Source organism: Anomalospiza imberbis, chromosome 3 (assembly GCF_031753505.1).
Source record: "Anomalospiza imberbis isolate Cuckoo-Finch-1a 21T00152 chromosome 3, ASM3175350v1, whole genome shotgun sequence".
Taxonomy (NCBI): domain Eukaryota; kingdom Metazoa; phylum Chordata; class Aves; order Passeriformes; family Viduidae; genus Anomalospiza; species Anomalospiza imberbis.
Window position 1 is genome coordinate 106,074,485 of NC_089683.1, and position 52,396 is coordinate 106,126,880.

A 52,396-nucleotide genomic window follows, 5' to 3' on the forward strand; every position below is an offset into this window, starting at 1 on the left:
CTGAATGTGGATTTGGTTGGTTTAGCAGAAGCACCCAAGCTTGAATACATTGATTTACATCTTGCAAGCATCAGCCATATCAGCCTGGAATATAAACGTAATGTCGATAGAAATCACCTTGCAGATTCTGTCGAAACTGTTCCTGGCTGTCTTTGCTACTTGTATCTTTGATTTGCTGGTGAGAGGAATCTGTGATAAGAGAGTATGATGTAATATACTTTCTGCATATCTAAAATAGTATTTAAGTAAACTCTTTAATTTCTACACACTTATTGCACTGAACTATTTTGGGTTTTGTTTTTTTTTTTTTTTTTTTTTGTGATAAACTTGGCTCACTTCAGGTCCCAGCACCCATTTGTGCTGAAGCAGTGTTTGATCTTAGCAGGCTTACAGCATTATTTATAAAGGAACAGATATATATAAATATATTAAGTACCTCATGTTGAATGTTATTGTACTGTATCTTTAATGTCACAGTGCAGATCTTGTTGGACTCATGAATGTGTATAATCATGTTAAACATAAAAATAAAAATTATTCTTAAATGGTTGTTTCCTGTAGTATCTTTGAAGCATGATCTGTGAAAGTCCTTACTTAGTTATCTCTTTTAACAATTCCTATTGTTGTACAGTAGTGCAAGGATATTTGTTGAGCTTATGCATTCAGAGATCTTTTGATCCCCAAAGAAGCAAAAGTCAGGAAAATCAAAGAAGAACAATGAAAATATTAAACAAACAGTTACATTGTAAAAAGGTTGATGATTAAGCTAATGAGCTAGAGTGAATGAATTCATTTATGTACGTTATGAAAGACCTTGTCTACCAGCATTAATATTTTCATGTTCTATTAATATTATTAAGCATGTGGAGATGAAGGGGGAGGGTCTTTTGTTTATTCTAAAAGACAGTTGGCACAGGAAAGGCTCTGCTTTTCAGTCTCTGATGTATCAGAAAGGACATGGTTAGTACCAAGAGGCTGTTCTCTGCTGAAAAATTAATTATATAATATTATTCAGAATTCTGAGTGTTAACAATTTTCTTCCAGTAGATTTGAGATTTGAGACTTCATTTTAAGATTTGAGACTTCACTGACTTTAAAGATCACTTCTTTTAAAGGCTCACTTCCATGATCTCAATCTCCAAGACCTTTCATATATTACTGGCTAATGATAAAAAATACAGTCTGATAGAGATGTATGGAAATTCGAGGAGGTCTACCCCAGAAAAAATCAATACCTCCAGAGTTCATCCAAAATTCTGATTGAAGCATGTTTACAGACATTACATTTGCCACTCTGGGTACATTGTCTTTCTAGAATTCTTATTTCAGTACTTGGCACACTGCTCCATTCTGGATCCAAGTTCTCTTAGGTGCCCAGCACTTCTCATTTGGAACTGGTTTCAAGCAGGAACTGTCCTATGCCTTGTACTGATGACACTAGCTCTTAAATGTGTGGCAGTTATCAGCGCGGTGTGGTGCAGCAAGGACCACACTGGCGGCAGCAGCCTAGCTTGGTGTAGCAGAGGAGATTGGTGCTGCTGGCAGCCTCAGATGCTTTGGTAAACAGGCCAGAACTAAGTGGACAAGATGAATGAAGGATGGTCTGTCTCATCCAAAGGGACTTTGTCCTTTGCATCTGCCTGAAATATGATGGGAGTGATAGGACACTTGCTTTGGAAACTGATTTTTAGGGAGAGCAGTGTCAATCTATTGCACCCTTTTTGGTGAGGCAGAGAATCACGTGTGCATTTCTGCCAGCAACAAAAGAAGTTTGAAGTGGAAGGAAAGAGTGCTAGGATGTTTCTGACTTGGGAGGAATTGGACCTCAAGAGGTGCATTCAGTTCTTTGTCTTGCAGGTAATATCCTGCTTGGTGGAGAAGGCTCCCTGCTCCCACATGGTTGGAAACTGCTGAGGAGCACGTGGCTGCTGCTTCTCATGAAGGCAAGATCCTGTCTAAAACAGGCTCTGAATGCTCAGCTCTCAAGTGTAGGAACCTAGTATTTCCTGGCCTAGCAAGAGTAGCTGTCCTACAGCCCAGGACAAGCTTAAGGAAACTGAGAGAGTCTTTGGGATGTCCCAAGCCCAGCACTTGGTGGAAGTTAAGATCCTGGCCCAGGGTGAGACACAATGGGCAGTTGAGCCCATCAGCAGTATTTGGCCACGGTAAAAAGCAGCGGATTTGAAAGCCAGCTTGTCCTTCCATGCTTGCAGGGAATCAGTGGCAGCAGGACTACCTGCTGATTTCCTGAAGGCAATGAAAGAAGCTGCTTTCTCAGATGGCAGTGTGACCATGTTCAAAATAAAATTAAGAGAAGGCTTTTTGGCATGTTGCTCTGTTTCTGGAAGACTGAATTTATTTTCTCCCCAAGACTTCCTCATAAAATAAGGCCCTGGCCCAATTGAAATCAGTAGGAGCTGCCCGAGTGACCTCAATAAATCCAGAATTTTCATTTGTAGTGTTCATTTTGTATGATTATTCCCAAAACACAACATAAAACTGCCAAAGAAAGGGAAATTAATTTTGAAATCCCACTGTAATCTGATTATCTGAAATAAAGGTAGAAATGTTTCTATTAAATTTTACAGAACTCCTGCTCAACAGATTTTGTGTGCCCTGCCCCCAAGCTTTTCAGCTAGAAATCTTTATCTTCAGCCATGACTCTATAGACAGAACAGTAAATTTGTACAAGGCTTTACGTATATTTTTACAGTCTGTGTATAGAATTCTAGCACATAAGATGCATAGCACGGATAAAGTACTTTTAAGATTAGAAAGTGTCTGTAAATTGCCCATAGTCCCTTCACCATGAAGAAGAAACAAATCCAGTTTTTTTTCTTGAAGACATTGGCATTTTGAAAGAGCTTCTTGAAGTCTGTGCACTTGTTGATAGCATCAAAAATGCATTTATATTAAGCCTTTAATTGTAGCATTTTAAAATCAGCTTTCTAATTGTTTTCTATAGACAAAGATAACATAGTTAGCCTTCAGGGATCCTCCACCTTGGTCCAACGGGGTTTACACTTGAACAGATAGTAGCAAGTGCAATTTTCTAGATCTCATTTTAAAACTTCACAGGGATGTTACATGCTGCTTGGAGAGTGCTAGTGTTTCAAAAACAGCCGTGGCTCATTTTAGCCTAACAACCAGGGCTTGCATGGAGAAGAATCTGAGTGGAACTGCTGTGGTTGTTGTTGGCTTTTTTTTTTTTTTCCGTTCTTTCCTTGTTACTTGTGGGAGTTTTTCCCATTGAGTTGCTAAGAAGCGCTGATGGCTGAGTGCTTGAGACGGTGGGGATGGGAAACTCCTTTGATTTTTGGGGGCACCCCTCTCGGGGCGGAGGGGGCAGAGATACAGAGAGCGGGGTCAGCCGCTCTCTCTCACTCTTTGGCATCAGAGGAGGACGGCCAGGCTGTCGCTTACTGCGAGGAGAATTCACCAGCACCGCTGGAGCTCAGCCCCGAGGGACCGAGCACCATCTGCTCCTGTGCCCTGGGAATCCTGAACTTCGCCTCTCCCTGCCCTGCTCGGAGTTGGGCCATCGCTGTCCTGTCCTCGCTGTTTGCTTCGGTACAGCTCTGGGTTTCTCCACGCCGTAGCCCACACCATGCTGCCTTGCCCGCATGTCCCCACAATTCAGCTACCGCCGAACCTCTGATATGAATCAGGGACTTCAGAAAAATAAGGTAGCTGGACAGGAACGCAGATCCGAACCAATGTGGCTAATCATACGTTCTCCGTTTATTGTTTATATGATGGCAGTTTATATACACTTCAAGATAGTTCACAATTGTGAGCACACTCTCATTGGCAAGCAAACATTGTTTGTCTTTGTCTTAAGGTGGTAAAAGTTTCACACTGCAGACCTATCCTAATTCACACCCAGAAAGATCATTATACCGTGTTACACCTTAACATAATTTCTGACTGCGCCGTAGGCTTCAAGGCCTCACTGAGGCCCGTATCTGGGGCCCAGGCTGGGGTAGCTCAACCTTCACTCTGAACATAAAAATGATGTCCTCTTTCCCTCAGAAATTCTGCTACACTGATACATCTCGCCCACCAGCCCAGAATTTCTGCTCCTTCCTGCTGGCTCTGAAAGTAACTGTACCAAAGGGGAAAGTGCGTGCGGTCAAGAGGACTGTTACCGGGTCCCTGGTTCTTTTGTTGTTTATGCCATTGTTATCATTTGTCACCAGAGGACACAAGGAAAAATGACGCACCACAGCTTTGGTCACCATGAAGAGACTAATTTATTTTTTCTGACTCCAATCATTTATAGTTCTAAAAAGGTGCCAGTGGATTGGAAGGTGAACGTGCCACCTCTCCAACGACAGTGGACAAACTACCAGTCTACCAAATTTCTCCGCCTCTATGAAAGAATGCAAAACAATAGGTTGTTTACAGAAAGTTGCATGAGAAAGTTCTCTACAAGAATGTAAATTCAGAAGGCTTTAGAAAATCCTAAGAAATCAGGGCGACAATCATTGTTTTCTTTGCCTTGTTATACACACTAGTAAAGAACTGTTAGTCCTATTCCCATATCTTTGTCTGAGAGCCCCTCAATTTCAAAATTATAATAATTCGGAGGGAGGGGGTTTACATTCTCCATTCCAAGGGAGGCTTTCTGCCTTCCCTAGCAGACACCTGTCTTGTAAACCGAGACAGTTGTGTAGAGAGGAAAGGTTTCCACTCCCTGAGGGCAGAACACCTTGTGTTCCCTTGTGGTGGCAGCAGCCACCTGCTGAGCATGGTGTCAAACACTTGAGCAGTTGTGAGGGATTGGAAGCATGAAGTGCTCTGGGGACCCCCTGCGTGAAGGCAGTGGCGGAGGCTCCCAGATACGGGGCTGTGGTGAGCAAGGTGGTTTTGTGAGCCACAAAACTGTGATCCTGTATCACAACACCCCTGGTGATGGAGGGTTATGGCTGGGCTGCTGAATGGCGCGTGACTGTGATTTTTCACAGCTGAGAATCCCAGTTTGTTTTCTTGTTGTTCTGGGAGATTCTCCAGCTCTTTTCTGTCCTGAGCTGCTATTCCTTCTCTGTGCCAGAGGCTTCCGTGTGCTCAAAGCCCTGAGACTGCGGGCACTGGAAACACCTGGTGGAAAACGACTGGCTGAGGGAGGGTGGGACACCCCAGTGTTTTGGTGCACTGCTTGCAAGCTGCCCTGGATGTGCTGAATGCTGACCTAGCATGGCAAGAGAGGCAGGATAATTCTTTTCTGGGTACAGATGTATTTCAGTTTCCTCCAGCCAATTGCTGATTGTGCTTAGAAGGGAAAATATGATTAATTCACTTTTTTGGTAGAGTATAATAGTTGTGATTCTGCAAAGGCTAATTTATGCCTCTGCCTTTCCAGAGTCAATAGTCTCAGTGCGCTCAGGGGAGGTGTTGGGAGACATCTACCTTAAAAACATACATGGAACCATCTCTTTCTTTAATGCTCTCTTTGTAGGAAGTTGTGAAGCTATAAAATAAATCCACAGAGAGCTGGAGCCTGGCATGTCTGGCTTGTTTTTGTAGTGGGACATTTTATGAATAAAAGAATAATGGAAATGTATTTAGCTTAGAAATACTAAATCCCACAGAACTTCCAGAGCATGGGAGTGGCACAACATAAAGGCGCTTCCAGATGTGAGGTTATGGTCCCTTGGTTGCAGCCTTAGGCTCAGCTGTGAGACATTCTTGCTTTTGTTCTTACTCACCAGGGCATGCTAGGAGTGGAACTCACATCAGACACCACTAGCGTTGAGGGAAAAAATATGCTGAGGGAGAGAAATGAAAGGTAGAGATCTGGAATACAAAGGGAAAGTATCTAATCAGAAATAACAGCTCTCATCAGGCACAGACAATAGACAGTAAACTGGCTTCAGGAGAGCTATTCAGGCATCACGGGAGCCAAATTAACAGACAGAAGGTCAGAATAGTCATGCTAACTATTTAAATGATTTTCAAAAGTTGACTATGCTCAAGACTTCCCTAGACCCTACAAAGGGAGAATTTATTTTGCTGCTTCGGAATACAATCCATGCATATTTTGGCTTTGTCCTCCATGCTTCATTCAGTAGTTTCTTTACAATGTGTGCTACATAAGATGCTTTTCCTTCTCAGTGCCTGAGGATGAGCAGGTTGGTTGACCCTGCTTAGGAAAATAATTTCCAAGTATAGTCTGTAATTGTCCTATTGAGCACTCTCCTTCATCCCTCTACATAGGATCTTTGTTGCCTCATAGTAAGATGGCAAAGGGCAGGAGTTCCAAGACACAACTGGGAGAGGAAGCTTTCCCTGCACCCTGCTGTGTTTCCAGGATGGCAGTAGCAGGGTGCTGTGCTCCCTTATCAAACACTTGTCCTGACTTGGTGTGAGTCGGGCATGGGCTCACCCTCTGCCTTTGTGGTGAATTAGCTGGGGCACACAGGATGGCCTCTGCTGGGATTTCTGTGTCACCTTTCTGCCAGCTGCAGGGGGATGGATGATCCCAGATCTGGCATAACACCTGCAGAGGGTTTGGACAAATGTGAACTGACAGAGAGAGATCATATTAGGTCAGCATTTCACAGCATTTCTGAGCAGGTATTAGGAGCTTTAAAAATCAGTGAAGTGCAACATGAGATATTTAGAAGTTGGGGTTCCTACCAGCTCATGGCAGTCATTTTTCATCCCATTTTACAGGCAGAATTCCCCAGCAGAGCAGTCACGGTGATCATGGGTATCACAGGCTCTGGAGCCCTGGGAAAAGGCAGAGGCTCACAACTGCAAACTGGAGCTCAAAAAGGAGGTTGTGGAATGGTCAGGAGTATCAGCTGGAAGCTACTGCGTTGTTCTGATTTTCCACTAGCATGGTCTGTGCTCGCAGGTTTGTTGTCGCTGATCGAAGGTGTATTTTTGTGCAATGAAATACATCTCCTGACATTAGCAGGACTGGGAGCAAACACCTACCATTTCCTGTCTAGGAAATATGGCATTCCTCACTCCATGTCTGCTTTTCAAAGAAAAATGAGACTTTCTTTTCAGCACTGCCAAAAAAGTGATATTAATTGAAATAAAGCTTGGAATGAAATGTGAGTGTGACTTGATCTAGGAGCAGCCTTACAGAATGACATTTAAAAATATGCAGCACAGGAAGGAACTCATGCATTGAGTCACTGGAGGACTGATGAATTAGTAAGGATGGTCTATCCATAATTTCAAGGAGTTGGGACAGACAGGAGAGGAAGCAGCACACAGAAAAAGCAATACCAGCAACTCAGGCTGAGATCAGGAGCCTTCAAAGGAAAAAAATGTATCAAATTTAAGGGAAAAGAAATCTCTTACCCTTGGTTTCTGCCATTTCTTATCCATCTCAAGTGATTGTGTAGATGACATGAATTTGCTGAGCTCCTGTTAGGACACCATAGTTAGAGAAATTACTTACACCAGAAGGCCAGAATGAGGTCTTTCAAAGGTCATTATCAGAACTGGCTTCTCATCAATACACTACTTGATTGGAGAAGAAGACTCAAAATTGCAAGGCTTTGATTGCTGGGAGGGAAGCTTTTAACTGCTTCCTGCTGTTCTGTCATTTTATGCTAACCCCAAATGGCCCTGTTAAATTGATGTCCTATTTCCCATTTACTGCCCACAAATCACTCTTCTCCTGTTAATATAGGAAACATTTGCACATTATAGGAATTGGAGTGGCTAAACAGTAAATCTTAAAGCCAGTAAAGAACTCCAAAGTATATACCCAGTGACCAAAGTATTGATTTCCCCAACCACTTGATAATATTCAGTTGCGAGCTTTATTAGAAAATACAGAACCTCATGTCTGCCTAGGAGGATCCTTGCCCAAGTACTGTTCCCAAGCTGTGGGTTGTGAATCAGCATGATTTCTGTGTGACAGCTAATTTCTTGCAGCTAATCAGAGGCTAAAACAGAGTCTGGGAGTGATGCAGCTGCTCGGGCAGTGGGCTGTCGCCGCTGACACTGCTGATGCCGTGTGACACCGCATGTTGCTGCTGTAGGCTGGGTCAGCAACGAAAGCAGCACAGCACCTCTGTTTTCTCAAGACAACAGTGCTGTGAGTGCCTGGGAGCTCTTTGGGCTCAAGAGGAGCTAAGCCCCAGAAAGATTTTCCCTGACTGATGGATATCTAAGCTTACATGGCCTCACGGATTTGTACATGCATCCAGAACTGAGTTGTGCCTCAGGTCCTTCCACTGACAGCACTTTACTGAAGTCTACTTTTACTGTCAGGTTAAACTGAAATGCAGACAGTGCACTGGGGTGATACGTCGTCCCTTCTACACCTGCTCTGCTGCAGAGCTCCCCTGGCAGCAGAGGGAAGCGTAGGTAGCTAGAAAATGAATACTAAAACAAGACTTGGTATCGCAGGAATACCCCAATAATGCTCTCAAAGCACTTTGCCATAACTGGAGAGGACAGAATGAGTTACACCTTGTAATCTGTGGGTTTTTTTGTGAGCAAGCAAGAAAAAAAATTACCCTTCTTCTGCTGTTCCCTTCACTCTTCCATATCCCTTTTTCCCCTGCTGCAAAAAGGGGAGGATGAAATCCCACCCCTCAGCAGTGCTTTGGTACCTACTGATCAAACCTGCTCCATAGGCAGTAGGAATCAGGACAGGTGCAGCAAAGCCCCCTCTCCTCAGAATCCAAGGATTGCTGGTGTGCTCTGTCACCAAAAGGTTCCCAATATCCTTGAATGTCACTAAATGGGGAAAAGGAACATTGCTGAAAATCACAATCAAAGGGGCCTCCCGTGTAAATCCTTTGTAGAATCTTTATAATCTTCAACTGCTTTAGTTCCAATTGATCTTCCCATATAATGAGCCGCCAGCCAAAAGGTAAATATAAATGCAAAATATTCCCAAAGCAAACATGTTATTGGCTTTTAAAATAAGTCCATTCAAATAATATGAGAATTTATTAAAGAAACAGAATCTATTCTGCTTTAGGTTTAAAGATGAATCGATGCAAATATCACAGGTTTATCACTCAGGAGGAGTCACTGGGAAGCAATTTGTTTCTTGTTAGCTAAGGCAGGGAGCTTTAAAGTTACCGAGTTTCTGTCTCTGCAAGTAGCCCATTTAATCTTGAGGAAAAGTGTCAAATCTAAGTTGGAGTCAGTTGCGTGCCTTGTTTAAAGCTCTGGCAGGGAGAGTTTTGCAGCATGCCACCAGCCAGCAGTATGAGGGGCAGTAGAAGTGGCACGAAGAATTTCTAGAAGAAATTTTTTATTTGCTATTATCAATGGACATGAAGCTCTGTACAAGGAGTGTCAGGAGGGCCTCTATTTGCCTTTTGTTTTTCATTTTTTACAATTGACTTCTAGTCTAAGGGCTCACATCATTTGCTTATAGGTGGTATCAGGTGAGGGTGATTTCTGTGAGGGCTACCTGCTGGGATAGCCACCACAAGTAGGTTTTTTTCCATAGACAATCCGCAGTTTTAGGGATGTACACACACTCCTGCTCTTTTGACTGTGCTCATGAAATTGTCTCTAGAGCCATGCTGTGACTGGATTAAGTAAATTTGCTAGAATTAATTTATTTTAAATTCAGCCTGGAATATTGTGCTCTGTTTGTTGATACAGCTGTGTGGGCAATGGGTTGTGACTGTTTAGGTGGTGGAAGCACACACCTTTGACAGACTGCTTCCCTGCACAGGAAAATTTAAAAGCTGTTGTCTGAAACTCTATGACCAGTGAGTTCCTAGAAGACTTCACCTTCATCCCACAACTGTTTTTCAGAAGTCAATTTTTTGCTCTTTAATTAAGCATCAGACCCTCAGCTGTCCATCAGCATAGCTCCAGTGAGCTGGTACACATGAGCTCCTGTGTCAGCTTTTAGCCTGAAGGTTCCAGCCTTGGGTTATCAGCTGCAAAGAAAATCTCTGCGATGTTAACAGCCTATAAAGCAATTTAGGGACGTCAGTATGCATCTGAACACAGCTCAAAACAATAGCCAGTGGAGGAATATAAACTGTTTACTGCCACTGGATTGGCACTGAAATCTACTGATGCAAAATTCATAGCCAATATGAATTAATTTGCTCCTGATCACTCCTTACAAAAACTCTGGCTTCTCCCTGCTTCTCCTAATGACTTCTATTTGACAGCTGTGGGTTTGCAAAGCAAACTGCAGTAGAGGAGTAGACATTAATGTTCTGAAACAGCACTAAAATCTGTGAATAGAATTGCCTTTGAAATGTACAGTGGTTGCCAGGTTATATTGAATCAAGCTTGTCATGTTTTTATGGACTATACTTAATCTTTGAGCATCTTTCATCTCCCTATCACCTGTGTGTGAAGGAAGTATTAGCCCTAGTTTACAGATGAAGAAATAAGGCACAGGACATCTGAGAGTGGCCTGGAAATCGTTCTGCTCTATAGCACAGTCTTACTCTCAAGAAGGCATCATCTCATGTTTACATGTTAGTAGGATCAGCTGCAAGATCTCCAATTGGTTTTCCTGATATGCCACAGAATCACAGGATGCTTTGGGTTGGAAGAGACCGCAAAGATCATCCACTTCTAATCCCCCCAAGATGGGCAGGGACACCTTTTGCTATCCCAAGTTGCTCAAAGCCCCATCCAGCCTGACCTTGAACACTTCCAGAGATGGGGCATCCATAGCTTCTCTGGGCAACCTGTGCCAGTGTCTCCCCACTGTAACAGGGAAGAATTTCCTCCTAATATCTAATCTAAAACTGCTTTCTGTCAGTTTGAAGCTATTCCTCCCTGTCCTATCACTCCATGCTCTAGTGAACAGTCCCTCTCCATCTTTCTTGTAGGCTTTCTTCAGGTACTGGAAGGTCAGCCTTAAGCCTTCTCTTTTCCAGGCTGAACAACCCCAACTCTCTCAGCCTTTCCTCAAGGAGAGCTGCTCCATCCCTCTGATCATCTTGGTGGCTTCCTCTGGCCTCACTCCAACAGCTCCATGCCCTTCCTATGCTTGACCCCAGATCTTGACACAGCACTGCAAGTGGAGCCACACCAGTCACTCCCTCCCCTGCTGCCCACAGAATTCAGCTCAAGTTCCCACTGGGGCCCAGGCAGTGAGTGGGATGTGCAATGTTTCTCCTGGTTTGTACCAGCACCTCTGCAGGAGAGGGGAGTGGGGCTGTCTGTGTTCCTCCTTCAAAGAGTGAGCAGAGGTCTGCAAGTTATAGCTGTAGCTAAGTAAATGCTCTGTAAAGCCATTTTATGTAATGGCCTGGAATTTATATCTTTGCTTATGAAACAGGAGCCAGTGGCTGTTTTAATAACCAGCATGCAGTGTAAATATTACACTGAGCTGAATTCTTTCCTCAGATAGTCTGTGCGTGCTAGTGATGTCAAGGAGAACAGGGCTGGGTATCCAAGGACAGAAGCTGGTTGCTTGGTCTACTTAGAATACATTGAAAGCATTCGTAACGAGATGTGCAAAGAATAAATAAGCCTTTTTACCACGTGGAACAGAGATGCCTTACAGAGGGTGAGCTGCAAAATGACTAGTTAAGGGCTGCAGCCAATCGCCTCTCCCAAAAACTGCAGACTCTCTTGTCATCTCTTCCCACATCAATCCAGGAAATGCCCTGGGAAAAAGCCCTAGGAAATGCCTTGAAAGTACAACTCTGCAGTAAGAAGGTCTAGTCCGATGAACTCTGCTGGAAAGGTCCCCTTTGTCTGAGGAGCCAAAGGCACAAATGGGGATACTTTTCCAGGGAATTTCAGAGATTCCATGCTCATATGCAGGACAGGAGCAAAAGGCCTTTTCGGGCTGATTGTGATCAGTCAATGCAGAGGAGGATCACCAGCAAACAGAATTAGGATAGGATACATTATATCATAGAGAATCTTATATTCCAGAAATCAGATGTGGAGTTATGGGTCTGCGTCAGGGCTGACAATGGTCAGCAAAGCCTCAGACCATGGAATTCAATACAAATTGTCAGAAGAAAGGGAAGGTTAATTCAAGTTTAGAGCTACATGCAGTATGAATTTTGTGGCTGCAGTTTTACCCGTTAATAGTTAGAGAGCTGTTATATAAACAGTATAAACCAGGCACTGTGCAGACAGGGTGGGAAAAGGGAGTTTATTTCTGTAGTCTAAAAGAGACTCCTTAAGAAGTGGGATTATGGGAAGAGAAGAGAAGGAAAGAGCACGGTCCAGGGCCAGAGATGGGTGGAAGCCTTGGAGCATCTTCCCTAAAAGAGGATTTCACAGCAGAATTAAAAATACATCAGGTCTAAGATCTTAATAAAGGGTTTCTAAAGAAGATATGTGGAAAATGGAGCACAACAAAGCAGACAGATCCTGCTGGCCCAGGTGGCTGCAAGCCAGGAGCAGAGGGTGCGTGGGTCTGCACTTGTGCTGGAGAATTACAAATAAAGGAACAATTGGGAAAGGCAAGATGTAATTCATGAAGCAGCCTGCCACTGGCTCCTGGAGTGCGGGCTAGCTCTTTTGATGTTCCAGAGCAGTGGTGAGGGTGGGGAACTGCCCTGGCTGGGCTAGTGCCAAGGGCAGAAGCTTAGAGCTCACTGCTCTACAGCGGTACTCCGAGACAACGCGGCAGGGACTGGGTGAGGAAGGCGGAGAAGACTCTCTTGTGTTGAAGTTCCAACCCTACAGGAGAGTGAGATTGAAGGGATCACTGGCAAAGAGAACCCCAAGCACCTCTGTGCATGGGATTATAAATTCTCAAAAAACAGGGGGTGGAAATAATGGAAAAACCAATAGGGTGACACTCAGGGTGTGGTTTTGGGCTAACATTGAATCAGGATAAAGGGATGAGAAAAGGTTCAACAGGGGATTGGTCCATGGGATAACTGACAGGGATCATTCTGGAGCAAAGGGCAGGGTTGCCTTGACAGGGCAGAAGGGGCACCGTCGCCTGGATAGGCAAGGAAGGGTACCGAACAAAGGGAGGAGACAATTTGAGGAGCAGCTGGAATGAAGGGAGGACACAGCTCAGGGAAGAACTAACTAGGGGAAACATGGGGGAATAGCAGAACATGCCATTGAACAGTTTAACAGAACCTAATGAAATAAACACGGACCGCAGCAGCAGCCAAAATTTGTTTCATGTTTCTCAGGATTTAAAGCTAATCACAAGCTAAGTTTACCATTCTGATTCCTCCTCCCATCCCACATCTCCAGCATCTTCTAATTTATAGCCTTCCGGATTCCTGCACTTTTCCTGAGCGTGATGTACAGGAATGGATCAGTTTCCTATCTAAGTGGCTGCAGAAGCCTGACAGTGTTTTCACACTGCTTCTCTCCCCAGTAAATCAAAGCATTCAGAACTGAGGTCTGCATTTCCAATAGAAGTCCTGTGGTAGGAAAGGACAGCTGTTTCTGCATTTTTACAGCAGTGAATACCCTGGATGGCATTCCTGCTGACCGGAGTGCCTTGCAGGAGTTATATAATCGCAAGTCAAAATTTCCCTGGTTTGCCCATTGCTGAACCAGAAGGGTTTTTTTACTAAAGCACTGGAGGGAAGGAACTGGAAGGGAGACAGAGGCGAGAGGCTGCAGAGACTGTTGGGCTGTGATCAGCATTTTGATCATTTTAGGAATTTGTTAAAGGAGAGGAGAGAAAGTTGCGTGGTGAGAGATGAGTGAATAATTAACCACATATAATTTAGTCAATGAGTTTTGCTGACAGAGGATTATCTACAAATGGATTCCTGTGTGTGTCAAATGTTATTCAACAGTTCTTTTCAGTGAATAATTTTTGAGTTGTAGCTGTATCCTGAGGAGTTCATTGAGGTATTTGGTAATTAAATACTGAGAAATAAGTGAGAGTACCGGCACACCAAAAACCAATCACTTAAATGGTGCTTGTACAGTCTTGTTGAATTCTTAAGGTGTAAAGGAAAGTTTGTTTAATTTGAACTTTCATCACTGCCTAGTCTTTGAAGAGGTCAATTTAAATCTTGTAAGCCATGAAATCTGAGGCATTTGGAGTGAATTACCCAGTTTTGAGGATCTCAATACCTGTCTGTACATGATTATACTTAGGAAACACTCATCTGCAAATCTCATACATACAGCTAAGCCTATTTCTTTGATTTATTACTAGTTACTCCTCTTCTTCCTTCTCATCCCTTCATTAAACTGCTGTTCTCTTTCCACATTGCATTAGAGATTAATGAAATAGGGCAGTTTCCTGTAAAATGTTTGCAATAGAGCCTAAGCATCATTCTAAAATTCAAATACCTCAGTAATGATCTGTATTATTAATTTCCAAGGCTCTGACTAAGTTGCTGATATTTAACCTCCACTCCTTGTATAACCTTGGGCAGATCAATTACTTGGAGAAGTTTTGTTATGCTCATCTTACAGCTAAAATCTGTTTGGATGATAAAAATCTCTTGCTGTCATGAAGCAAAGGTCTGCTGCAGTTTTGGTCATCCCCAAAACTGCAGCAGTAGCTAGGGGAATACTCCAAGGGTCTACAGAATCCAGTATCACAACAAGATACAGAATACAGTAAACTGTAGATGCTGTTGATGAAGTAAAACTGCAAGTCAAAAAAGCCAAAAAACCAACTGAGAGTACACATTGTTTGGCTGAAAGACTTTAATGGATAGGATGTGGATTTTTGTTGCATTTTGACCTGTTTAATTTAAGTGGGCATCCACAAGAAAATTCAGGACAGCCCAAAGGAACTCAAGCCAGGGCAAAATTCCTAACTAGGGAAATAGACAGCAAATCATTAGTGAAGGCAGTAGTTTCAAAAAAAACAGAACTCTATATTCTAATTCTATTTTGCCACATAGTTTTATCCTGCAGAGTCACACTCCAAGCAGCACAACTGTCCTTTCAGAGACACATGTGCATGTGTTTGCAGCTCGCAAGCAAATTGCTAATGTGAGGTTTTTTGTTTGTTTCAGTGCTTTCTCCTAGGAGGTGATGCTCCTGACAGTTTGATTACTTGGAATCTGAGGTGAAAATGCCCAGCCAAAGAGATTTGTTGAGAGAGAAAAACCAACAGTACATTAAAATAAGAAAAGCAAGATTTTTGTGAAGGACACAGTTGCATATTTGTGTGTTGCTGAAACCCAAAGGTACTTCTAATAACCCTTTAAACCTGATCTTTTTTTCTAATAATCTTCTGAATCCTCACCTGGGATTGCCAGGGAGTAATTTGTGACTGCAGTCTGTATGACAGGGAGAAAAGCAAAGCTGCTTGACAGAACATCAAAGGTTTTGTGCCACTGAAGTTTTATGCAGCAATTGCTAAATCCTTCATGCTTGAAACAATGATGAAAAATGATTGCCAGCTATGAAACCAAAATTATATCCATCTGCTTCAGGGTCATGGGGCTTTTTTTTTCATTTGAAAACATGACCCAGTCCAGCAAAGTTCACTTACCAACCTCAAGTGTTCTGTCATTGAAAAAGAATAGAACCGAGTCAGGAGGGGTAAATTTATTTCATGCTTCACAAATGTATGTGAGGGAGTGGGAAGAGAAAATGCTGAAAATAAAATCCAACAGGTCAGTGCCCAAATACCTCATTCTAATTGTCTTTATACAACACATGTAACAGACAGTGTAGTTGCCCTCTGGATTTCCAAGGGGAATATTCAATGTAGAGTAGCTGAAATGGAAACTAAATATGACTGGAGGCTCTAGTTTGGCAGCAGTATCACTGCAGGTAATTTTTATGGCTGCAAATCAAGTGATCATTAAAGCTGAATGCTGAGAAGCAGAAGTTTGGGAGTGATTTGGCTTGTCATTATCAAAATCTGGTCTTAATGAGGATCTTGTTAGCTACTTCTACACCTGCTTTTCCCTGTGCAGAGGCCTCCAGGATGCACCAAAACCAGGGGACCAAGTTGAGAGAAGGAGAAAGTGAGAGGTTTAAAGCATCAGCATCAACTCTGTTAGGAGTGCACATGTGGGAGAGGCTGCTGCACTCAGAGCCATCTGTGCCACTTCTGCCCATGGCACCGTGGGCTGCCCTTCTGGGGCTGCTGGAGGAATCCTGTGGCAGACCCTGTGGGTCTACAGGGGGAGAAGGCTGGCTTGATGGACAGGACTGAGCACATTGTGCTGCTCTTGCTGTGCAGAGAAGCTGAATCACTCAGCACCCTGCTGCTCTGTGAGGCTACTCACAGAAGAAAAAATAAATTCCTTTCATCAGTCATGGCAAGGGGACTTTGTCTGGATAATATCCATTCTTGATTGCAGGTAATTATTTTCGGGTTATTTTTGGAGGGAAACAGGAGAGACAGTCTGGCTGCTCCTGTTCTCAGCCATGAGGGAGAGATCCCATCAGAGTGGTTCCTCTGCAAGGGCTCTGTCCCTTCCCAGGCTGTGTGACTGATCAGTCAGAAGCTGATGGGAGTCAGATTCTCCCCTCCAAAGTTCTGTTTTCTTCTCACTGGTGAGTATTTGCTGACCTTCTCAGCCACTTGCTTTGCAAAGTTGTGTTCTAATATCCTGGTAATAATTTGAAGCTGATTAGCAAACGTTCACAGAGTCAGCCTTGAACACATGGGAACTTTTCTGAGATAGTTAGCTCTGAAGAGTTGCTACTCAGTGATTAGTCACAAAGACTGAGATATAAATTGATACTTCTCTCTGCCTCTGCTCTTGCTGCATATTCTCTGTACCACCTCCGGCAGAGGAGTTGGAGGTCAGACAAAGAAAGACATGAAATATAGTCTAGCAAAAAAAAAATATTATAAAGATAAATGGTACCAGTCGAATGTGATGCATTTGCAAGTGTACTGCATGGCACGAAGTGCTGCATGTTGATGAGCTGTGTCACCTCACTTGTCGGCAATGCTTCTCGTTCTTCTTCCATTGCTTTGCTGAAGAGCCAATCACAAAGATGACACTAGGCCATTTCATCCTGCAAACCCAAATGTTTGATTTAGCCAAGGATTTTTCCTCTCTTTGGCTAGAGAGGGAAGTGCTGTGCCAGAGCCTTGCAGTTATTTGAGAATCAAAAGAATAATTTCAAGCAGTTACATAGGTGGGTATTTGTCCTCTCAGTATTAACTTTCCTATTCCCCACCCCCCAAAAATATTCTTCACATTATCAGATAAACACTTTGCTCAGGAGGTTCCCTCAGTGGGATCTGGACCGAGGAAGCCCTGTAACTCTCCTGCTCCTTCAGAAACTCTGCATTTTGGAAGGTAAGCAAGAAAAATCCACCTGCTTTTGCAGCTAAGCCTCCTTCAGAAGCAGTCCCCAGGCAGTGAGGGAGTGTGGATGGCACAGGGAGAGGGAAAGGAAGAGAGTGGCCCAACAGGAGCAGAAGCCAGCAGCTGGTAGTGTTGTACTTGTGCATTATAAGATTTTATACAATTAAATTGTTCCACAAAGTAGCTCTAATGAAGTTATAAAAAGTTTCCTTCAGCTTTCCAGCTGGTGAGTAGGAGAATGTGAGATGAAACTGATGGTCAAATGTACACTCTTATCAGTCATGAAACATTTTATTTAATTAACTTTGCTTTACTTAAGAGATACTTCAAAGTTTTGATCAAAACACTCCCTAATTTTGGAACTTCTTTTGGCCTAATTTCTCAAATCTAATTACTTGTGAGCTTCACATTTGACTTTTCAAGCCAGCATGTGGCTGGTCCTCATGGCTTGAACCTCTAATTAGACAAATTAACTAATAAAATAATCTCTTCTAGAGTGCTACTCCTTTTACCTCAATAGCTTTCCGTGGAAAAAAACAACTTTAACTAAGGGGGGGTCTAGTTATAAGCTTGTTTTTTAAGTCTCAGAGGATTATTTTCTTTAGTAATCCTTTATTGATGATGTGACTCAGATTTTCTTTTTTCATCTTCCGTAAGAAAGGCTTAGTTTTAGAGATGTCCTACTTCTATGTTACCAAGCTTGGTGCTTTGGTCAGCACAGTCTGTCTGAATTTACTCTTAATGAGAAATAGGTGTTCCCTATAAGCACAATCTCGTGCATGTTCCATGTGTGCCCAAAATGAGGTGCCATGTTTCAGTGAATAACAGGAGTGTGTCATTAAACACTCCCACTGATTTTTTTCTTCACCAATGTTTTTTCTTCCTTGATAATTTGTTTTATTTATGGAAAGAACTACATTTTAAAAATACTCAAGTTTACATAGAAAATCAAAGCTATTTTTGGGGTGTTTTTTGTATATATTTTCAGCACTATCATGCAAAGAAGTACTCAATTTTCTGCTGTAACAAAAATCCAAAAGCAGAATACCAAATTAGAGTATATGCATGATACAGTATCTGCTAACCATTCATAGTTAGATGTTCTCCATGTTTAAAATTGTATTTTCTCTGTTGCTTTCACAGGAAGAAACTTCCAGCTCTCAGGTCTTCTCATACCTCTGGGGAGGACACCATGCCTGAAGTGATTGTGAAGAACACCTCAAACAAACAAAAACCCAAGGTAATCTGTCTTCATCCGATCCTGTCCAGAATGCATTGGTAAGTCCTTACATGAAACAAGTTTTTTTTCCTTTCCATTATAATTCTTTTTATCATTAGTTATTGTAATTAAATGTTGTTTCTTCTATAAAATCAAGTTCTCCTTCAAAACGAGCTGAGTCTTTGGTCACAATTACATTGCAGCTTTGCGTTCCATTTACAGTTTCTCCCTCCAGGTTTTTCCAAAATTTTCTTTTAAAATATAAAAATAAGTCTTTAAAAAAATCTCTTTTAATTTAGGAAAAATGAATTCAAAAACCTGTTTTGGCCACTTTCTGTCCTCCTTTCAAATAGAATCCCATTCAGGAAAAGCCTTAGTTTGGAAATTGTCATAGAAGAAAATAAAAGCTTTGAGAAGCTTTGAGAAGCTGTGGGAGTTTTTGTTAGAAACTGGTTGCTATACTTAGAAAACCAAACAAAAATAAATTATCAAAGAGTTTTCTTGCTGGAGTCTTCATCATCTAAGCTGCAAAAGTGAGGCAGGTAGAAGTTTTGCCCCATCACTGTTGCATCAAATTCAAGATTAATATTCTGCAGAGGAATTGCAATAACAAGGAAAACTACCTCAAAGCAAGGAAATTAGGCAGCAAAGGACACTGAAAGACTGGAAGCTCCATATCCCATAGACCTATGGATTTTATAATTTAGCATCTTCTCTTTTAGCAGGGCCCATTCTAGCCGGGTCAGGAGACGGATCAAGAAACTTCACAGCAGGGCAGTTTATAGAGAAATGTGCCAGCCCAGAGTTCCCGGTCCTTATCGCGCAGATCTTGCTTTCTGCTGTTCCCCCTGTGCTGGTGAATACAAATATGTACAAACCTCTCCAGGTGCTTTTGTTTGCAGTACATTACATTTATATTACATTAGCTGGCTTTTTGGAAGCCTGCTAAATGCTGTTTAATACTCTGTGGCATAAAATTCTCAGGCTGAAAAGGGCTTCTCCTTCAGTCATCTCAAAGTCATTCACCTTTCATTTTATTGAGTTCCTTCTAGTCAGCATAGCAGACGATGACTAGGCAGGCTGAAGTGACCTGCTTGAAATTTTCATATTTGCTTCTTTTTTCAAGCTATATGACGAAGCCTGTCCTCACTTACCAGTTTTTCACTTTAAATTTTTCGTCTTCTAATACTTCAGTAACTGATTGAAATTTTATTTAGAGTCAGGGAGGGAAGAAAACAGAACTAATCTAATCATAGCAGGGGGAAGCAAGTTCATTTTCTCAAGCCGGAAAAGTGTCTTCAAGCTCACCCCTGGTGGAAGGTCCGTGGGTTTTAGCACTGCAGGTGAGTGATTCTGGGCCAGAATGCTTTCATCTCTCTGACAAAGGTAGTTAAGTGTTTGACAATTTTGACTAAACTGCCAGGTTTTTCCAGAAATAGTGTTCCAGGTTTTCATGAGCCTGGAGACATTTTTGTCATTTCAGCCTCGTTTAGCTTATTGCACCCTGCCAGCCATGTCCAGATAAAGTGCAGTGGAGGCTGCTGCTTCTGTTACAAACCCACATCTTCTCTACCAACAAACCTTCAGTAACATGACCATTAGAAAAGCCTTAACATTTGACCTGCCATTGTTGATAGGCACGTTCCAATGTGTGGTTGCTAGCCTGCAAAAATGATCTACAAATGGCAGGTTGCAGGATGTAATTTCATATCCTGCAGGATGGTGTTGAAGTCCTCCTGCTTCACTTCAATGTGAAGGTTATTCCTCCAGATCTGAAATTACACTTGCTCAAAGTTGCATGGGGAACTGTACCACAAGCTTAATTTAGAATAAAAACACAGGATAATAATGTTTCATGTCATTTTGTTTTCTGTGATTTAACAAAAATGTTAATTTCTCACTGAGATGGAGACAAGACTAGTCCCTAAGAGAACAGTATATCTGGGACTATGTTTCTCTGTTGTTCAAAATTGTGGGTCAGTCCTCAAATGACTCTTTGGTTTTACTAAGAAATAGTCTCTCAGTTCCTCCATTGCTTTTTCTAAAGCAGCAAAGTGCTTACCAACCACCTTTTACAGCTTTGCTTTTCACCAAGCTTTCCTGAGACTGTCAATGTTCAATATTACAAATCCATGCTTCCTAGTATTGATGAATCTGGCTCTTGGAAAGCCTGAGTTGTAATGATTAACTATCTGATTAAACCAAGAAAAAGAGCTGCATTAAGGATTTGAAAGACGTGCCCTTCAGAAGATTGAATTTCATGATCTCCCTAATCAGTGTTTTGTTAATTCACAGTACATACTGTGTACATCTCTTAAATCGGGGCAGATTGCATATTGATTAATAGTGTTATCACAAATTAGCAGTACAATATCAGTTTCTCTGATGCAGGGAACTATGAACAGGAATTGTTTGCATTTCTGTGAGAGTGTCCTGGAGGCAAATAGAATGAAATAAATAGCCTTTTAATTTAATTGGCTTCCAAGGCGAGCCTGAGAATAGAAAGCACAATGCATTGCACAGTTACTGTAGAAATGGTGGAGGTCAAAAGCTCAGCTTGCAGGACTTACATCAGTCACCACTGCTCCTGTGCAGTAATTTTTTTAATTCTTGCTGCATCCCCATAAGATCCCAGAAAGTCAGATAATTCAGCATTAGTATTCCACGTGGAAGTGCTGGGTCATTTGTCACTGGTCAGATCATGCTATGGAATTTGTTTAAAAAGAACTGCCAAAATGAAAAACTACATTCAATCGGTGCTCTTTCATACCAGCCACAAAAATTAGATCAGGAGAAAAAGAAAGAAAAAAGAGAAGTAAAACCTTTCTTTCTCATAGAAGAATAAAAAAGTCAGAACAAGGAAAGAAAAAGTAGTACAAAATGGATAGTAGTCTGGCAAGAAACCCTTTTTCAAAATAATCTTTCTATAACAGACAGTTAAGATTTATGTGTTATTTAGTGGAGCCAGCCCTGCTGAAAGCAGTGAAAGCAAAAAGTGAGACAACATGCTAATATTCAAAACTCCTGCACTCTTTTGATTGTAGAAATAAAGTACTATAGCTCTTGTAAAACTTGAGCTGGCCTAGGAGCTCATCAATGAACACAGAAACCCATCCACACAGTACTAAATGTAGAAAAGGGATTTCTTTACTATTTTTGGACTGGCTAGTGCAAGATCTGTGCTGTTACTTCAGCTTGAATTCATTCATCCGTCTGCAGAAAAGTTCAGAACTCCTCCTCTGTGTCTGATCCCATATGCTTGTGCTGGCACAAAGGCCTGACACAAAGCACTTCCATATGTAGCAGACTCAGCAGCACCAAGGGGATCACATTAACCTCCCATTTCATTTTTGGATTGTTGATTTTTAAAAGCACAAAGGTTCCTTTGAGGAGGTTGTGCGTGATCAGTTGTTGGCATTTTTATTATTTCCTATTACAACACTAAATTATTCCATGTAGCTGCATTTTTATCTGCTGAAGGAGAAGGTAGTTTTTATAGGTTTAGTAAATTAGCATATATGACAAAAATCACCAATTAGAGACATAAGAGGTGAGGTAATTTCCCCCTTGTTGGAAAATACCCTTTTCCCGAACCAGAGATGGGGCAACTGAGAGGCGTTTTAAAAACTTTTATTCAATTTTCAGTCTCATGAGAAGGGTGAGACAGCACAGATGTTGTAATTCACGCCATCACAATCAGAAGCCAACTATTTCTTAATTACAACAAACTATAAGTGTTTCTTGGCCTATCAGCTTTTTGCCATGCCATGCTGTAGATGCCTTAAAGCCAGTCATCTAAAACTACCTCTCGTGGGTCCCACTACAATGCATCTTTCATAGTTCTGTTTCTCCAAAGTATCTTGTCTTATTTGCAAGGCCATCTTTTGAAACTTTTTTCTAGCTCCATTTCTCTCTCAACAATATCTGTCCTATTCCACGGCATTTCTAAATCAGCATTTCTTATCTCAAGGTTTGCATACGGATGCATACTGTGTGGGCCTTCTGTCAGGCCCTGAGAATTTTCTACAAATCCATTTCCCACACCCCCTCTCTAAATCCTCTCCTCTCTGATGGAAACTTGTAGGTGAAAATGTGTCCCGAAGAGCTGTTTTTGGCCTTGGTTCCCAGAAAGACCCAAGATAGGACAGGGGCTTTAGAATGAGTTTTGTCTTTCTGCCTATCAGGGCAGGGAAAAGTACTGGGAAAACTAGCTATGAATGCAACAATTCAGAGCTCCAAATTTATGTGTAAAGAATACAGAGAACACATGAAAGGAAAAAAGATCAAAATGATCTGGCATCACTATCATGGGGAGGTTGTCCTGAGCAAACAAGGGGTTGCAGGTTTTGTGAGAGTTTGACAGCTAATGTACCCAGACAAATTGTATGCATCCTACACACACAGCCTACACAGGATCATAGAAGGTTTGGGTTTTGGAAGGGACCTTTAAGATTTTCTAATTCCAATCCCCTGCCATTGGCAGAGATATCTTCCACTAGACCAGGCTCAGAGCTCCATTGAACCTGATCCAGCAATGGGGCAGCCACAATTTCTCTGGACAACCTATGCCAGTGCCTCACCACCCTCAGAGTAAATAATTTTTTCCAATATCCAATTGAAACATACTCTCCACCAGTTTTAGCCCTCCCCCCTTGTCCTGTCGCTACATGCTCTTGTACACTGTGGAAACAAACTCTGCTTAACTGTGGCCAGGCTGCCTTGAACAGGTGTCCACAAGATGGACTCATGCAGTTTGACTCCTCTGCCCTGAATTTAAACCCTTCATTAGTTAAAACAGATTTATCTCAAATACCTTCACGTAGACAACACTAAAGTTAAATGGATTAACCTCCAGTTTACTGAAAAAGCTAATTAGGGAGAAGATAAAAGGAAAACATGTAAAAGAGGTTTTTAGGTGAAAGCTTCAATGACTTAATGAAAAACAAATGTCATCTAAGGTGAATTTGACACAGGCACAGTGCCTGCCATGCAATGTTACCTACATGGTAACATTGCTTAGCATTCTTCACCTTTCCAATGGTTTTTGCATCTGCTATCTTCCACCAAGTCCAAAAAAAGAGAATATATAGCACTTTAAACATATTATCACTCCTGGTAAAATTGTGTGTTCTCCCTCTTTGATAACTGATATTCCTCAGGTAATGTTGGAACTAGAAGCAAAGCTTTTCCTTTTCTCAGTATTCAGCTCTAACTACTGAGAAATTTTCATCCTTTGTTAGGGAGCCAAGCTTCACACAGGACTGTTTTCCTTACCCTAGCCCTGTGTTTCTAGGAACTCTGCCTTCCAGAGGAAATCCTGGTGTAGTGACTTTTGAATATTTACCAAGTGGCATAAGGTAACTAAGGGCTGTAGCCTAGCAATAGAGAAAAGCTCTGTGCAGAAGCAGATTTGATAATTATGGAGAAAAGAGGCCTCATTTCCCTGCAATGTAAAATGATCCACACCTGGCCTATCCTCACTCCATAGTATGCTAAACAGCACATGCATTTTCTAAAAGATTTTAAAACACTGGTTTCAAAAAAATGGAACTCACAGAGGAACTCATATAACGCATCAGTGGGGGAAAAAATCAGTAGGTATAAATGGAGAAGATGCTGTGTCAGCCTTCATGGAAATAACACATTTTCCTCCTAATCTCCTGATGCATAGAACAGGTAGTTACTGCCTGGGAAATAAAAAGAAGCTGGAAAACAGGAGAGCATGCTAGCTGTCATCTGCATAATACCTGAGCACTAGGGGTTTGTTTTAAAACGTAAAATGCAGCAGCATGTGTGCGTTGTGGGGAGGGGGGTTGGGAAGTGGTCAGCGAGGGAGGAGAGAAGAGGTGGCACCAATAAGAACAAAGTGGTTCTACCAGGAGCTGCTGCAGATTAATGTGTAATTGGCCCAGGTGCAAATCTCCCTTCAGCATCACCTGTGTGATTAAAGAAGCCTTCTCCACCCCTTCCTTCACTCACGGCAGCTTTTTGTCTCGTGACTTCAGACTCCTAAATCTAGTCAAAATACCTCTGTGGAAGGGAAATAAAAGAAAGAGAATCAGCCGAGAAATACCTGTTGTTTAAAAATCAGCTTTAAGCTGAAAGACTGCACAACCACTTGATTATGGTAAGTCTCAAGGCAGCGGGTACCATGGCAAGACTTACAGTGGGATCTCTTTCAGGCAGTGTGATGGGTACATCCAAAAGCTTTGTTTTGCATGTCCATATTTATTTTTCTTCTTCATCTTCTTAGCATTCCCGCTGGTAAGTGCCTTGTTCTTTCAGCTTTTCAGAGTGTTTTAGAGCACCTGCAAGAGCTTCATAGGCCCAAGTAGAAGTGGTTTCTCCAGGGATGTTCTTATCACTGCAGTTTCATATGGGCTGCCTGCCCCTCTGGGAACTGAGGCAGCAGGAGATAGGAGAAGCAGAGCTGAAGGGCGAGTGATGTGGAGAATACCTGGAAACAGGGCAAAGCATTGGTCTCTGTGTAAAGAGTGGCTGTTGGTAGGAGGCTGGATCAATGAGTGGACTCAATAGCCACTATGAATCTTTTATGTGTGAGTCCTCCCGACTGCTAGGTAGGTTTGTAGGCTAGTTTCACTTTTTCAGGGATCTAGACTGTCCTGCCAGGTATGTTCCTTTCCCAGAGTAGTTTTCTTGTATGGAGCTGTAAAACAGTAATTATCACCAGCTCACCTGATAAGAGTTTTTGGCATCATGCTCTGTCTCACAGCAGTAACATGAAAAGAGGGACAATCATAAGAGGAGAGTCTCAGCCTTCTAGCATTGTAACACTGAGGCTGCCACTTGCAATTTCAACGTAATTATTTGCAAAAAAAAAGGACAGATTCCACATTCCTGTTTTTGGTACTGTTCTGGAACATCTGCTGCTCTCCTTTGAATGAATGCCTGTGTTCAAATTTGCAGAGCATCCCATGCCCTGTATGGAATGTGTGCATTTTTCAGATTTTATCCTGGAGGGGAGGTGAAAAATGTAACAGGTCTAGTCTGGAATATAATCAAAGATTTATAAGTAGCCATGCATTTTTCATGCATATAAAGTAATAAGATCTGTAGAGTAAAAGCAGAAATGTGACATTAAATGGTTGCTCTTGCAGGTTTCCTGCAAGATATGATCAAAGCACCATTTCAGCAGCAGGGCTGCAAGACTGCACCTTCTAATAGGAAGGCAATTATTTGATCAGGCTCCAGTTTAGGCCAGGAGCATCCTCTGCATGAGGGCCTGTTCAGCTTCTTTTGCATAGCATTAAAAGAAGCTCAGCTGGTCAGACCAAATGGCTGATCTAGAGATGTTTTGTAATGCATCCTTTTATTTCATTCCCATAACCCACCACTTCAAAGCCAAGGTTTAAAATAAATAAAAAATAAAGGTGGTTGTGATCAAATTGGAAAGGAAGTGTTAACACAGGATGAATCTGTAACCCTCTGCTTGACGGAGAAGAAATCTTCTGTTCTTTCTCTTTCTATATATCTTCCAGTGTATAATTCTCTTTTTAGTTTGCTTTTTCCTGAGCATCCCACTTTCTCTTTTTGTAGTTAGCTGCCAGAGAGATGTATTTTCTCCTGCTGACTGTATCAGAATTTCCTAAGGTTGTGGGAACTGGTGCTTCTGGGGAATTATTGAATTCAAGTTATTTGGTGATACTTCTTCCTGCTCCTGCAAGCCCTGCAGGACAGCCAAGGCATATATAATTTCATTTTCTGGAACATTTAGGTCACTGATTTGTCTGCTGGCCTGGCAGTGTTTTATTTTCACATTGTATATGAACAAGTGTAAAGTTTTGTGAGTATAATAAAGTCAGTGTGAAAAGAGCCTAAGGTTCATCACAGGATTTCTTGCAAGTTAATTGTTGGAAGCACTGGCATGGAATCTGGCTTGCTTATCAAATCTATTTAAATGGTTGGAGCAAGAGAAAGTATTGTATATAACTCAGATTTGTCTTAAGAGAAGTTTGTTTTAGAAATGTAACCAAAAAAAAAAGTAAATGCAAGCAGCTGGTGTTTTTCTGGTTTGTGACCTGCCTTAAATGCTCTGTGGAGAATCCTATTGGTGGCAAAGCTCTGGCATGTGCTGCTTTGCTGAATGCTGCTTGATGCATCTCTTGTGGTGCCTTCTGTGCCCTAAAGGAAGTTTTGGTTCATCAGTTACAATTTGGGGAAAAAATATTGATTATTTGATGCCCCAAACATGCCAAGTATTTTCTAATTTTTCACTGAATTCTACTGTTCTATTCTTTGCCTCGGTGTATTTGGCAATATGTCTTTTAGAGTAGCTGCAGTATCAAAATTGTTAATTTTCTGCCACTCAGCACATGTGCTGCTATGCCCTCCAGCTTTTCCTCTTTGAAGCCCTGGCATCCTGCTTCACTCAAGTGTTTCCTGTGAGACAACTGAGCCTGCCTGCATGGTCCTGGTGTGTTTCTATTTGGCCTGAGAAGCTGGTCTTGACAATTATTGTTGCCAGTTCAAGCCTATCTAAGTATTTGGCTTTGAGAATATTTGAAATACTGCTGCCACTGTTTCAGAGACCCAGACGTACTAGCTTGAAACATTTATGCTGTTAAAGGGGCTGTGAGAAATTTTGGGTGAGGCTCATGTTGACTTTGCAGCCGAAATTTCACTCTTCTGTTATAAGACTAGCTTTCAAACTTTTGATCAAATCACGGACTAACAGATTTATCTCCCCCACCCTGCAAAATCTAATTTGCAAATAAAATCTTCAACCTGAGACATAGGCTGCAATTGCTGCTGATTGGAATAGTGTGAGGGAAATCAGGCTGAATGAGGCTGTATAATTCTTTATTTGATGTCAGTAATGAAATGCCAGCATTGGTTAAAATATCCACCAAATGCCAAAGGTTTATACCTTAAGAGCATTATTCACTCCTTGTCCTTTGGTATTTCCCCGAGGGTGGAAAGGACTGTAGTTAGAGGAGAAGAAACAATGGTCTGATCAATCACAGACCTCTTGAATTGCAAATAAGAATCAGAATCCAGCTCACAATCCTCTGTGCTGATCTTGAGCTTTCTGCAACCCCCTCATGTCATTCTCCTATGACTCTACATAATGCACACGCTGAAATCTTTCTCACTGTTATAGTTTTTGGGAGCTTTTTATATTTCCAGTAAGGTGCTTTTAGGCTTGTAGAGCCTCTTGAAATGGAGCCACTCCACGTTCCTGTCAGCACAGAGACCATTGTGTGGGAGCCAGGGTGACAGACCACTGGCAGCAGCACCCTAACAGAGCACCTCTATTGTACCTGAGTACAAGCAGTTATTATCTTTCATATTATGTGAAGAAATGAGTAGTGATCTGAGGGAAACGGTGCTGAGCTGCTGGTGTATTCAAGTGCCTTGTGATTTTACACCTGTCTTGTAAAAATGTTTCCTCTCATTTCCTCCCATCTATTGCAAACACCAGTACAGCTGCACTGGGATCTCAATGCTTTAGAGCCATCGAGGCCTCTGTGACACAGCTGCCAGAAGGGACTGCCTGTGCTGCTGCAGAGAGATGCTGCTGGAACATCTGCAGCTCCCTGTGGTCTCCTCTTCCATTACAGGGAATTCTTGGGTGTTCCAGGCACAGAACAACATATAATGTCTTGATCCCCCAGAGCTTTCTCTTTGCCACCTCAGAAAATGTTTCACAAGTTTCTGCTGTGCATTTAGAACAGGAGCTTGCAGGGAGTTGCATGAATGTTCTCCCCTTTTCCTTGCTCTCATGATCAGACTGAGACTGAATGCCTGCTTTGAAAATACGCTCCAGAGAAACCAAAGCCATTGAAGTCCTGTCTGCATTCCTAGTGGAGATGTAAAGGTCTGGGAGAGCTGCAAAGTGACACGATAACCCAAGCTTTTTCTTCTGTCTGTAAACTGAAAAACTTGATGGAACATTGTGTTAGCTCCTGAGCAAGGCAAGCTTTCTTCAGTGGTGCTTTTTAGTTGGAGATGTGCTGATAATAGTTTCGATGTGGTTGACATCTGGCTGTTGGAAAGGGCTAAAATGTCTTATTACCCTGGTCTTGGACAAGGGCACGTCTAGTAGAAAGTCATTTGAAAAAGGACTCTTCCCCTGCCTTTATATTTTGCTTAAAATCTTTGACAAAATTGGATTTTATTCTTGACTTAGCAATAGATAAAGAATATAATGAGAAAGGAGCAAGTTGTGTGTAAAGCAAGAGGAGCTGCCTTGCCTTAAGACCTTCATTCAGGTGTCTGTTATAATAATTCAGTGTACACTGTGCTTTCCTATCAGATTTTCCTAGAGATCTCTGCTGTGTGTAAACATAAAGGAACTTGGAAGCTGCTAAGCCTTCTAAAATGTAAATGTAAACATGTTGCATATGTAGGACTAGTGAGCATTTTCTAGGCTAAATACATATCAGACTGTGATTAACTGATTCATTAGCTAATAATTGATCGCTATTGGTTTTGGGCAAGCCTGTGCCACGTGGGTTTGGTATGCAGGAATGGTTTAGCATGGTACTTCTACCCACTGCACGGAGGTATCTCCATCTGAACCAGGAGCTGTTGAGCAATAAGCACTTCCCTTGCTTATTAATTGGCAATTACTGTAGAAAAATATCCATGATCTAGTGGCATCTATCCCTCCATAATGCCATTCCAGACTTCAAAGTCTGTGTGGATGAATTCTGCCTCTGATGTCTAGTGAGGATGCAGGAGTACAAGTAGGTGCAGAATGTACCCGCTGGTGATAGGAACATTAGGACCCCTTCTCTTCTGCTTGGCCTGGGTGAATAATTTGAGACTTAATGTAATTGCATTAATCTTTTGCCCTGTAGCACAGCAGATTGTGCCCAGAGAAGACTTCCACAGGACTCGGGTTCCCAAGGAGTGAGGGTTTTAGGTGGAATTAGCAATGATGCTGGCGCCAAGAGGCTTGTTTCAGGCTGGGCTAACTTGCTTTTTCCCCTAGTTCATTCGTTGCTGACTCCAGAAACAGGGAGATCTGGGACGGGTTTGGGTAGTCTCAGATTTGTCCCTCTTATCCATTTAGCTCAAACGTTGAACTGTGTTGAAGTTCTTTGTTAGCAGAGGAAAAGCATCTGGTCATCCAGTGATCTTTTCACACTTAGCTCCTTGCCAAGGAACATAATCGGTCATCACAAGAAATCTGCACTCACTCCCTTAGTTTACTTCAGTGTTGGGCTGAAGAAAACAAATTGTAATATAATATTAGAGACATTTTGTAACCTGGCAGTTAACAGTATTGCTCAATTAGACTATCTTGTGTCTTAACACGCCATTGAGGTTATATAGATATCCAGATTTTTACTTGGAGTTTTATTTTAATGTTCCTTTACATTCCTGTGGAAGTACAGCTCTTAACTGATCACAGTAAGATCCTACCAAAAGAGGACTGAAATTTCCTCATTAATAACCAATTTTGGTAAAATACAGTATGGTATTAATGTCACTTTTGGTCTTGTACAGTTGTCAGGGCCCTGACATAACTGGACATAACAGCGTGACTTTTATAACCTTGTTATAGAAAGCAATTAGGGGCAACATCCAGCTCTGCAGTTACGTATCACATGGAGATGAAAGGAGCTTCCAACAGTGAATTTAATTAGCAGGAATCACAGAGTACTCTGTGACCTGCAGTGCAGATAACATAGTTCCTGTCCAGCAATGTTACTCTTGCTCTGAAAGGGCACCTAAACTCCTCTGGTACTAGACCCATGCATAACTTACAGGCTTCCAAGGGACTGGAGCTGGAAACTTCCAGCCAGGAAGGTTGAATTAGGAAATGAAATGCTGGTAAATCCAATCTTATACCAAGCAACAGCATGGGCAGCTTTAAAATGCTGAGGAGTGATCCAGGAGGAACTATGTGCTAATGCCAGCATGAACTGGACGTGTCTCAAGAATGTCTGTATGTAACAGATTTTAGTAATCAAAACTGCGCTGCACAGAGTAATAAAATGAGAGGCTGCTTCATATGTGTAAGTGCATAGGGGTAAGGAGAGTTGTGATGTATGACTTTGTATGAAAAGGAGCCTTCAGGACTTGTGTTGGGCATGATGCAGGAATTCCTTATTGGATACTGAGGGGATGTGCCCCGTGATATCTCCCTGCAGAAACTTGCTGGTGTTTGCCCTGCTCTGCGAGGGGCTGGCAGCCACCCAGAGCACCCAGCCACCCTCCACAGGAGGCCACGAAGATAATCAGAGGGCTGGACCACCTCTCCTACAAAGACAGGCTGAGACAGCTGGGGTTCAGCCCAGACAAAAGAGGGCCGTGGTGAGACCCCACTGTGGTCTTCCAGTACCTAAAAGGAGTTTCCAAAAAGGAGGGAGAGGGACTTCTTACAAGGACAGTGTCAGGACAAGGAACAATGGCTTTAAGCAGACAGAGGGCAGGTTTAGATTATCTATTAGGAAGAAATTATTCACTCAGAGGCAGGTGAACCACTGGCACAGGCTGCCCAGAGAAGTTGTGGATGCCCCATCCCTGGAAGTGTTCAAGGCCAGGTTGGACAGGGCTTGGAGCAACCTGGTCTGGTGGAAGGTGTCACTGCCCATGGCAAGGAGTTGGAAGGAGATGATCTTTAAGGTCCCTTCCAACCCAAAGCATTCCCTGATCCCTTCCAACCCAAAGCATTCCATGATTCCAGAATTCCTGTGGAAAAGCAATACCTACCATGAGAAGGGCTGCTCTCATTTTTCTGCTTTTTCCCCTACTCTGTGCTATGTGTACTGAACACTTGCTGGGTTTCACAGTGCTGATGCAGTCAGATTTTCTGCCTGGAAATCTGATTATACCCATTCTCCAACCTGTCTGTGCCTAGTGCCGGACTTAAAGAGCCATTTCTGCTATGATATCCTGCTGAGACACTTGCAGGGGGTTACTTGCAGGAGGCTAACTTGAATTTGGCCTAGAGTAAGAGCAGAGATTTTAAAAATTGTTCTTGAGTGTAATCTAAAATCTTCAAGCTAGAGGTGCAGAAGACAAAACTGATATGTGCCCAGAAACAAAAAGAAAAAATTTAAAATAGTTTATTAATAAATTATTATTTAATAAACAGGTAAGAAGTGAGCTCCCAAATTTTCATCTAAGCTGAATTTCATCAAATACCAAGAATAACTACCTCTCCAAAATGTAATTATTCTCAATCACATCAGGATTTTCATATTTTTAGGGCTTGGTCCAGCAGCCTAAGAGCAAAGAAGCTGTGTTTGAGGCTGTTTTAGAGCACTTTGAATCTATCTGTCCACTGCCATTCTTTTGTGCCACCTCAGGAATATAGAGCCATTAAAACATTCTCAGCATAGTGTTTAGCTCTGCACTGAAGCCAGCAAGTGCAAGGTGTGAGACAGCGTTGCAGGCTGCTCCCAGGTCTGAACTTGAAGCTTGGGAATGCTAGATAAATAGAAGGAGAAGGATACCAGCAGGGCTATGCAAGATTTCCTTGTGTTGAGTCAGTAACTTAATTTTTTTTGGCTTCATGTCCACCTGTAAAGGGCCAGTCAGAGCCCTTCCTCTGCTGAGCGTGCCGAGGGTGACTATCGCCGTTTTAGAACTCGGGGAGGACATGAGGGGTCTGGCAGAGGAGAAACGGGCAGCGAGGCTTTTGTTATTTGGTTTTAGTAGCACTTGGCTGGACTCCCCCATCTCCCAGTGGCAGGAGGTGTTTGCAAATACATATGTGTATGAGTGCTGGGATGAGGTGTGTCCTGCAGCATATGGCGTGTGCAGATGCATGGTGGCAGGTGTGAGCTGTGTAACTATATTTGTGTGCTCTGAGCCTGGTTTGGAAAGAAGAAAGAGGCTGCTGAGAACTCTGGCTAGGTACTCACTTTTCTTGTAATATATTAGTTTAATTTAAATTCACTTTACAGTCAGTGCACATGAGAATTATTTTGAAGGTTTAATTTGCTAGCTGCTGAAAGCAATAAGGTGGCTATCAACAGAGAAGAAATAGCTTGGCTGTTTGTTAATGTTCTTTGGGCTGTGCTGTAAGTAATCCAGGCAGTTGTAATGTGGAGAGGCAAATAAACCATTGTTGCTTTTAGAATTGCTAATTTTATAGTCTCAATAGTTTTCTGTTTCTAGATATTTACCTGAGGTACTTTCTGGGGCAGATAGCTGGGGGAATCCATGTACGTTCTTAGAAACATTCAGAGGGAAAAGCTGTTAACCACCTAGAAAACATAATGCTTGGTCTCTTATTAGCAGCAAACACTTCATTAAATTTATTATGTTTGGATTGGTGCTAATTTTTCTGTCCAGTTTGGTCAGCAGAAGCTGTACTGAATGGCCTATATTTGTACTGGGAATTTTATTTCTTATGATGGTGGGATTTGATTTTATCTGCAACCATCTGGAGTAAGTTTATTTGTGTTACGTGGCTTGCATGTATTTATACATCAGACTCCCTTGAATTGATTTCTCTGAATTTTTACATATCATATAAATGACATTTGCTTGCAACACAGTGGAGTGATTACAGTGAATACTGAAATGGCAACATTCTGCAGGAAAAAAAATACAGTGTAAAAAGAACATTCATTTACAAAAGAGTGTAAATTTATACTCTTTAATGAAATGCATTCACTGTGCAGTAAAATACTTCTTGTGCCTATTGAAGTACAATTACAAAGCTCTGAAACTTATAATATTTGAGGCATTCTGTTTCACAGTAAAAATTGTCATGTTTGTTAAAATTATATTTGATAGAGTGAAATAAACATGGTCTGTGCATATGTCTCTATATTGATAATATTAAATAAATGCAACCATGACATCAATCTGCTGTAGACCAGAAGTCCTGTACCTGGGCTCATTCAGTAACAGTTGAGTTCCACTACTGTTTCCTTGTAGTTGAGAAGGTACCATCCTCCGGAGGAGTATGAGGGAATATGGCCTGAGAGGGACCGTGATTTACCACGGAAATTTCTGGACCAGGTTTCATGTGACAGACAAGGCCAGGAGACATCGGTGCATCTCTCAGAGGGAAAAGAGAGGCTGACCAAAAGGTGGCTTTCAGAGCCAAGGGGACCTCCTGTGAACAGCCAAGTTCTCTCCAAGCTGTGACAGAGATCTCTACACAGACATTTTGCCAGTATCTGGATAGAACATATTTGTGGTACTTGGCAATCAAACCCTATTGCCCAAAGGCTGAACTTGTTTCAGGAAGGGACTCTTCCAGCTCTTGCAGGAATGGTTGTGGTGACATTTTGGCCAGGAGCTCTGTTATTCACAGAGGCGCTGGAGATGATGGAAGTATAAAAAGAAAATGTAATTGGCTCAAGCCCATCCACTGCCAGGAGAGAAGCCTGATGACACAAATGCTTTTGTTCTCTCGCAGCTCTGGTTTCTGCAGGCACAAACTGAGAAAATGTGTATATTTTTGGATAGATACAAAAATGTTTTTAATAATGCGTGCCTGGTAATTGCTCTGATTTATTAGGCCATAATTGTGCTAGGGAAATACAGTGTTTCTGGATAGGCCTATTTGGGGTTGTTCTGGACAGTCATGAGCCGTGCTATTGACAGCAGCTTTTCCTTTGTTTGCCTGCATTCTCCCTTTGACAGCCCTCAGCTGTCCTGTAAGGGAAGAACCTCCTGGAGAGAGCCCCAGCCACATGGCTCTTCTGGCACCACAGATCCCACATCCATCGCCTCCTGGGCTGGCTCTGAGGCCTCCTGGCATGATTTACCCCATTTTGGGGCTTCCTGGGGGAGGCACAAATTACTGCAACCCTCAGGCCACTCCAAATGACTGCCAAACCTGTTCATTGCCCCTCTGGGAGCACTGGAGGGGGGATTTATCATCATCTGGCCCTGGTAGGCACGCTCATGTTGGGTGAGGATCTGCCCTCTGGAATCCCTGGTGCCAAGTTAACACATTTCTTGCTGTACCAGTGTAACAATCCTCACCTTTCCTCAGACCCCAAAGAACAAGCAGGCTCTCGCTCCAAGAGAAAAGATTAAAATGCCCCAAATTATGGTGCTGGACATCAAATAGCACAAGATGCCTTTTATCAGTGCAGATTCTAGCCTGCTTTCTCTTTGTAGCTAGTGTTAAATTGCTGGCTGAAGATAACCACTTATCATGGTTTACATGCCCATTTCTATTCCAGAAATGTAAGGAGACTCAACTCTCTTGGGCTAATAATGCTCTGTCCATTTCTGTCTTCAGCTCAGCTGATGAAGCTATTACATAAAATAAATGCTGTAAAGATTAAGTTGGCCATTCCCTCCCTTCTTTGCAAAGGTCATCAGCTCATATTCTGAGATAACAAAATCTGAATTCTACTTGCCCTTTTTATTTCAAAAGAGGAAAACCTGTTATTTATTCCAACCAAAATATTGGTTCAAATTGAATGGGCAAGAGGTTCAAGAGGCACCTGGGTTAACTTGAGGATTTGCTGCTATGGATTTTCTCCAAGCTGGCTGTCTATGGCACAGTTTGCCAGGGGTCTCCCATGTAGTTTTTAGGCCCAGATGCACACAGATATTTGCTCTCCACTTTTAGTTAATTTTGCATTTCACCTCAGTCCCAAGCTTTTTTCCTGAGTGGCTCTGGCATGTCTTTTCATTGCGTATTCTCAATAGTGCTGGTCTTCAGGATCAGTGACATTCTTGGCTGTGTCCTTGTGTATGTACTGTAGCAAGGGAGAAGTTGGGGACTCTGGGGATGCAACTGGGATAGAGCTGGTATAACTGGGAAGGGAAGAATCTGGGAGAAAGTGTCAGAAAGTGGGGGAGCAAAGGACTTGTGCCTAAGGAGCAGCAGGGCAAGGGAAGGGAAAGGATGGGATGGGAAGAGGATATAGGGTGCCAAAGGAGGGTGAAAGACCCTGAGAAGGCATGGGGTATCCAGGGAATTGAGAGCTGAAAGGAGGATAGGAAAAATTTAAAAAATGAAACCCTGGAACTAAAACAGTTAATTTGAAGAAAGGCAAATTTGTGAGGAAATGAGGAAGATAAAATGATGGAGAGGCTTTGCATGGAGGTGGCATTTCCATCCTGACTGCAGTTGGCAGAAACAAGGTTGCAGGAGGGCAGGGGCATGAGGAGACCTGCTCACACAACACAAGAAGAGCAGCGCCATTGCAGAGAGCCCCTGTCTGCTCCCCTACTGGCTCTGCGATTCCCTCCCTCTCCCCACCCCGCATCCAGCTAAATTTATTCTGCTCCTAGTACTGTTTCTGTGCTGAACAAATCGGCTCTGTACAAATTAGGAGGACAAGATGTTCAGAAGTGGTGAATTCACACTTTTTTTTTTGTTTTCCTAGCACATGAAAGCAAATTTAGATTGGTGGTGGGGAGGGCAACCAAACTCAGGAGGTGGGGAAAACCACACAAAAAAGCGTTTCATTGCTCAAAGAGCTGAGTGCAACATATCAAAGCAGCTTCTAAATGAATCTTTGCATTACCAAGGTGGATTGCAGCAGCACTGATGCTGATTATAAATGATGAGTTTCTTCCCATAAAGGCCTGAGCAAACACACACTTTCTCTTGGGCCAGATGCCTTTTGTATTAAGTTTCCTATTTCTGTAAATACAGATGAAAATTTCCTAGCAATATTTGACCACTGTGACCTCAGTTTCTCTGGGTCAGATGGAATTTAGCATCCTCTGTACCCCTGTTGGTTGGGCCTTATGGCATGGGGTGCAATAGCTGCTGAGGAGGAGCAGCTCAGAGGGTCAGACTGGGGAAGGGAGCAGCAACTCAGGGCTTGGGGGCTGCTCCTGAAACCAGGGACCCACTCCATGCAGCATGGAGCTGGCGCTCCTTCGTGAGCAGTTCTGTGTACATGGAGAACAGAAGAAAATCTGTTCTCTAAGCCAAGGAGGACACATCCGGCCGTCTTCTACAAGGCACTCACAGGGGCCAGATTTGCAAATTTATGCACAAGCCCAAATACACAGATGAGAAAATCCTCTCAAAGTTCAAGTACTTGGTTTCCTAATTCCTTGAGCCAGAGGGACACCTGCACCTAACTGCTTCTGTAAATTCTGACTTTAAGACCAGATTACTGAAGCTGCAGAGGGGTCTGCTACCCCACTTCCTTGCTCTGTGTCTCAGTAGGGATTACATTTTTTTAGTGCAAAGATTAGCAATTCAAACAGAGAGAAAAGAAGCCTGAATATGCTGCTGCCAATTGCTTGGTTTAATTAAAAAAATTGTCACCCTATTTTTTTAAGGAAAAGTGGCTTTTCCAGAGGAAATGATTGAGTTCTTTTAAGGGGCAGAAAAGGAAGGGAAAGCCAAACCTATTTACCATGTCAAATCCAGCAAGGTTCATTGAAGAAGGGCAAAAAAATTAGGAAGTTTCACAACATGACTTAATAATCAGTTTTGCTTAAACTGGAAGCACTGCCTTTTTCCTCCATTCTAAACATGTGTGAGAACTGACCTTGCCCTGCTGGGTGTTGTACTCTTGACTTTCTTGGTGCTTTCCAGTGGCAACTTCACTTTTATCAAAAAAGGATCTGAGAAGAAAGGGGACTTGCTAGAAATCTGTAATTAGGATAGAAAGTCCCTTCTCCTTAAGGTTTTTTCCTTTCAAATGCTAGGGTTTCTCCAAGAGAAGTGGTAAGCATAGATACTCTCCCTGTGATGAACAAAATCTCTCCGGTCAATGCAGTAAGCACAGGGATGAAATAGGTTGTCATAAATCCAGTCCAATACCCTCTTGCAAAATAATTACGCTTCAAGAGAATTTAATCTCATGTTAACAAGACCCCCTACAATCTTTGTGCTCTCAGTCATATAAGAAACTGATTTGTAATTAATGACATCTGCAATGCCACCACCTTACCATGAGAGAGATCTTTAGCTACCTTCTCAAAAGGGAAAAAAAAAGGAAAAATATGAGAGAAAGGTTTAATGGCTGCTTTGCCATGTTAATAGTAAGTGGCTCTCACTCAGAAGTACCTGGAAGTACAGAATATATGAGCAAGAAAATAATCTTCATACAGTGAGGAGTTAAATTACAGTTGAAAAAACCTTATTTGAGTAAAACCAAGAATGTATTCTGTGCAGCATAATACCAATAACTGTATTTTGCCTCTAGAGAGGTACTGAAGTCAATACTTTGACCAGGATTTGACAGTTTGTAGACTTCATATTACATACAGGGTGTTTTTGGGATGGATGTTCTTAAGAAGCCTGTTAAATATGAGTTTGTTTAACACAGAATTTTTTTTGTTGCTATTCCTGTTGATTTCTGCTCCTTTGATTTTTCCCTCCAAAATTTACTCAATAAATTGGTCCCTAATGTATCTACATTCTTCAAAAGCATTAAAAAACCTGGGTGTGATTAATTAAAATCTCATTATCCATCATAATTGCAGTAGGTATGCAAAATAGAAGATTTATTATTCAAGAAATTAATACATTCCTAGAACTCTTTGGGGTTCATATGAGAGTTGGAAATGAGCACTGTGTAATAATTTGTTTCAGGAGAGCTAATTAAGTCAGTTCATTTATTCAGTTATCTAAGCCTGGCCTAATCCTGTACACTGCTAAAACCTTTTGATGCTCCTAACTTCGTTACTGATTTGAATTAATATGAGGACACAATTCCGTTTCGTAATGCATGGGAAGTGCCAGGCCTGAGATCCACAGGGTAAATCGTAGCCTGCCCTTGTCTTCCAACCAAAGACATGGACTCCTTTTCACAGCAAGTACCTTTGGTCCTGCCAGAGTCTCTCTGGATGCCACCTCTCTTGCAGCTGGCTTTGGACCCTGAAGGGTCTGGGGGGGAAGAAGGGGAGTCACAAGCAAGCTGTGATCACAACTGCTGTTACAGCTGGCATTTACTCTGCACAAAGGGTCTGTGCTGTGGGAGAAGAAGAGCATGGTCCTTGTGGCCATTTTTATTGCTTTCTGCTTCTCTGCCTCATGCCAAACACTGGAGAGTACACACAGACAAAAGAGAGTCCACTTGTCAGTAAACAAAGGGTATTTATTTAAGATGAGGATTAATTCTGAGTTCTGACAGCCCTCTGTTTGAGGATGCTTACTGTGAGAGTAGGGAAAAGGCCACAAGACCTGTTGTCTGCTGTCTCCTGGAGAAAACCTTATTGGTTGCTTTTAAAGCAAAATATTTTTTAGAAAAACACTAAAACAAAGTATTATTAGTCTCGTGTACATGAATTTATTCCTTCCATTATAGCTCCACTGTATTTTCATGGAAAACAGGGAACCAGTCTCGGTATGCACTGCTTGGAGTTGATACTGTTGGGATATCAGAATTGAATTTTCATGAGGAAACCTCTGGAGACTTCAGTCTTCATGCAAACTGGCCATACTAGGCATCCATTTAATTTCTTTTCATAAAACCACACTATAAAACTATTTCTTGGGTCTGAAGCTTCTGGAGTAGGCTGTATACTTAAGGAGAGCAACGGGAGAACTAAGTAGCAGTTCTGGAGAATTTTCATGAATATATTGCATGAGGTAAAAGAATTCTACAGCAAACTTCTGGTTTGCCAGTAAGGACTGAAGAAGCGTTACAGTCCTTGCACAGCTGTAGTAAGGGAATTATTTATTAGCCACATGATCTCTGGGTCTTCTGACTTAAATTTACTGTTTTGCATGGGAGTTTGCAGACCTGCTTCCTGGAGAACTGAAGCCATAGGTCCATCAGAGAGATGAAGTGATGATGGCCTCTTAAAATTCTCAATTTTTTTTTCTTGGCTGTGCACAAATACTTCATAAGTTTTACATTCATCTCATTTTTTGCAGCCCCAGATGCCATAGCTTTCAATTAAGTAGGGTTTGGAGTTTCTTTTCCATTTTGTAAAAGATCTTCATTATTAGATGTTGACACCCATTGATTATCCCTCTTTATTGCATCTTCTAAGAACACTGAGCCAATTAAACCCCTCTGCCTTCCTAAGGGTGAGCCATCCCATAGACTCCTAATGGTCCCACCACAGCATGTTGTTTCTTTGTTCCTAAGCAGCAATTAACAAGTTTTTGATGGAGCAAAAGCTCCCAGAGACAGGCATGGCATGATAATAGGAACGTGTCTCCTTTTTGTCTTCTCAACATGGCAAGATCTTGTATAACCCTTCCTCCACTGGGCTGAACAGCCCTGTCAAGCTGCTCAGTGTGGAACCCGCCGCAGCGCATCTAAAAAATAATGATGTTTGCACATGTTCAATTATTCAAGGATCCTAAAACCTAAATCTGAACTGCAGTCCTGTTTAAAGCAAGAGGTAGTTTAATGTCAGTAAAAGGAAAAGATTATCTTTTCTTACCAAGATGATCTCTGTGCTGCCATTGAGTTCTGCACTGCCAGGTTTTGTTGATGGTGTAATTGTTTTTTAAAGTGACTTTTTCAGGTTTTAATGTCATGTTTATGCAAATTAAAACACAGAAGCTAAGAAGGAGACTTGTCATCTTTCCAAAATAATCTATAAGACTATTCTTTAGACAAGTCTCAATTGGGAAATAATTACTTCTGTGCATGAGATTAATATTAACTAAGTAATTTGCTATTGTTTTTCATTAGGAAAAATGGTTTTCAGCTAAGCTATTTAAAAATCCAAAACTGTGCCCCCTGAAATTCTGGTGATTTTTAAGGTAGATGAGATGTTATTGGATATGGTATGGAATGCAAAGCACATCTTTTCCCCCAGTGAACTTCAGCCTGTCTGGGTTTTATTTTGTGCTCTGGTGCATGCTAGGTAATTTTAGATTGGAAGGAAGCATTACTGTTGCATCTGCATTACTGGGGAGCCTTAGTGTCCCAGTCTGCTCCTAAATGTCCCATCTCCATGAGGAAAGGATGGGCTGGGAGAAAGGCTGGGGCAGAGGTCATTCTCCAAAGTGAAGGAGGTGCCCTGGGCTGGATCACTAAACTGCTGTGTTTAATCCATGACAGATAATACTGTTGTTCTTTGTCTGTCTCCTTTGAAAATAAGAACTTTGGAAGATTCAATCTGCTTCCCACTCTGGCTGAGCAGTGCTACCATGGTCTCTGGAGGCAGGAGTAAGAAGGAGAGGAACTTGTCCATTTGGAAAAAATGGACATATTTGATGGTCATTTACTTCTCCAGTGGAAAGTAATGTTTCTGCCTAGGAAAGTGTTGGGTTTTCACTTTTAAGGATCAGGTGTCATAGGAGGTGCACGTTGGGTGTTTGTGGTGCAGCCCAAAATCTGCATCCTTTGGAAAAGCCTGTCACTGTAAGAGACCTGTACTAAATCTGGAAAACACATGGAGTGTGACTAATTTTGCCTCTGCTGTGAACTTGGATCATCTTGGGAAGTTGTAAAGAGAATCTGTCCTGAGCTTTGAGAAAAGATTTCAAATTAAAGTTTTGTGTCCATGTGTGCTGAATTCATGGGCCTCTGCTTATACCAGGATCTGGGAAGGTGTTGCTTTGGTTGTCTGTGATTTCTTATGGAAATCCTTTAGGGAGTTGGTGCATTTCCTCAGTACTGGTGTACCCAAGCTTTCTTTCCCCTCATGTGTATGTATAGATATATACACACATACTTACATATATGTAAAGCTAGAAATTAGTAGTTGACTTTAAAGAATTTGGCAAAAACTCTGGCCTGGAAACTCTGGCAAACTGTAGGTTCACTATGGAAGCTTGTGATTTAAAACTATTTTTTTATTGTTCATTAAAAGTGTAATGGGTGAGCTGGAATCTGTTAATGCAATTACTCGAGGCTGGGGGGAAAGCAGGAGCTCATTTCTTTTGGACAGTAGCATTCTCTGTGATGCACCCTTGTCTCTGTAAGCAAGTGCTTTATCAGTATGTAGCTAAAAAACCAGTATGTAGGTCTTGGACCTCAGTGCTGTCACTTCAGAGTGATGCTTGACATGCTTTAGCAATCATGTAGCTGCAGCAAAACAAAAAATATTAGTACAGTGAGAGGCTAGAAGAAAACAGAAGGTATAATCACACCCTTGTAAAATAACTGATGATATGTCTTCATTGGGAAACCAAGCTCTATTATCTCCAAAACAGCACAGTACTACAGAATGAGAGAAGATCTGGAGTTGTGAAATTTAAATGGAAATTTTCTGCTTGTCTTTAGCCTTAGTGATGGAAAAGTCACTTCAAAGCTGGAGCTGTGTCAGGGTGTGTAGGAATATGAGTAGTGGAGAAGGTGCACTTCTGGCTGCCCTTGCTCATAAGGTATTAAGAAGGAGTCAATTTTACTGGAGGACAACGAACTGAAATTGAGAGGAACTGTCTGCACCATTAACTAATGTGACTCTCCAGGACTGCATAAGCAAGTGCAGAGAAACTCTGAAGAGGAATAACCTCTTCCCTAGGTGAGCAGATATATCTGGCAGCTTTGGTCCCTGGCTCTACAGGACTGCACACAGTGACCCAGGCACTTGGTGACAGCGCACAGGAGAAAACTCCTGTACAAACTGATTAGTCTGGGGTTCTGTACACCCATGTTTCTCACCCCAAAGGGCTCTCTGTCCCTGCAGGAGTTGTCTCATTGTTCCTGCATTGGTCTGCAGTGTGCAGTAGCAGTATAACTTCAGACCCCCATGGTGATAGTGCAGCGAGAGCCTGTGATTGCTGTAGCTTGTGTGGGATGTGTGGGAATCAAGAAAGCTGATCTGCTAGGAAACATGCATGCAAATGTGCTCTGCAGCATTCCAACATGGGTTTTCCTAGTCCCCTGTGCAAGGAGAATTGAACTGGGTCTCTCATTCTCACAACCCAACAGACCCACTCCTGCCTACTGAGCACATGCAGATGGGAGCCCATGGTTAATTTCTATCAGATGCTTCCCTTGCAAGTGACAGTATTTGAGGTAATTTCAATAACTTGATACATCCATGCTTTTCCTAACAGACTGTTAAACCCTTTCAAACTGTCAAGATCCCCCTGTGTACAGTGGGACATACAAAATCATAGTAATGCCATTGCTGAGAGGAACAAACTGCTGTCAGATTCCCCTCCATATTCTCAAAGAGTGAGTGTACAATTGCAAATCCATTGAGCTGCACTCCTTTATCTCTTATTAATGGGAAATTGTCCATAAATTGCTAAGGCGTGACTGTGTTATTTTTTCCCCAACACAGCTGCAGTCTCTTTATCCTGTGATATTCCAGCATCTCAAAAAGAGAAAGTGGGGTGGGGAGAGATGGGAGGAGGGGGGCTTGAAACCCCTCATGCAGCATCTTCCAGCAGCTCCTGGCAAGATGAGTGCCTTCCCTCCTGGCTGCCCAGCAAAGGGAGATGAGCAATTAACAAGGACATACAAGAGTAGGAGCAGGAAGAAGCAAAGAAGCAGGAAAAACATGTGTCATGGTGAATGTGAGGTTTTATAGAGAGAAACACTTCTGTTTACAGCATTGTTGTGGAGCACAAACGCATTGGTGGGAGGCCTTTTCTGTAACACCAGCTTCCCCTCCTCCTCCTTTCAACAGATCTTCTCTGAAGAGGAGTGATGGGTGTGGAGGAGCTCAGAGACTGGCCCAGCATTCACCAAGGGCTACGGAAACTTCCCTTTTACTTTTTATATCAGATCTGGTAACAGCTGGGAATAAGAAACTATTGGGATGGCTGGATTTTCAATAGGACTCAGTGCTTTTTGGGACAGAATGAGAATCTGCCACAAACATCCCAGATAGAGACACTGAAAACTGAAAGCTTCTGAACCTGGCCCAGGGCTGTTGTTATAGATGGCTCAAGTGGTGCTTGAAGGGGAAAGATCTTGGAAGATACAGTAAAAGGAAGGCTGGGCTTTTAAAGCAGGATGATGGCACCAAGATGTGTTGAAGCTGCATCTTGCAGTGGCCACCTTGCAACCCTAGACCCTCCTTTCATTTCAGAGCCCCATGAGTTATCTGCCCTGACCTGGGCATCTCTGCAAGCAGCACAAATACTCCTGAATAGCAGGTGCCATGGAGCAGAGCAGACATCCAGGTGCATTGGTCAGTGACCCGTACCTATGATCCCATTCCTCCTGTCATGTTAGGATGAGGAAATGAGCTACTTTGTGTGGCAAGTAACAAAAGGCCATACAGTTTTCCCTGTGTTAATTATACTACAGACTGCTTAATTCTGTAAATGAGCTGCTTGGCAGGCTTTCAGAACAATTACACAAGTCCCTCTCCTGCTCTCCCTGCAATGGCTCAAGAGCAGCTAGGCTGTGAAGCTGATGAGGCTCAGCACCATCCACCTCATGGTGGATGTCTTTTGAGAGCCTCTGTCCGGCCAGCCTGCAAAGCTGGGGCACCCCACGGTGTCCCTGGGCTTCTGTACTAGGCTGGAAGGACTGAAACCTGCAGAGGGGAGGGAAGCTGTGTAGTGGAAGCCACAGACAAGCTAAGGAAGGAGTATGAGGTGATTAATGGGATCCAAGGGCTAGAAATTTTTAAGGCAAGATTCCAGAGGCATGGTCACCAAAGCCTTTGGAGAAAGTCTCTGACACTATTGGGGCAGATGTCTGAGTCTTTGAGGGACTTGAGTTCTGCCTGTTCCTAAGTCATCATCATGTGGCACAGTTTGGACAGTCAACTGCTTCTGGCCCAGCCCCTTCACATGTCAAAAGGAAATAATGATCCCAGCCTCCTGCTTTGGGAGAGTGCTTTGGCATCAGCTGTGTAAAGACCAGCAGGTATGATCTGCATGAAGAGGGGAGAAAGGACAGCAGCCTCTGGGTGTGACATGTGAGAGACCTCAGGTCTTGACCAGGCGTGACAGGGAATGGCCTCTCCTAAATAAAAAGTCTGTGCTGTTGAAGGGTCTGGCCAACACAGCAAATTAGCATTTGTGTAATTGCATGCTGAATTGTGAGCAGCACAATTCCCCCCAGGTTCCCACGATGACTCGGCACTACAATAAACTGTACAGAACACAAGGTACCTGTAAGCTCAAGGTTGCTCACCTGCCCATTGCTGTGCTCTGAACTTCTTGCCTGAGGTCTGCAATGTAAAACAGCCCAGAAAAAAAAGCCTTTAATCCTCTTTTTAAGTGGCAAATGTGACTGTGTACACAGAGCGCTAGCTCTGCTTTCTGCCAGCAATGCAATTTTCAGGCAAGCAAAATAGATTCATCCAAAGCACAGTTGAAAATACTACACTTTTATGTGCATGCTCAATAAAAATGGAAGGATTCTAGAATTTGTTGAAGAAAATTATGGCCTTGAAGAGCGTAATGGCTTTTATCCCTTTGATACATGAGGAATTATAATGCAATGTAATAGAGGCATTTTTCCTCAAAGGATATATGAATTCTATTACATCCCATTACTAGCCATAAATTTAATATTCATTTTTTTTTATTTAGGATGACATGTAGAGATGGATATGTATGAACCAGATTCTTGACTGGTTAATATTAAATTTATTTTATTTTAGTGTTATTTATACTGTTTTATATCAATATTCCATCAGTTCAAAATTTGGCCCTTAAGTGCTATTTATTGATTTTTTTTTTTTTTTTTTTTTTTTTTAATTATTACCCCCTCATTATCTGTTTTGTATGGGGAGAGGGGGAGTTCATGTTACATATGGACTTTCCCTGTACTTCAAGCCTGGCTGGAAACTGATAGTGGGGCCACATGAAATAATTTAGTGCCTGTGATTCCAGAAATCAGGGCTTGGGCTGAGCCCAACCTTTCAAAGACGACTGTCACTTCCCACTTATATTTTGTGACATATAGAACACTACTTCTCTTTGCAGCAATTTTATCATTATACAAGATAGAAAGAAAAATGGGAAATCTATTACAAGCCAGACTTTGTTATGACACAAGAGAAGAATCCCCTGGGAAGTTAGATTAAATTCTCTTTGAAAATAAAATAAAAATGCCACCATGCTTGACAACATTAGATTTATTATATATTTATCTCAGAAGTTCTAGGAATGCTCCTGTCAAAGCTTCTTTAGATGCTGAGATATGTGAGACAAAGCAAATCATTCCTTGAGTCATTGAAAGGGAAGTTTATTACAGAATTAGAATTAAAAGATTTTAATAAGAACAGAAATAGGCAGTTCCATCACGAGTTGGAGGCTGATTGCTAGCTGCCTATGTGAGCCACCTAAACCAGCTCAGCTGTCAAGTTCATACATGCAGGAAGAGGTGTTTGACAGTGGTTTAAACCAAGTTGTTTTAATCCACCACAGAGTGAACTCAAAGAGCAGCTCAGTTGGCAGATAGGGCTCATCTAACACAGGGTGACTGGTGCTTTCCCCTGCCTCAAAACAGAAAAATGCCTTTTTTTTGTGATTAAATCACAGGGATGCTATGCATGTTAAGAGATTTTTCTACAGCCAGTCTCAGTCCTACAAGGAGCTGGTCATGCTCACATCTGATGAATTCATGTCATACTATTACACTCGAGGACTGAGAAACTGAAATTAATGGAAAGATTGTTCTCTCCACAACTGTGCATCATTCTAGACAGTGCATCTCAGAAGTATTGGCTGATTCATCTTCCATGGCCTACTTCCAGAGGTTAGGGATGTGCATATGTAGTGGTTTTGGCCACTACGTATAGAAGCTCCCATGCAAAACCACCACAGCATATGAGGGAAGTGGGGTTCTTGTCATCATGACTGAATTATCTGCAGGAAAACTTGCAGAAGAAATGGGGAATGAATTCCAAATAGCATCGGGTTAGAAACAGGAAAGAAGAGAGTCAAGAGGAGTATGCACCATCTGGAATAGATGCATGCGTGTTGATACCTGGGTTTCCCCTAGGTCCCAGACGTGGTAGGGATGGACGTGAATAAAGTAGTTCTCTGTGTAAAAGAGACAAGAAAAGTGAGGTTGTAACAAACAAGCACGTAAATGCTGGGTGCCAGGAGTGCCTTCGCGGCCAGCAGTATAAGAGCAGCTCATGTCTTCAGATCTGTGGGAAGTCTTTGTGAGATTGACTTGCTCCAGGGTAGTAGCTAGTCATGAGTCTCAGAAAGCAGGGAAGCAAGGTTTTCCTTGCCTTTAAGGCATTTCCACTGTTCAGGAACAATAATGCCAGAAAATGAGACTGTCTTATTTTATGATTCCCAGATGTGTCAATAAAAGGCCAGTGGGGGGGAAACAGTGCATAAAAATACAGAAATAGGAGGCAACTCTGAACTAGGTGGAGAAGAAAACTGCGTACTCTTTTGAGGGAATAGGTGTTTTGCCCAGTAGAGAAGAGGACTGGGGGAAAAGGAGAAGAAGAGTAAGGAGGTTGAAGAGACACTTGAAGATGAGGAAAACTGAGGAGAGATGAAAGAGGCTATCTATAAAAATCAAAGTAGAAATGAGACTTAAGGCTTATTAAATAAAATACTTTGATCCCCAAAGTTTTCTTTCTGTACATTAAAAAGCTTATGAAAGATTCTGCTTCTAACTGGGAATTTAGCTTGAAGTTCCCAACTCTAGCACTTTGAGAGAGCATTAGGATTCATTTAAAACCCTTTATTCCTTTTGATGCAATAAAACCTATATAGTACTTTCCTAAATGAGTATCCATTAAGGGGACAAAACTATGAAAGAGTCATTTCCCACAAAGTATGAAATCCAATAAGGTTTATTACCTCACATTTAGTGAATGGCAGAAGCCTATGAAGTATATGAACAAGTTTCCAATCACCCATCCATTTGTCTCCCAGAAAATGTACAGCATGCAGTGTGTATTCTCTTCCCTTCCCCCACAGGTCAAACATAGCATCAGATTTGTTTATGCACCATTTAACTTTCTTATCTCTTATGTGACACTTCAGCTTTGTCTTTTGTCTTCTTGCCACTGCTGAAAGGATGAATTCCAAATGCAGCTCGACCCTGCATTGCACTTGACAGCCAAGCCTCCCTGCACTGTCTCTGGCTCCCTGAGCACTCCAAGGGTGTTTTCCTGCACTGTTTTCCTTTAGTTACCACCAGATGCTGTATTTCTGGGAAGCAGCCCCACTTTTTAGCTGCTTTTATGGTATGGAAAGGGGGAAGTAATATAGGATTGACTCTTTGCATTACCTTGGAAAATGAGATCAAGTGGAATTAATTCACTGCTTTATTTAGGCTGAAATTCATCCATATCCTTTCAGGTCTCTCAAGTAGCAGCAGGGGAAAACTCTAAAATGTGAAAAAGAACATATCCTTTTTTAAAGAAAGTCAGAGGACCTCTAGAGTTGGGGTTTCATCTAATACTTAAGTGATGGGGTTTAAAATTGACAGGCGTTCTTTGCTCCTATGAAGACTTCTGGCTAAAAGTGGGAGGAAAGACCACAACCAACCTTTACCTCTGATACTATTTGGTGTTGACTGATTCTCATTTAAGTACTGAATTTGAAAGGAATCTGTTTCATGAAAGTTTTTACTGGAGGAAAATATTTGCAATTTTTCATGCAGAAATTACATTTTTGAGGAAATTACATTTTCTATGAAGAAGAATGAACATAGTTTTGTAATATTTTCTGTTTCTAATTTCTAATATTATACTCACAAGATGCAACTCTGCCCTTCTGCCCAGATGTGGACAGATGGGCATGTTCTGAGAGCTGCAGGGCACAGAAAAGTGGTGGTGGGGGGGTTGTCTCACTTATCCTGGAGGATGTCAAGGAGCAAGAGGATATGTAACACTGTACCTTTCCTCTTTGGAACTGTCTTTATTACTGGGTTGTTTGGAGTTGGGATTTTTTTAAAAATATCTTTTATTCCTGGCTTTCTTATTTGATCTCTCCATGAAAAAAAAAATATATGCAGCAATTCAGCACTCAGTCTCTGAAGAGGGGAGAAGGGTGGGCAGTCTATTCTCACCTTGACAAGCCCCTGCAGAGAAACTCCTACTACTGTTAATGGGAGCTGCTGGCATGCATGAAAGAGAGAATTTATTCCCAGGTTGTTAAGGTTTTTTATATATTTTTTAAAATTTGAATTGCTGTTGTTAGACAATGCAGTAAGAGGATATGCATAGTAATATGATGGCTGATGGGTTTCTTGCAATAAAATCCAACAAGCTGGTTTATGAGGTATTTTATATATTTCTTACTTGTATTATTATAATAGCAGCAAGGAGCCCAGGGATATTTCTCTTCTGTATGAAGCTTTTTGCATATAAGTTACAAATAGTCATGCTCTGTGTGTTTTCTGTCTGTTTGGGTTGGTTTTCTCTCTGTTCTCACTTACTGTGAAGTAAGCACATATAAAAGGCAACACATTTGTATGGATGTTATTCATCACGGTTTGTCCTGTGATAATTTGACAAATAAACCCATATAGAAGATACTTGTGAGCATGTTTCCCTCCTGACAGGAAAGACTCAAAAAAATGGATATCGTGTCATGAATTGATATGAAAAAGGAATCTGATTTGAAGAATAAAATACATTCCCCCTCCCCCCCTCAAAGCACACTAGTTTTCACACTAATGCAAGTAAGTAAGCCACATGTGCAAGCCTTCAGCCCTCATTCTTCTTGCCAATACCAGGGAAGGTGTGATAATTTTGTCATCTGTGCTGCTTGGTTTTCCTGGGCGTTAGCTTTTCCTCCAAATTAGACTCCATGCTATTAATTGCTCAAAAAAAAAAAGTGCTAAGTCAGTCTGCTTGCAATTTTAAGAGAAAGAAAAACAATTACAAAACCCAACAGATTTAAAGGTAGTCCTGATTCTCAGCTGTGCTATGTCTGCACAGTGGTCCTTTTAAAATTTGGTTTTATCCCTAGAAAATGATGCACTTTCTCTGAAGACAATAGGTCTGTTTTGATTTACATCAGCTCAAATCTGGCTCTGCTTAACTCACATTTTGCCATAAAGCAATGTCTACTTAATTTTCCTTAGAAATGTCAGCCCTATTGAATTAAATGGATGTATTTGGTTATGGGAAGAAGTCGTCTCAATAAGGAGAGGGAAACGTGGATTTTGAAGCATGATCTGCTTTCTCCTGCTTTCCTGCCCTAAATATGTAACTTTTTGTGTATAATTACCTGCAAGGAAAGAATAACAACAGGTATGGGAAAAAAAATGCTATGGAAGATTTTTTGATAATCCCACTGGGAAACAAATCAAATTTATGGATGAATTATGCACACAGAACTACATTTAGGAAAGTAAATTTTAGAGAATTGTGAAATTGAGTGGGCCAGGTCCACTGGGAGGAAGCAGTGAAAATGAAAGGGGTTGGTAGAAGGCTGGAGGATGCTAACTGGTGCAGTAATTAAAGCAGGTCCTATTTCCTTTTGGAAAAATGGAAATTAGAGAAAAAAAAAAAAAAAAGGAACCCCGAAGAAGAAAATCCACAACAGAGGAGAGCAGCATTTCACACAAGAGTTGAAAGAGAGAGCAAGTGCTGGGAGCTGAGGAGGGTTGGCGGGGAAATAGGGGATGGAACAAAATAGAAAACTTGAAAAGTCAAAGTGCAGAGTGAAACAAGGGAGGGCAAATCAGGGAATTTCATCATTATGCTCTGAGTGGCTGCTGGAGATGCCAGGATCTGCCTCAAACACTTGATCCCGTACAGACCCTCTGTGCCCATTCAGAAAAACAATTTAAAAATCTGATTTTGTTATTTCTCTTTACTGGTTGAAGGTGATGGGGAAGGGGCTGGGGGTTATAATCCATCTGCTGTTGTTCATGGACCGTGCAGGGAAGGGAGTAGGTGTGACTGTGAAGGGGTAATTGGGGACCAAGCCAACATGAAGTGAACTCCGATGGGCATGGAGGACTTCAGAAAAATGAAGTGTTGGGGCTGCAGTATCCCTCCTGAGGCTCCTTCTGGGGGCTTAAATTGGAAACGCTTGGGAAATATTGTGGTTAAATCAAGTGAACCTTTCCTGAGGGATTCCCCAGCAAAGGAGTGCGATGTTTCTTTTTGGGATGGAGAGTTGTGCTGGACCGGGAAGTAGGGCAGGATAACAGTAGCCTTTAGTCCATGTTAATTTTTTTAAAATGGAAAACCTTTGTTAATGAGGCAAAAACTTCATAAAAACCAAGTTGATATTGATGTTGAATAACACAAATCAGGATGTACTAAAAAAACACAGAAGGAACAGAAAATATATACAAATTAATAAGAAATCTAATATGGAAAATGGGAAGGGATGAATTTTTAGGGGAGATTCAGTGATAAAAAGGCATGTAGAGTGACATGTCCTTTCTCTGTAGCCTAAGCCTGAATCTACAATGCAGGCAAATTCTGTGTGTTAAAGGATGGGTATCCCCAGGGCTGGTCAAGTTCCATGTGAATCCTACAGGGCTCCAAGGGCTCAAGTGGCACATGTTAAATGGATCCTGAGCAGCACTGCTGGGGTAGAGAGGTGCTTGTCCAGGAGAGGTGCTTGTCCAGGAGTGCCTCCCTTGCCTAAAATGTAGCAAGAGAGCTTTGGGGGAAAGTAAGAAAGGTTGACATCAGGAATACTCTGCCATGAAGGCAGATCAGACCAGCAGCCACACTTTTCTGTGGTGCTGTTTTTGGCATAACTTGAGGATAAGGATGGGATGTTCCGACTCACGAGCTCTGGCAGGTGAAGCTGGGAGAATTAGAGATCTCCATCTCAAACTGTCAGCTCCACTTTTCTGTCACACTGACTGCTCTGTATCTGTGCACAAGACTGAGCTGGGAGGGCTCAACTGTGCCTCTACACCCACCTGCGGATTCAGCTGCAGCTGCAGATGTTGTAGCTTCTACTGGCAATGAGGGGCAAGCTCCTCCTCCCCCTTGCTGGTGAAGCTTTCAGGGAGTGCAGCTGGTCCGTCCCTGGGTAGAACACAGCACCAGCGCTGTCCTTGCCCTTTCTCCTCAGCCCCGGGGAACACCTTGCCTCTGCATTGAGTGCTCAGATGTGTGCTCTTTGTTGTGAAACACCTACCTACTACCTCCCTGTGTCCTGAGAAAGTCCCAGGGATTTTTGTTCTGCCAAGTTCTTTGCCTGCTTCTATTGACCTCTGACTAAGAGATATGAAAGGCCAGGTTGAACAGGGCTCTGAGCAACCTGATCTAATGGGAGGTGTCCCTGCCCATGGCAGGGGGCGTGAACCTGTTATCTTTGAGGTCTCTCCCAACACAAACCAGCCTTTGATTCTAAACTGTTGAGAAATAGGATTGGATGCTACAGCTGGCCTTTAGAGGCACCACCTGACTCCTTTTCTTATCCAATGTGCTCTTTGTTTTGGTGGAAAATGTTGTTGTGCCCGTATGTATGTGCAATGTATATGTACCTATACATGGAGATAAATGACCCCCCGTTAGGTCAAGATTTTAGAAGCCCTCAATATTTGGTATGAGTAGTACCACTTACTGATAAAATCTTTCAAAATAAAACTGGAAATAAAGATGTAGATCAGAGCTTAGGTTCTGAGTTTGCTTCAGCTCTCTGAGCAGTCCTGAACAAGATGTATCTGAGTAAAAAGTATTTGGCAAAGAAGAAAAGAGCTTGATGTGTATATACTGTTTTAAAAAAAATACATAGAGGTAGAAGGATATACAAAAATGGGTTTAAAGCTTTCCTATTAATCAACTGAAGCCCTTACAAAACAACTGTGCAAGTAATTGTTTTTCTGCACATCCAACAGTGTTGAGCTTCCTTTGATGTTTACCTCAATTTGTTCTTCATCTTTTATTTGAGTCTGCAATTAACACTTGTAATGAAAAAGGAGATGGCGTGCTGCTGAGGAATTCTGGTGTTAATTAAAATTATTAACAATTGGAGAAATATAAGCATGGAAAAGGAGGTAATAAATAAAAAGGCTTATGTATTTTTTTTATAATTAAGGTGGAGTAAAGCACAGAGACTGTGTTTCTAAACAGCTCCCTTGAAAATGAATGATGAAACTTGGTCAAAAGAAGTTACAGTGAAATTCCCCCTTTTTAGAAGGATTGCCATGCCCCATGCTCTCTTCAACAGCATTTAGTTTTGCCAAGGCCATTGTATAGGGCTGAATTTCATTTCTGAATGAATTACCCTAATCTACAGAAGAACAATAGGGAAAATGAATTCTGCCAACAATAGAGAAGGAATGGGAGCGTGATTCATCCTTGCAGAATGACAATTTAGGATTGGGTGGGAGTCTTATTCAGAGAGGAATAATGCAAAGGCCCAGGGTTTCTTATGAGAGCA

At 42.0% G+C, this 52,396-nt stretch overlaps 1 protein-coding gene and 1 long non-coding RNA gene across 2 annotated transcripts in view; both read left to right on the forward strand.

Annotated features, from left to right (window-relative positions):
* BTBD3 (BTB domain containing 3) overlaps positions 1-545 on the forward strand; it is a 10,303-nt gene extending 9,758 nt beyond the window's left edge. Inside the window, exon 4 of the mRNA XM_068186301.1 lies at positions 1-545. This exon is cut by the window's left edge and continues 3,767 nt beyond it. The gene's annotated coding sequence lies outside the window, so the exon portion shown is untranslated.
* A 15,703-nt stretch (positions 546-16,248) lies between these two features.
* On the forward strand, positions 16,249-49,550 carry LOC137469985 (uncharacterized). The gene is made up of 3 exons (XR_010996851.1): positions 16,249-16,380; positions 18,291-18,394; positions 49,169-49,550. It is a non-coding gene; the product is annotated as an uncharacterized lncRNA (long non-coding RNA).
* Positions 49,551-52,396: the final 2,846 nt, after the last annotated feature.